General features: G+C 45.6%; 2 protein-coding genes and 1 pseudogene across 4 annotated transcripts; all 3 read right to left on the reverse strand.

Annotated features, from left to right (window-relative positions):
• Positions 1-28,220: 28,220 nt before the first annotated feature.
• LOC127342417 (uncharacterized) lies at positions 28,221-31,844 on the reverse strand. The gene is made up of 4 exons (XM_051368372.2): positions 31,604-31,844; positions 30,079-30,523; positions 29,659-29,693; positions 28,221-29,532 (listed from the first exon to the last, which is right to left on the reverse strand). Exons 2-4 carry the CDS (start codon positions 30,401-30,403, stop codon positions 28,609-28,611), a joined length of 1,284 nt encoding a protein of 427 aa, XP_051224332.1. The 5' UTR covers positions 30,404-30,523; positions 31,604-31,844; the 3' UTR covers positions 28,221-28,608.
• A 1,824-nt stretch (positions 31,845-33,668) lies between these two features.
• On the reverse strand, positions 33,669-36,788 carry LOC127342418 (uncharacterized). Of its 3 annotated transcripts, none has more exons than XM_051368375.2 (3): positions 36,543-36,788; positions 36,250-36,296; positions 33,669-34,063 (listed from the first exon to the last, which is right to left on the reverse strand). In XM_051368375.2, the coding sequence occupies exons 1-3, from the start codon at positions 36,613-36,615 to the stop codon at positions 33,935-33,937; spliced, it is 249 nt and encodes an 82-aa protein (XP_051224335.1). In that variant the 5' UTR covers positions 36,616-36,788; the 3' UTR covers positions 33,669-33,934. The 3 variants fall into 3 exon arrangements, with proteins under 3 accessions (XP_051224335.1, XP_051224334.1, XP_051224333.1); XM_051368374.2 differs by having other exon boundaries at positions 33,669-34,066; positions 36,543-36,787; XM_051368373.2 differs by having other exon boundaries at positions 33,669-34,069; positions 36,543-36,781.
• A 7,493-nt stretch (positions 36,789-44,281) lies between these two features.
• Positions 44,282-47,025, reverse strand: LOC127339622 (F-box/LRR-repeat protein 14-like; annotated as a pseudogene).
• Positions 47,026-72,089: the final 25,064 nt, after the last annotated feature.

The following is a 72,089-nucleotide window of genomic DNA, read 5'->3' on the forward strand; positions in this document are numbered from 1 at the left end:
CACTATCGAGCATAAGTACTCCCTCTTGGAGTTACAAGCATCTACTTGGCCAGAGCATCTACTAGTAACGGAAAGCATGCAAGATCATAAACAACACGTAGATATAACTTTGATAATCAACATAACAAGTATTCTCTATTCATCGGATCCCAACAAACGCAACATATAGAATTACAGATAGATGATCTTGATCATGTTAGGTAGCTCACAAGATCCGACAATGATAGCACAATGGGGAGAAGACAACCATCTAGCTACTGCTATGGACCCATAGTCCAGGGGTAGACTACTCACACATCACACCGGAGGCGACCATGGCGGCGTAGAGTCCTCCGGGAGATGATTCCCCTCTCCGGCAGGGTGCCGGAGGCGATCTCCTGGATCCCCCGAGATGGGATCGGCGTTGGCGGCGTCTCTGGAAGGTTTTCCATATCGTGGCTCTCAGTACTGGGGGTTTCGTCATGGAGGCTTTAAGTAGGCGGAAGGGCAAGTCAGGAGGGGGCACAGGGGCCCCAGATGACAGGGCGGCGCGGCCAAGGGGGGGGCCGCGCCGCCCTAGGGTTTGGGCTCCCTGTGGCCCCACTTCGTTTCGTCTTCGGACTTCTGGAAGCTTCGTGGAAAAATAGGCCCCTGGGCGTTGATTTCGTCCAATTCCGAGAATATTTCCTTACTAGGATTTCTGAAACCAAAAACAGCAGAAACAAAGAATCGGCACTTCGGCATCTTGTTAATAGGTTAGTTCCAGAAAATGCACGAATATGACATAAAGTGTGCATAAAACATGTAGATAACATCAATAATGTGGCATGGAACATAAGAAATTATCGATAAGTCGGAGACGTATCAGCATCCCCAAGCTTAGTTCTGCTCGTCCCGAGCAGGTAAAACGATAACACAGATAATTTCTGGAGTGACATGCCATCATAATCTTGATCATACTATTTGTAAAGCATATGTAGTGAATGCAGCGATCAAAACAATGTATATGACATGAGTAAACAAGTGAATCATAAAGCAAAGACTTTTCATGAATAGCGCTTCAAGACAAGCATCAATAAGTCTTGCATAAGAGTTAACTCATAAAGCAATAATTCATAGTAAAGGCATTGAAGCAACATAAAAGAAGATTAAGTTTCAGCGGTTGCTTTCAACTTGTAACATGTATATCTCATGGATATTGTCAACATAGAGTAGTATAATAAGTGCAATAAGCAAGTATGTAGGAATCAATGCATAGTTCACACAAGTGTTTGCTTCTTGAGGTGGAGAGAAATAGGTGAACTGACTCAACATTGAAAGTAAAAGAATGGTCCTCCATAGAGGAAAAGCATCGATTGCTATATTTGTGCTAGAGCTTTGATTTTGAAAACATGAAACAATTTTGTCAACGGTAGTAATAAAGCATATGCATCATGTAAATTATATCTTATAAGTTGCAAGCCTCATGCATAGTGTACTAATAGTGCCCGCACCTTGTCCTAATTAGCTTGGACTACCGGATCATCACAATGCACTGTTTTAACCAAGTGTCACAAAGGGGTACCTCTATGCCGCCTGTACAAAGGTCTAAGGAGAAAGCTCGCATTGGATTTCTCGCTATTGATTATTCTTCAACTTAGACATCCATACCGGGACAACATAGACAACAGATAATGGACTCCTCTTTTATGCATAAGCATGTAACAACAATTAATAATTTTCTCATTTGAGATTGAGGATATATGTCCAAAACTGAAACTTCCACCATGGATCATGGCTTTAGTTAGCGGCCCAATGTTCTTCTCTAACATATGCATGCTTAACCATAAGGTGGTAGATCTCTCTTACTTCAGACAAGACGGACATGCATAGCAACTCACATGAAATTCAACAATGAATAGTTGATGGCGTCCCAAAGTGAACATGGTTATCGCACAACAAGCAACTTAATAAGAGATAAAGTGCATAATTACATATTCAATACCACAATAGTTTTTAAGCTATTTGTCCCATGAGCTATATATTGCAAAGGTGAATGATGGAATTTTAAAGGTAGCACTCAAGCAATTTACTTTGGAATGGCGAAAAATACCATGTAGTAGGTAGGTATGGTGGACACAAGTGGCATAGTGGTTGGCTCAAGTATTTTGGATACATGAGAAGTATTCCCTCTCGATACAAGGTTTAGGCTAGCAAGGCTTATTTGAAACAAACACAAGGATGAACCGGTGCAGCAAAACTCACATAAAAGACATATTGAAAACATTATAAGACTCTACACCGTCTTCCTTGTTGTTCAAACTCAATACTAGAAATTATCTAGACCTTAGAGAAACCAAATATGCAAACCAAATTTTAGCATGCTCTATGTATTTCTTCATTAATGGGTGCAAAGCATATGATGCAAGAGCTTAATCATGAGCACAACAATTGCCAAGTATCACATTACCCAAGACATTTATAGCAATTACTACATGTATCATTTTCCAATTCCAACCATATAACAATTTAACGAAGGAGAAACTTCGCCATGAATACTATGAGTAGAAACCAAGGACATACTTGTCCATATGCTACAGCGGAGCGTGTCTCTCGCCCATAAAGTGAATGCTAGGATCCATTTTATTCAAACAAAAAAAAACAAAAACAAACCGACGCTCCAAGAAAAAGCACATAAGATGTGATGGAATAAAAATATAGTTTCAGGGGAGGAACCTGATAATGTTGTCGATGAAGAAGGGGATGCCTTGGGCATCCCCAAGCTTAGACGCTTGAGTCTTCTTAATATATATGCAGGGGTGAACCACCGGGGCATCCCCAAGCTTAGAGCTTTCACTCTCCTTGATCATGTTGCATCATACTCCTCTCTTGATCCTTGAAAACTTCCTCCACACCAAACTCGAAACAACTCATTAGAGGGTTAGTGCATAATAAAAATTAACATATTCAGAGGTGACACAATCATTCTTAACACTTCTGGACATTGCATAATGCTACTGTACATTAGTGGATCAAAGAAATTCATCCAACATAGCAAAAGAGACAATGCGAAATAAAAGGCAGAATCTGTCAAAACAGAAAAGTTCGTATTGACGAATTTTAAAATGGCACCAGACTTGCTCAAATGAAAATGCTCAAATTGAATGAAAGTTGCGTACATATCTGAGGATCATGCACGTAAATTGGCTTAATTTTCTGAGCTACCTACAGGGAGGTGGACCCAGATTCGTGACAGCAAAGAAATCTGGAACTGTGCAGTAATCCAAATCTAGTACTTACTTTTCTATCAACGGCTTAACTTGGCACAACAAAACACAAAACTAAGATAAGGAGTGGTTGCTACAGTAGTAAAAAACTTCCAAGACACAAAATAAAAACAAAGTACTGTAGGTAAAAACATGGGTTGTCTCCCATAAGCGCTTTTCTTTAACGCCTTTCAGCTAGGCGCAGAAAGTGTGTATGAAGTATTATCAAGAGACGAAGTGTCAACATCATAATTTGTTCTCATAATAGAATCAAAAGGTAACTTCATTCTCTTTCTAGGGAAGTGTTCCATACCTTTCTTGAGAGGAAATTGATATTTTATATTCCCTTCCTTCATATCAATAATAGCACCAACAGTTCGAAGAAAAGGTCTTCCAAATATAATGGGACAAGATGCATTGCATTCAATATCCAAGACAACAAAATCAACGGGGACAAGGTTATTGTTAACGGTAATGCGAACATTATCAACTTTCCCCAAAGGTTTCTTTGTAGAATGATCAGCAAGATTAACATCCAAATAACAATTTTTCAGTGGTGGCAAGTCAAGCATATTATAAATTTTCTTAGGCATAACAGAAATACTTGCACCAAGATCACATAAAGCATTACAATCAAAATCTTTAACCTTCATCTTAATGATGGGCTCCCAACCATCCTCTAGCTTTTTAGGAATAGAGGCTTCGCGCTCTAGTTTCTCTTCTCTAGCTTTTATGAGAGCATTAGTAATATGATGTGTAAAGGCCAAATTTATAGCACTAGCATTAGGACTTTTAGCAAGTTTTTGCAAGAACTTTATAACTTCAGAGATGTGGCAATCATCAAAATTCAAACCATTATAATCTAAAGCAATGGGATCATCATCCCCAATGTTGGAAAAAATTTCAGCAGCTTTATCACAGTGCAGTTTCAGCAGCTTTAGCAGCTTTCAGTAGCCGCGCTTTGCATTAGAAGTGGAAACATTGCTAACACCAATTCTTTTATTAGTATTAGTAGGAGGTGCAGCAACATGTGTAGCATTAGCATTACTAGTGGTGGTAATAGTCCAAACTTTAGCTACATTCTTCTCTTTAGCTAGTTTTTCATTTTCTTCTCTATCCCACCTAGCACGCAGTTCAGCCATTAATCTTATATTCTCATTAATTCTAACTTGGATGGCATTTGCTGTAGTAGTAATTTTATTATGATGATTCTCATTAGGCATAACTTTCAATTTCAAAAGATCAACATCAGCAGCAAGACTATCGACTTTAGAAGCAAGTATATCAATTTTCCCAAGCTTTTCTTCAACAGATTTGTTAAAAGCAGTTTGCGTACTAATAAATTCTTTAAGCATGGCTTCAAGTCCAGGGTGTGAACTCCTATTATTGTTGTAAGAATTCCCATAAGAATTACCATAGCCGTTGCCATTATTATAAGGATATGGCCTATAGTTGTTACTAGAATTGTTCCGGTAAGCATTGTTGTTGAAATTATTATTTTTAATGAAGTTTACATCAACATGTTCTTCTTGTGCAACCAATGAAGCTAATGGAACATTATTAGGATCAATATTAGTCCTATCATTCACAAGCATAGACATAATAGCATCAATCTTATCACTCAAGGAAGAGGTTTCTTCGACAGAATTTACCTTCTTACCTTGTGGAGCTCTTTCCGTGTGCCATTCAGAGTAGTTGGTCATCATATTATCAAGAAGCTTTGTTGCTTCACCAAGAGTGATGGACATAAAGGTACCTCCAGCAGCTGAATCCAATAAATTCCGTGAAGAAAAATTTAGTCCTGCATAGAAGGTTTGGATGATCATCCAAGTAGTCAGTCCATGGGTTGGGCAATTTTTAACCAGAGATTTCATTCTTTCCCAAGCTTGAGCAACATGTTCAGTATCTAATTGTTTAAAATTCATTATGCTACTCCTCAAAGATATAATTTTAGCAGGGGGATAATATCTACCAATAAAAGCATCCTTGCATTTAGTCCATGAATCAATACTATTCTTAGGCAGAGATAGCAACCAATCTTTAGCTCTTCCTCTTAATGAGAAAGGGAACAATTTTAGTTTAATAATATCACCATCTACATCTTTATATTTTTGCATTTCACATAGTTCAACAAAATTATTAAGATGGGCAGCAGCATCATCGAACTAACACAGAAAATTGCTCTCGCATAACAAGATTCAAGAAAGCAGGTTTAATTTCAAAGAATTCTGCTGTAGTAGCAGGTGGAGCAATAGGTGTGCATAAGAAATCATTATTATTTGTGGTTGTGAAGTCACACAACTTAGTATTTTCAGGGTTGGCCATTTTAGCAACAGTAAATAAAGCAAACTAGATAAAGTAAATGCAAGTAAACTAATTTTTTTGTGTTTTTGATATAGCAAACATGATAGCAAATAAAGTAAAACTAGCAACTAATTTTTTTGTATTTTGATTTAGTGCAGCAAACAAAGTAGTAAATAAAACTAAGCAAGACAAAAACAAAGTAAAGAGATTGAGAAGTGGAGACTCCCCTTGCAACGTGTCTTGATCTCCCACAAACGCGCCGTAAATTTGCTTGATGCGTGTGGTTGGCACGTCCGTTGGGAACCCCAAGAGGAAGGTGTGATGCGCACAGCGGCAAGTTTCCCTCAGTAAGAAACCAAGGTTTAATCGGACCAGTAGGAGTCAAGAAGCACGTTGAAGGTTGATGGCGGCGAGATGTAGTGCGGCGCAACACCAGGGATTCCGGCGCCAACGTGGAACCTGCACAACACAACCAAAGTACTTTGCCCCAACGAAACAGTGAGGTTGTCAATCTCACCGGCTTGCTGTAACAAAGAGTTAACCGTATTGTGTGGAAGATGATTGTTTGCAGAAAACAGTAGAACAAGTATTGCAAGAGATTGTATTTCAAGAAAGAGAATTGGACCGGGGTCCACAGGTTCACTAGAGGTGTCTCTCCCATAAGACGAACAACATGTTGGGTGAACAAATTACAGTTGGGCAATTGACAAATAAAGAGAGCATGACCATGCACATACATATCATGATGAGTATAGTGAGATTTAATTGGGCATTACGACAAAGTACATAGACCGCCATCCAACTGCATCTATGCCTAAAAAGTCCACCTTCAAAGTTATCATCCGAACCCCCTCCAGTATTAAGTTGCAAAGCAACAGACAATTGCATTAAGTATGGTGCGTAATGTAATCAACAACTACATCCTTAGACATAGCATCAATGTTTTATCCCTAGTGGCAACGACAACACAACCTTAGAACTTTCTCACATCGTCCTGTGTCAATGCAGGCATGAACCCACTATCGAGCATAAGTACTCCCTCTTGGAGTTACAAGCATCTACTTGGCCAGAGCATCTACTAGTAACGGAAAGCATGCAAGATCATAAACAACACGTAGATATAACTTTGATAATCAACATAACAAGTATTCTCTATTCATCGGATCCCAACAAACGCAACATATAGAATTACAGATAGATGATCTTGATCATGTTAGGCAGCTCACAAGATCCGACAATGATAGCACAATGGGGAGAAGACAACCATCTAGCTACTGCTATGGACCCATAGTCCAGGGGTAGACTACTCACACATCACACCGGAGGCGACCATGGCGGCGTAGAGTCCTCCGGGAGATGATTCCCCTCTCCGGCAGGGTGCCGGAGGCGATCTCCTGGATCCCCCGAGATGGGATCGGCGTTGGCGGCGTCTCCGGGAAGGTTTTCCGTATCGTGGCTCTGCATGCGGGGGTTTCGTCACGGAGGCTTTAAGTAGGCGGAAGGGCAAGTCAGGAGGGGGCACAGGGGCCCCAGATGACAGGGCGGCGCGGCCAAGGGGGGGGGCCGCGCCGCCCTAGGGTTTGGGCTCCCTGTGGCCCCACTTCGTTTCGTCTTCGGACTTCTGGAAGCTTCGTGAAAAAATAGGCCCCTGGGCATTGATTTCGTCCAATTCCGAGAATATTTCCTTACTAGGATTTCTGAAACCAAAAACAGCAGAAAACAGCAACTGGCACTTCGGCATCTTGTTAATAGGTTAGTTCCAGAAAATGCACGAATATGACATAAAGTGTGCATAAAACATGTAGATAACATCAATAATGTGGCATGGAACATAAGAAATTATCGATACGTCGGAGACGTATCACTTCTCCATAGCATTAGCAGTGATTGCGTTCATACTAATAACATTGCTACTAGCATGCAAATGAGGTTCCATAGGTTCTTTAATTTTCGCATCACACAATTCATGTCTTAACTTAGGAAATAAATTAAAAAGCTCATAGTTGCTTTCCATTATGCCTTACTAGTGAAAAATAAAAACAAGAAACAAAAGATGCAATTGTAGGATCTAAAGGAAATAGCTTCGAGCACTTACAACGGCGCCGGAAAATAGCTTAGTAGCCGGGATCCGGAGTGTGAGTGCCTTTTACCTTTCCTCCCCGGCAACGGCGCCAGAAAATAGCTTGATGTCTACTCACGCTTCTTTTCCTGTAGACAGTGTTGGGCCTCCAAGAGCATAGGTTTGTAGAACAACAGCAAGTTTTCCCTTAAGTGGATCACCCAAGGTTTATCGAACTCAGGGAGGAAGAGGTCAAAGATATCCCTCTCAAGCAACCCTGCAACCACAAATACAAGAAGTCTCTTGTATCCCCAACACACCCAATACACTTGTCAGATGTATAGGTGCACTAGTTCGGCGAAGAGATAGTGAGATGCAAATGATATGGATGAATATGAGTGGCAATAGCAATCTGAATAAAATATGGCAGCGAGTAAACATGCAACGGAACAGTAAACAAACGGAGATTCGATGTTTGGAAACAAGGCCTAGGGATCCTACTTTCACTAGTGGACACTCTCAACATTGATCACATAATAAAACCACTCTACACTCTCTTGTTGGATGATAAACACCATGATACGTCTCCGACGTATCGATAATTTCTTATGTTCCATGCTTGTTTTATGACAATACCTACATGTTTTGTTCACACTTTATGATGATTTTATGCATTTTCCGGAACTAACCTATTGACGAGATGCCGAAGTGCCAGTTCCTGTTTTCTGCTGTTTTTGGTTTCAGAAATCCTAGTAAGGAAATATTCTCGGAATTGGACGAAATCAACGCCCAGGATCTTAAAATTCCACGAAGCTTCCAGAACACCCGAGAGCCACCAGAGGGGAGCCCTGGGGGCCCCACACGCCACCCTGGCACGGCCAGAGGGGGGCCGCGCCCCCCTGTTGTGTCACCACCTCGTCGCCCTTCCGACTCCGCCTCTTCGCCTATTTAAAGGTCCCTGACCTAAATCTTCGATACGGAAAAGCCACGGTACGAGAAACCTTCCAGAGCCGCCGCCATCGCAAAGCCAAGATCTGGGGGACAGGAGTCTCTGTTCCGGCACGCCGCCGGGACGGGGAAGTTCCCCCGGAAGGCTTCTCCATCGACACCGCTGCCATCTCCACCGCCATCTTCATCAACGCTGCTGTCTCCCATGAGGAGGGAGTAATTCTCCATCGAGGCTAAGGGTTGTACCGGTAGCTATGTGGTTAATCTCTCTCCTATGTACTTCAATACAATGATCTCATGAGCTGCCTTACATGATTGAGATTCATATGAGTTTTGTATCACTATTCATCTATGTGTTACTCTAGTGATGTTATTAAAGTAGTCTATTCCTCCTGCACGGTGTAATGGTGACAGTGTGCGCATCGTGTAGTACTTGGCGTAGGTTATGATTGTAATCTCTTGTAGATTATGAAGTTAATTATTGCTATGATAGTATTGATGTGATCTATTCCTCCTTCATAGTGTGATGTTGACAGTGTGCATGCTATGTTAGTACTTGGTTTAGTTGTGTTGATCTATCGTGCACTCTAAGGTTATTTAAACATGAATATCGAATATTGTGGAGCTTGTTAACTCCGGCATTGAGGGTTCGTGTAATCCTACACAATTAGTGGTGTTCATCATCCAACAAGAGAGTGTAGAGTATAGCATTTATCTATTCAGTTATGTGATCAATGTTGAGAGTGTCCACTAGTGAAAGTATAATCCCTAGGCCTTGTTTCCAAATACTGTTATCGCTGCTTGTTTATCGTTCTCTATCGCATTCAGATCGCCTGCAATATCACCACCATCAACCACACGCCAGTTGTAGCATCAAGCTATTTTCTGGTGCCGTTACTGCTGCTCATATATTCATACCACTTGTATTTCACTATCTCTTCGCCGAACTAGTGCACCTATACATCTGACAAGTGTATTAGGTGTGTTGGGGACACAAGAGACTTCTTGCTTTGTGGTTGCAGGGTTGCTTGAGAGGGATATCTTTGACCTCTTCCTCCCTGTGTTCGATAAACCTTGGGTGATCCACTTAAGGGAAACTTGCTGCTGTTCTACAAACATCTGCTCTTGGAGGCCCAACACTGTCTACAAGAATAGAAGCGCCCGTAGACATCAAGCACTTTTCTGGCGCCGTTGCCGGGGAGGAAAGGTAAAAGGTACTCACACTCCGGATCTCGGCCACTAAGCTATTTTCCGGCGCCGTTGTAAGTACTCGAAGCTATTTCCTTTAGATCCTGCAATTGCATCTTTTTGTTTCTTGTTTTACATTAGTTTGGCATAATGGAAAGCAACATGGAGCTTTTTATTCTTTTTCCTGAGTTAAGACACGGATGGTTTGATGCGAAAATTAAAAAAACCCATGGAACATATTAGTATGAACACTTTGAATACCATTGTTGCTAATGATATGGAAAATTCTAAGCTTGGGGAAGCTGATTTTGATGAGCCTGATCTTTTTAGTCCCCCAAGCATTGAGGAGGAAATCTACTTTGATGATACTTTGCCTCCTATTTATGATGATTATAATGATAGTGGTCTTTTGGTGCCGCCTGTTATGGAGGATAAATTTGATTATGATTACAATATGCCTCCTATATTTGATGATGAGAATAATAATGATAGCTACTTTGTTGAATTTGCTCCCACTACAACTACTAGAATTGATTATGCTTATGTGGAGAGTAATAATTTTATGCATGAGACTCATGATAAGAATGCTTTATGTGATAGTTATATTGTTGAGTTTGCTCATGATGCTACTGGACATTATTATGAGAGAGGAAAATATGGTTGTAGAAATTTTCATGTTACTAAAACACCTCTCTATGTGCTGAAATTTTTGAAGCTACACTTGTTCTATCTTCCTATGCTTGTTATTTTGCTCTTCATGAACTTGTTTATTTACAAGATTCCTTTTCATAGGAAGCATGTTAGGCTTAAATTTGTTTTGAATTTGCCTCTTGATGCTCTCTTTTGCTTTAAATACTATTTCTTGCGAGTGCATCATTAAATTTGCTGAGCCCATCTTAATGGCTATAAAGAAAGCACTTCTTGGGAAATAACCCATGTGTTTATTTTACTACAGCAATTTTGTTTTATATTTGTGTCTTGGACTTTGTTACTACTGTAGCAACCTCTCCTTATCTTAGTTTTGTTACATTTGTTGTGCCAAGTAAAGTCTTTGATAGTAGGGTTGATACTAGATTTGGATTACTGCGCAGAAACACATTTCTGTCTGTCACGAATTTGGGCAGGGTTCTCTGTAGGTAACTCAGAAAAATCTGCCAATTTACGTGAGTGATCCTCAGATATGTACGCAACTTTCATTCAATTTCAGCATTTTCATTTGAGCAAGTCTGGTGCCTCTTAGAAATTCGTCTTTACGGACTGTTCTATTTTGACAGATTCTGCCTTTTATTTCGCATTGCCTCTTTTGCTATGTGGGATGGATTTCTTTGTTCCACTAACTTCCAGTAGCTTTAGGCAATGTCCAGAAGTGTTAAGAATGATTGTGTCACCTCTGAACATGTGAATTTTTACTATGTACTAACCCTCTAATGAGTTTGTTTTGAGTTTGGTGTGAAGGAAGTTTTCAAGGGTCAAGAGAGGAAGATGATACAATATGATCAAGAAGAGTGAAAAGTCTAAGCTTGGGGATGCCCCGGTGGTTCATCCCTGCATATTTCAAGAAGACTCAAGCATCTAAGCTTGGGGATGCCCAAGGCATCCCCTTCTTCATCGACAAATTATCAGGTTCCTCCCTTGAAACTATATTTTTATTCGGCCACATCTTATGTACTTTACTTGGAGCGTCGGTATGTTTTTGTTTTTGCTTTTGTTTGAATAAATGCTTGTGTGGGAGAGAGACACGCTCCGCTGGTTCGTATGAACACATGTGTTCTTAGCTTTTAATTTTCATGGCGAAGGTTGAAACTGCTTCGTTAATTGTTATATGGTTGGAAACGGGAAATGCTACATGTAGTAATTGGTATGATGTCTTGAATAACTTGATACTTGGCAATTGTTGTGCTCATGATTAAGCTCTTGCATCATATACTTTGCACCTATTAGTGAAGAAATACATAGAGCTTGCTAAAATTTGGTTTGCATGATTGGTCTCTCTAAGGTCTAACTATTTTCTAGTAAGGGTTTGAACAACAAGGAAGATGGTGTAGAGTCTTATAATGCTTGCAATATGTTTTTATGTGAGTTTTGTTGTACTAGTTCATACTTGTGTTTGTTTCAAACAACCTTGCTAGCGTAAAATCTTGTATCGAGAGGGAATACTTCTCACGCATCCAAAATCCTTGAGCCAAATATTATGCCACTTGTGTCCACCATACCTACCCACTACATGGTATTTCTCCGCCATTCCAAAGTAAATTGCTTGAGTGCTACCTTTAAAATTTCCATTCTTCATCTTTACAATATATAGCTCATGGGACAAATAGCCTAAAAACTATTGTGGTATTGAATATGTACTTATGCACTTTATCTCTTATTAAGTTGCTTGTTGAGCGATAACCATGTTCCTGGGGACGCCATCAACTACTCTTTGTTGAATATCATGTGAGTTTCTATGCATGTCCGTCTTGTCTGAAGTAAGGGCGATTTACCATGAGTTGAATGGTTAGAGAATGCATACTGTTAGAGAAGAACATTGGGCCGCTTACTAAAGCCATGATTCATGGTGGAAGTTTCAGTTTTGGACAAATATCCTCAATCTCATATGAGAACATTAATTGTTGCTAAATGCTTATGCATTAAAGAGGAGTCCATTATCTGTTGTCTATGTTGTCCCGGTATGGATGTCTAAGTTGAGAATAATCAAAAGCGAGAAATCCAATGCGAGCTTTCTCCTTAGACCTTTGTACAGGCGGCATAGAGGTACCCCTTTGTGACACTTGGTTAAAACATATGTATTGCGATGATAATCCAGGTAATCCGAGCTAATTAGGACAAGGTGCAGGCACTATTAGTATACTATGCATGAGGCTTGCAACTTGTAGGATATAATTTACATGATGCATATGCTTTATTACTACCGTTGACAAAATTGTTTCTTGTTTTCAAAATAAAAGCTCTAGCACAAATATAGCAATCAATGCTTCCCTCTGCGAAGGGCCATTCTTCTACATTTATGTTGAGTCAGTTCACTTACTTCCTTCCATCTTAGAAGCAAACACTTGTGTCAACTGTGCATTGATTCTTACATACTTGCTTATTGCACTTGTTATATTACTTTGCATTGACAACTATCCATGAGATATACATGTTACAAGTTGAAAGCAACCGCTGAAACTTAATCTTCCTTTGTGTTGCTTCAATGCCTTTATTTAGAATCTATTGCTTTATGAGTTAACTCTTATGCAAGACTTATTGATGCTTGTCTTGAAAGTACTATTCATGAAAAGTCTTTGCTATATGATTCAGTTGTTTAATCATTGTCTTTACCATTGCTGTGAATCACTTCATTCATCTCATATGCTTTACATTAGTAAGATCAAGATTATGATGGTAGCATGTCACTTCAGAAATTATCTTTGTTATCGTTTACCTACTCGAGGACGAGTAGAAACTAAGCTTGGGGATGCTGATACGTCTCCGACGTATCGATAATTTCTTATGTTCCATGCTTGTTTTATGACAATACCTACATGTTTTGTTCACACTTTATGATGATTTTATGCATTTTCCGAAACTAACCTATTGGCGAGATGCCAAAGTGCCAGTTCCTGTTTTCTGCTGTTTTTGGTTTCAGAAATCCTAGTAAGGAAATATTCTCGGAATTGGACGAAATCAACGCCCAGGATCTTAAAATTCCACGAAGCTTCCAGAACACCCGAGAGCCACCAGAGGGGAGCCATGGGGGCCCCACACGCCACCCTGGTGCGGCCAGAGGGGGGGCGCGCCCCCCTGTTGTGTCACCGCCTCGTCGCCCTTTCGACTCCGCCTCTTCGCCTATTTAAAGGTCCCTGACCTAAATCTTCGATACGGAAAAGCCACGGTACGAGAAACCTTCCAGAGCCGCCGCCATCGCGAAGCCAAGATCTGGGGGACAGGAGTCTCTGTTCCGGCACGCCGCCGGGACGGGGAAGTGCCCCCGGAAGGCTTCTCCATCGACACCGTTGCCATCTCCACCGCAATCTTCATCAACGCTGTTGTCTCCCATGAGGAGGGAGTAGTTCTCCATCGAAGCTAAGGGTTGTACCGGTAGCTATGTGGTTAATCTCTCTCCTATGTACTTCAATACAATGATCTCATGAGCTGCCTTACATGATTGAGATTCATATGAGTTTTGTATCACTATTCATCTATGTGTTACTCTAGTGATGTTATTAAAGTAGTCTATTCCTCCTGCAGGCTGTAATGGTGACAGTGTGTGCATCGTGTAGTACTTGGCGTAGGTTATGATTGTAATCTCTTGTAGATTATGAAGTTAATTATTGCTATGATAGTATTGATGTGATCTATTCCTCCTTCATAGTGTGATGTTGACAGTGTGCATGCTATGTTAGTACTTGGTTTAGTTGTGTTGATCTATCGTGCACTCTAAGGTTATTTAAACATGAATATCGAATATTGTGGAGCTTGTTAACTCCGGCATTGAGGGTTCGTGTAATCCTACACAATTAGTGGTGTTCATCATCCAACAAGAGAGTGTAGAGTATAGCATTTATCTATTCAGTTATGTGATCAATGTTGAGAGTGTCCACTAGTGAAAGTATAATCCCTAGGCCTTGTTTCCAAATACTGCTATCGCTGCTTGTTTACTGTTCTACTGCATCTGTACTGCCTACAATATCACCACCATCAACCACACGCCAGTTGTAGCATCAAGCTATTTTCTGGTGCCGTTACTGCTGCTCATATATTCATACCACCTGTATTTCACTATCTCTTCGCCGAACTAGTGCACCTATACATCTGACAAGTGTATTAGGTGTGTTGGGGACACAAGAGACTTCTTGCTTTGTGGTTGCAGGGTTGCTTGAGAGGGATATCTTTGACCTCTTCCTCCCTGAGTTCGATAAACCTTGGGTGATCCACTTAAGGGAAACTTGCTGCTGTTCTACAAACCTCTGCTCTTGGAGGCCCAACACTGTCTACAAGAATAGAAGCACCCGTAGACATCACACCACTAATTGTGTAGGGCTACAAGAGCACCTCAATGCCGGAGTTAACAAGCTCCACTGTCAACATTACATCATGGAGGAGGAATAGACTACTTTAATAACATCACTAGAGTAGCACATAGATGATATTCAACTAGATCACAAAGAGAGAGAGATGAACCACATAGCTACAGTAGAGCCCTCAGCCCCGGGGGTGAACTACTCCCTCCTCATCATGGAGACAGCGATGGCGGTGGAGACGGCGGTGGTGATGACTCCGGGGGCAATTCCCCGTCCCGGCAGGGTGCCGGAACAGAGACTTCTGTCCCCCGAATTGGACTTTCGCGATGGCGGCGGCTCTGGAAGGTTTTCTCGGGTTTCGTCAATCGGTGTCGATGTTTTAGGTCAGGAGGCAACTTATAGGCGAAGAGGCGGAGTCGGAGGGCTGACGGGGCCTCCTCACACTAGGGGGCGCGCCCCCTGGGCTGCACCGCCCACACGTGTGGGGCCCCCAGGGCTCCCCTCTGGTCCCCCAAGGTTCCGGGAAAAATAAGATGTTGGGCATTGATTTCGTCCGATTCCGAGAATATTTCCTTTATAGGATTTCTGAAACCAAAAACAGCAGAAAACAGCAACTGGCACTTCGACATCTCGTTAATAGGTTAGTTCTAGAAAACGCATAAAATCATCATAAAGTGTGAACAAAACATGTAGGTATTGTCATAAAACAAGCATGGAACATCAGAAATTATAGATACGTTGGAGACGTATCAATGCACAAGTGTGCACTCGCCCTGACTTAGCTTTGATCACCGGAGTACTCGGTAGATATCAAGAAAATCCAGGTTTTGAACACTGGAAAATGGTAAAGAAGGCATTGCGTTATGTGAAAGGCACAAAGAGTTACATGCTAACATACAGAAGATCTGATTCCTTAGAAATAAGAGGATATTCAGATGCAGATTTTGCGGGGGATAAAGATGATAGAAAATCCACATCTGGATATGTATTCACCCTCGCAGGGGGAGCTATTTTGTGGAGAAGCTCCAAACAAACGATAGTTGCATCATCCACGATGTATGCAAAATTTATAGCATGTTATGAAGCCACGGGGCAGGCATTATGGTTAAAGAAATTTGTACCCGACTTGAAAGTGGTAGATTGTATTGACAAACCACTAAAGATGTACTGCGATAATGAGCATGCAGTATTTTATGCTCACAACAACAAGTCGAGTAATGCTACGAAACCGATTGAGGTTAAGTATTATGTTGTGAAACACAAGGTCCAGGATCAAACAATAAGTCTCGAGCATATAAGGACAAAAGATATGTTTGCGGATCCGCTAACGAAAGGCTTACCACCCAGCGTGTTCAAGGAACACGTAGCCGGCATGGGTTTAAGGAAAAGTCTTACCTATCCTGGATCATAAGAGGCCCAAAAGTAAAAGAATTTGTTTCAAAACAGAGAAGTGCATTGTGGTTGTCTGATTCTATCGGCAATAGAGCTGTGACGATGAAACATGCCCTATGTACCAATCCAAAATGAAATGAATAAAATGAAAGTATAAAGTTAAAAGAAAAGTTGAGATCAAGGGGGGAGAATGTTAGGATGATCTCCTCGCGTCCGAGCCCAACGGCTCGAACTCGGACCCTTGACCTCGTCTGCGCCATGATCGGGGGCGCCCAACCGCATCTGGTTGGTGGGCCCCTATCGCCTGTGCTATATATAAAGTGGTGGGGGCGGTGGCACACGTAACGAGGTTGCCCTGAGCTGCCACTCGCCCCACCAGACAACCCACCGATCAGGGTAGTGCAGTGTCGACGGGAAGCACCACCACCACCTCGCCCAACGCACCGCCGTCCTCGCCATGTCCAGATCGGCGAGTTCCTCCTCCAAACGAGAAGGTAAAGCCACAGTACATGTACATCTCTCTCTCTCCCTCTCACAGTACCCGCACATGATTCATTCACAGATATGGTTCCTACCGATTAAGATCTAGCCTAGATGATCCTAGAGATTTAACATTCTCGAGATAGGTGGCCCTCGGGAAAGAGCTTGCGCAACCTGTTGCAGTTAGACGGCCCTTAAAGCTTAATTATCCCATCCCCACCATCATCGGGGAAGACAAACACTCCAAGGGGACAGGGCAGTAGCGCCTGGATATGCATCACCGGATCATATTTTTGTTTAGTAACTAAAGGAACTATGAGAATGGAAAAGGAAATGGAATCGTGGAAGGGAAAGGCGCTAAGGGCATGTGAAATGATAGAGAAGACGGCACATATTCTCTTACCCAGCCCAACTTGGGCGGTCACCGGCAACGAGGGCTGGTGGGTCGTCTACTTCCAGACGCAGCATGACGTGTAGATGAACAGCACCGCCAGCCTCATCGGCCGGTGGAACAGCTGGAACAAGGAGGGATGCCTCTTCTTCTGGGGCGTCCAGGGGCGCACCCTGGAGCACGTCGTCGACGCCATCTAGAGCAGCGCGCTGAGGTTGGAGATGTCGTCGTCGCCGCCACCATCTTGTTGGCGTCCGAAACCCACCGGCGAGCAACGGCTGGCAACACGAAGAGCCGGGAACAACCTAGGGTTGCGGCTGGCCCTGGTCCCTCCGAGCGACGGCCCGCAAAGCTCCTGGTACGCACGTCCCGATGCTGGTGCAAGGGCGTGCCACCTGATCTATACCTGATCAGGAAGGTGATGGATTTGCTTCGCTTAGTTTCCTGCATAGCATACACGTAAACATTAAATACGAGCCTCGATCGGCTCTCAGGTTGTCCCGTGAATCGGCTCAAGGAGCCGATCCACCCATGACTCGTATGGGGTTTACGATTGCATGGTGGTCCTGCTTGATCAAAACAAAGCTAAAACGACCTACAACGATCTAGGGTTTTCACCGCATAATCGGAACGTCCTACTCGTGATTGAGCCTGGCAGCCACGCACGGTGATCATAAACCGACCCTAGACAAGGCCTAAAAACCAACATTAAGTTGATCCCCGGAACATCTTGTCTAGGGTTAGCAAACTACACCCTACGTGCTACTGGATCATTCAACCCGTTTGTAAGGCCTAACTATGCAGATATTAAACTAATCCTTGATGAATCAAGGAGCGATCATAACGGATCGGATCTACTAAACAATGATCAAGCAAGGTGCCGCCCTTACACCTAAGAAAGGTGTAAGGACGGCTAGACGTCTAAGGGTTGCATGGACGAAAACATGTAGCACGGTAAAGCAATGCTAACCCTAACACATCTATGATAACTACGTTGCTCGCCATCAAAAAGGCTTCAGCACGAGCAACGCATGAACAACGAATAAACGTATACTGCCTAGATCGCAAGATGCGATCTAGGCAGCATGATGCTTACCCGGAAGAAACCCTCGAAACAAGGGGTTGGCGATGCGCCTAGATTGGTTTGTGATGAACGTGATTGTTGTTTTTCTTGATAACCCTAGATACATATTTATAGTCCGTAGACTTTCTAACGTGGGAATAATCCCAACCGTGCACGAGCCAAACTCTAACTAACCGACACGTATCCTACTAGATTTACAGATACAAGGGCAAACTAGCCCAAACTTCGTGTACAAGGCCGGTTCACGTATTTCTTCATGTATATTTCTTCAAGCCCAATCTTGATCCGCGGCCCACCTCTGATCCGGTCAAATTCTGGTGATACCACATGCCCCCCTGGTTTTGGAATTGATAATTGCAAAATCACTCTGCTTTTTCTTCGTCGGGTCATGTCGTGGCAGAGCAAAACCGTCGCAGCATCCTTCATCATGATGCCCTGCCTTCTCAACTTCTCCGCGTGATTTGACCGTTGTTTTCTTTTTTCTTTGGGCACCACCTCCTCGGAAACTGCTGTGGCATTGAATCTCCACTACATCCCCTTTATTTAACCGCGCCGAACAGTTCGCCTCTTCATCCCCTTGCTCTGTTCTGGCCATCGGCACCCAAAAATTCCCAATCCAGAGCAATGTCTTCCTCCTCTTCCTCCTCCGCCTCATCGGATCTCTCCTCCCAGTCCTTCTCCTCTTCGTCCTCCTCCAGCTCGTCGGTATTCTTCGATTCTTCCTCATCTCGTGAGCCGACGCCGGAGTGGGACCCGGTGGCTGCTCAGATGGCGGCGCACAACAAGCGCGCCCCAGAAGAGTGGGACCAGGAGGACCACGCCTCCTCCGTTTGGTCCGAGGACGACAAGTCCTTGACCAGCGGAGACGAAGAGCTCCAGTTCCTCGCCGATGGGGAACTGGAATCGGAGAGCGAGGATGACTCGTTCTCCTGGGACGGGTACACCTTCTCCGAGGAAGAGGAGGAGGAAGACGACGACACCGACTCCCTCGAGGATTACCCGCCGGCGAAGCGGTTCCGCGCCGGGTCAGATGATGATGACGACGACGACGACGACGTCGACGATGAAGATGACGAGGCCCCCCCTGGGGGCCGCTGGAGCAGTGACGAGGAGCCCGCCGGCAGCAGCGCCGACGAGAGCTCCGACGCCGACGAGGGCAGCAACGGCCCGTAGACTAGGATCCACTAGTATAGGCCTAGTAGTAGTAGATTGGCCAATAGGCCCTTCTTTTGATCTTCCTTCCTTGAGCAATCGGCTCTTCTTTGTAAGAAATCCTTTATTAATGAAGAAATATTCCCCAATTAATTTTGCTTCTTTGTCGATTTTGCCGATTGTCAAACGAAGTCGATGCACAAAGAACCGATGGCAAGGCATCGGCTTATGCCATAAACATGCTTTAAGGCCATAACAGTTGCTTATTCATACGGTCAACAGATCCCATTCGTGTCCACGCCATCTCCCGGTCTCAAACGCACAGATTCAGCAAAATCCACGGGAAAATTACCTCCGATGCCATGAACTCTGGCATGAAACCGATCTGTTAATCCGCTCCATTGAGTTTTGTTCCTCTAGAGTCGACGGCTACACATCGGCTTTTCCGTTATTCTAAAGTCGATGTCCATGCATCGGCTGTACTGATATCCATATTTCTCAAGTCGATGTCTGCGCATCGGCTATGATTTGTATAAAAAAAATTTTACTGGCCGATTTCATGAATCGGCCCCCATATTTTTACTGTTCATCCCACATGCTTGGGAAATATTTCTTGAGATGTTGACCATTGACAGCTACGGGGAACTTAGCACCGTCCAGCTGCTCTAGCATGTATGCATTACCCTTCAATGCCTGGACGACTTTATATGGACCGTGCCAATTAGGAGACCATTTACCATACGCTTTATCCTTGGTTCCTAATGGCAACACAGCTTCCCATACTAGATCACCAACTTGAAACTCCTTTGGTCTCACCTTCTTATTGTATGCACGAGCTACTCTAGCTTTATTCTCTTTAATCTTCTCCAACGACCAAAGTCTAAGTTCCGTTGCATCCTCAATAGTGTCACTCATCAAAGCTGCATATTCTTCAGCTGTTAGATCATTCTGAAACGTGACACGTCTTGATCCAGCCGTAATTTCCCAAGGCAATACGGCTTCCTGCCCATAGACAAGCTGGTAAGGCGAAGTTTTTATGGCTCCATGGCATGACATGCGGTAGGCCCACAAAGCTTCTGACAGTGTTTCATGCCAAACCCTAGGGTTCTCGTCAATCTTTCTCTTGATCAGCTTGATCAGGCTCTGATTAGACGCTTCAGCTTGCCCGTTGGCTTGAGCATAGTATGGAGATGATCGGATCAGCTTAATCCCCATGTCATCGCAGAATTTTCTGAATTCTTTAGAAATAAAGACCGAACCTCCATCGTTCGTGATTGTTTGGGGAATCCCGAACCTATGAATGACGTGTTCTTTGACAAATTTAATAACATCTTCTGATTTTACCTTCTTCATAGGAACGGCCTCCACCCACTTGGTGAAGTAATCTGTAATGGCCAGAATCCACTCGTGGCCTTTGCTTGACGCAGGATGGATTTTGCCGATCATATCCATGCCCCAACCTCGGAATGGCCAAGGCTTGATGATAGGATTCATTGCTGATGCGGGTACCATCTGGATTTTCTCGAACATCTGACACGCTTGGCATCCCTTGTAGTACTTGAAGCAATCTTCAAGCATAGTGGGCCAATAAAACCCTGATCGCCTAATCAGCCACTTCATCTTATGAGCCGATTGGTGAGTTCCACAGGCGCCTTCATGCACCTCATGTAAGAGCCGATTAGACTCGCTTGGTCCTGTGCACTTGAGTAGTAACCCTTCCAACGTCCTGTAGAACATGTCATCTCCTATAAGGACATATTTCATAGCCTTGTATCTTATCCGTTTAGGTGCCCCCCGAGCCAAATCCTTCAAGTAATTGAAGATATCGGCTCTCCAGTCATCCTGTTCCAGGAACTGCACCTGAACTTCTGACCCATCTGGTATGTCCTTGTACTCTGATGCCATTTGCGCGAGATCATTGGCGTCGGTATTCTGAGATCTTGGGACCCAATTGAAATTGATGTACCGAAAATGTGTCATCAGCTCACGACATTCCATCCAATATGGGAAGAGCGATTCACTCTCGCACTTGTATTCGTCCGTAAGCTGGTAAATTACCAACTTCGAGTCTCCAAAAAGCTCCACCGCTTTCGCTTCGGCTTCAAAGAAGAACTCCGCCCTTGCGTACTGCCTCATATTCAGCGACATTGTTCGTGCAAGGAGTAGATAGTCTGATGGAGAAGGAGTATGTTGCCCCCCGAGGCGACACGAGCAGAATGCCGATGCCACAACCATCGTCACAAGCCGATCCATCGAAGAACATAGCCCATGCACGTATAGATAGTGCTGCTATATTAGTATTGATCCGTTCAGCTATGAGATCGGCCAACGCTTGTCCCTTGACTGCTTTTGCAGGCTGATACCGGAGATCAAACTCCGATAACGCAAACATCCACTTACCAAGTCGGCCTTTCAAAACAGGAGCCGACAGCATGTGCTTGACAACGTCTGACTTGCATATGACGATTATTTCTGCCGTCAAAAGGATGTGATGGAGCTTGGTGCAGGTGAAGAACAGGCAGAGGCATAACTTCTCGACCTCAGGGTACCTTGTCTCTGCATCCAACATCCTTCTGCTGAGGTAGAATACAACCTTCGATATACTCGCAGTCGTCCAAAGTGATGCCTGAGAGTGGCTCTTGGCCTTCCGTCTCCCAAACGTTCATGCCAGCCGTTGAAACCTCGGCTGTATCGTCTGCATGGACGACTTCTACTTCATCTCCATCCCACTGGATTAGGCATTGGTGCATCGTAGATGGAATGCAACAGTTGGCGTGGATCCAATCTCTCCCTAGCAGGACAGCGTAAGTGCTCTTGCTATCGACGATGAAGAATGTCGTAGGGATGGTTTTCCTCCCTACGGTCAGATCCACGTTCAGAACACCATGTGCATCGGATGCTTGGCCGTTGAAATCGCTCAGTGTAACGTTGGTCTTGATCAGATCCGAGCTAGAGCGTCCCGACCGACGTAGCATGGAGTATGGCATGATGTTGACTGCCGCTCCGGTGTCCACCAGCATCCTATTGATAGGCTGCCCATTGATATAACCTCGTAAGTACAGGGCCTTCAGGTGTCTGTAACTTCTTTCACGTGGCTTCTCAAAAATAACCGGCCGTGGGCCGCAGTCAAGTTGTGCCACAGGCGCTTCGTCTAATCCTGGAGCACAAAACTCCGCTGGAAGGATGAACACCATGTTTGTACTAGCCGATGTCTCATCATCGGCTTTCCTTTGCTTGGGGCGCCACTCCATCTTTTGTGGTCGACCCTCTTCGTCCAGGGTTCGTTGAATTTTCGCGGCCAGGTCAGGCCGCGCCTTCCTTAGCGTGTGCAGGTATAACCTTTCGGCTTCCTCCAAGCCACGCAATCGCTGAACCCTACGCTTTTGGGAACGGCTGAGTCCATCAGGGCACCACCTTGGCCGGTGGTACTTGTCCTCTTCTTCTTCGCAGTCATCTTTTAACTCCTCGAGGTCTTCTTCCCGAGAGGACTCAGTTTGCTTGTTCCTAGATGGGAGAGGCCCTAGACGTTTGAACACTGACACGTCTGTTGCACCCTTCTTCTCTCGTCTACATTCTCAGGCGCTGCCGATTGTAGGCAATCGGCTCATCCCTGAATCCCAGCAGTGTTTGAAGAAAGGACAGTCCCAGTGCCTGCCCACGTCGTATTGTTCTCTTGACCTTTCCTTGGCACGGTGCTCGTATCTCTCCTCATCGCGATCATGCCGACGATGTCTCCTGGCGTCTCTGCTAGCTAGACGATCCCTTTCATCGTCGATGTTGTACCGCCGGCGCTGGTCGTACTGACTTACATATTTATTGAGGAGATGATCAGAGAGAGGTCGTTGATATCGCACATTCTTCACTTCTCCCTCTGTGATGTAGCGTTTGCCATCGTGCCGGAGCCGATCGCGTGGAGCGGCTTCCTCCTTGTCCTTGCTACGAGAGCGGGTGCCCTCGCCTTTGTTCTTACCAGAGTGGTGCCCAGGCTTAACCATGTTAATGCTTAACGAGAAACCTGGTTGGCACACCTCGGGGTAAGCGTATCCCACCGTGTTAACGGCGGGGAAGGGGTGTGTGTCGACTTTCATGGCGTACTGGTTGAAAATTAGACGTCCTTGTTCTATCGCCATTTGGATCTGCTGACGCCACACCCTGCAGTCGTTGGTGGTATGGGAGAACGTGTTATGCCATTTGCAGTATGGCTTTCCGTTCAACTCCTGTACCGTGGGGATTTTGAGGCCTTCGGGTAACTTCAGCTGCTTCTCCTTAAGTAAGAGGTCGAAAATTTGCTCAGCTTTAGTTACGTCAAAGTCAAAACCTCTGGGCGGACCTTGTGGCTTAACCCACTTGCAGGACACGGGGGTTGCCCCCGAGTCCATTCAGCCATCGTTACCTCTTGATCTCCCGTGCACCCTTCATCTTCGTCTGTCTCAAACAGTACTACTGCACGCTTGAATTTGTCCTGGTACAGCTCTGGGTGGCGCTGTTCATATAATGACAGTTTCTGAACCATATGCGCCAGTGATGGGTAGTCTGCTTGGGAAGCCATATCCTTGATCGGTGATGCGAGACCCACCACCGCCAACTCGACTGCTTCTTTTTCAGTCAAACGAGCCGAATGGCATCGGTTCCTAACGGCCCTGAAGCGCTGGATGTATTCTGACACTGTTTCCCCGCGCTTCTGACGTACTTGTGCTAGATCGGCAATGCCAGCCTCGGAAGCTTCTGAGTGATACTGCATGTGGAATTGTTCCTCCAACTGCTTCCAAGTCCGGATCGAATCTGGTGGCAGTGATGTGTACCACCCAAAAGCCGATCCTGTGAGGGACTGTGCGAAGAACCTCACGCGTAGTGCATCTGCAGCTGAGATAGTGCCCAGCTGCGCCAAATATCGGCTTACATGCTCGATAGAGCTGGAGCCATCTGACCCACTAAACTTGGAGAATTCAGGGAGCCGATATTTGGGTGGTAGTGGGATCAAATCGTAGTCGTTGGGGTACGGCTTGGAATAGCCGATTGCCCTTCTTTTCGGCACCATGCCGAATTGGTCTCTCAAGATCGTGCTGATCTGATCCGCGGTGCTAGCTGCAGGAGTGGAGCTCTGAAGATTCGTTGGCGTGGCATACTTAGCTAGCCACGCTTGCTTCTCAAGATCTGAGCTAGCTACAGGAGTTGAGCTCTGGAGGTTCGTCGGAGTGGCATACTTAGCTAGCCACGTCTGCTTCTCAAGATCTGATCCAGAAGCTCCTCCTGCTGTTCCAGAAGTCCCCGCCGTTGCAGCCCGGTTCATGAGTGCCCGAGCATCGCTGTCTGGCACGTATGTGCACGTGTATCCGTGAGGGATCTCCTTAGGCGCCTCATACAAGAACTGGTAATCGCTAGGATCGCCACCGATCTTGTAGACGACAAATGCCGGTGTACTCGGCACCTCTGGTGCTGCCAGTGCGAACGGCAGCGGTGGTCGGCTCTGGAGTGGCAGCTCTCCTTGGTGAGTCCCTAGAGCAGGCCCTGACGGAGAGTACTGATGCCTCAAGATTTCATGGAGCACCCGAAGGGCGACACGCTCCAAAGTGTTCACCAGGCTCTCAGAATGGCGGTGTAGCGAATGAGCTACCATGAAATTGATCTCCTGACGCAAGGACCTGGTGCGTTCTTCGGAAGGGGTGGACAGGTCCACTCCATCGAGCGCGCCTTCAGGTGTGAACCCTCTCCACCTGATGCCATGCGAGCGAGTCCTGTGGAAAGAGCCGATGAGGTCGGCCTCGAGGATAGCTTTGACGTCGTCATACTTCTTCTTGAGCTCCTCGGGCAGATCCTCGTACGTGACTGGAGTACCTTCCGCCATCTCAGATGTAAATGGCGATGCAGTTGATGTCGAAGACCGTCCCACCGGGCGTGCCAGAATGTGTTGGCGTCCGAAACCCACCGGCGAGCAACGGCTAGCAACACGAAGAGCCGGGAACAACCTAGGGCTGCGGCTGGCCCTGGTCCCTCCGAGCGACGGCCCGCAAAGCTCCTGGTACGCACGTCCCGATGCTGGTGCAAGGGCGTGCCACCTGATCTATGCCTGATCAGGAAGGTGATGGATTTGCTTCGCTTAGTTTCCTGCATGGCATACACGTAAACATTAAATACGAGCCTCGATCGGCTCTCAGGTTGTCCCGTGAATTGGCTCAAGGAGCCGATCCACCGATGACTCGTATGGGGTTTACGATTGCATGGTGGTCCTGCTTGATCAAAACAAAGCTAAAACGACCTACAACGATCTAGGGTTTTCACCGCATAATCGGAACGTCCTACTCGTGATTGAGCCTGGCAGCCACGCACGGTGATCATAAACCGACCCTAGACAAGGCCTAAAAACCAACATTAAGTTGATCCCCGGAACATCTTGTCTAGGGTTAGCAAACTACACCCTACGTGCTACTGGATCATTCAACCCGTTTGTAAGGCCTAACTATGCAGATATTAAACTAATCCTTGATGAATCAAGGAGCGATCATAACGGATCGGATCTACTAAACAATGATCAAGCAAGGTGCCGCCCTTACACCTAAGAAAGGTGTAAGGACGGCTAGACGTCTAAGGGTTGCATGGACGAAAACATGTAGCACGGTAAAGCAATGCTAACCCTAACACATCTATGATAACTACGTTGCTCGCCATCAAAAAGGCTTCAGCACGAGCAACGCATGAACAACGAATAAACGTATACTGCCTAGATCGCAAGATGCGATCTAGGCAGCATGATGCTTACCCGGAAGAAACCCTCGAAACAAGGGGTTGGCGATGCGCCTAGATTGGTTTGTGATGAACGTGATTGTTGTTTTTCTTGATAACCCTAGATACATATTTATAGTCCGTAGACTTTCTAACGTGGGAATAATCCCAACCGTGCACGAGCCAAACTCTAACTAACCGACACGTATCCTACTAGATTTACAGATACAAGGGCAAACTAGCCCAAACTTCGTGTACAAGGCCGGTTCACGTATTTTTTCATGTATATTTCTTCAAGCCCAATCTTGATCGTGGCCCACCTCTGATCCGGTCAAATTATGGTGATAACACATCTCCAATGCCCGCAGCTCGCTGGCAGCCGAGGAGGACGTATTCGTCCTCCTTCAACTCTTCCTCGTTAGGGCCGGTGCCTTCCTCGTCGCACCGCACCGTGCCCTACACCGTGCCCAAGCGCGAGGTGAAGGAGGAGCCGAAGTTCGCGACGTCGTCCGTCAATCGGAGGCGCGACATCAACAACGTTAGTCGGCAGCATCAAAGGCGCGCCGGCAGCATCAAAGGCACGCCGGCGGCGCCCTCTTCATCCCGAAGCCGGAGGTAATGAAGGAGTAGGACGACGAGGCAGTCGGGAAGGCGGCGCTGCTAGCGGAGTACGAGCGGCAGCAGCATCTCATTGGGAGCAGCGACGGCCCCGAGAACTGCCCAGGGCTGCACGCGATGTTCGCGGCGTCGCTGAACGACAAGGACGCCTGGAGGGGCGACCTCGACAGGCGATTGCCATGTCCATCCGCGACACCGGGAAGCCACTCGTCGACCTCACCGACGACGGCGAGGCTGGACCAAGCGGCGCGATGAAGGACGGCCCGTCGACGAGTCTGACGAGCGCGGCAAGCAGGACGTCGTCGTTTAGTTTAAATTTCATCGAATTTCGTTCGAATTTATGTAATATATAGGAAGTTTAAATAAATTTGCTTAAGTTTTAAATATCTAAAATTTTACTTAGGGGAACGACGTTCTCAAACGCGATACGAAAGAAACACGTCCCCCAAACGATAAATCCAGCATCATTTGGGGACGCGCCTGGAGATACTCTTAGAAGCGCATGGTCCTTGAGCGTAGAGAAAGCAGAAAAGTTGAACCGATGACCACCAACTCAAAACCTTATAAATAGGAAAGATAAAGATTTTGCTTTAATAAAAAGGTCATGTTGAATCTTATATCTTATTGATGAAGCTGAATACTTGAAATTCAAGGAGAGTACGTTTTATTAGCTGTGGAGTAGTAAACTAGGGTCATTTGAGGGAAAAGAGAGAATATGACTATCTATATATGTTTAACACAAGCGGTGTCCTTTATACCAATGTCTGTACTAAGGCTAGTGTCAATGCATCACCCGTTATAGCCTCGCTATGTTAGTTTTTATCATCACTATCACCTCACTTTCACCTCACTCTCACCCCACGGTGCCAGTGCACGGGCTATAGTGCCAGCTCTCACTTCTCTCTCCTCCCTACCGCCCCCACTAGCACCGCTATCGCCTCCCTCTCGCCCCGCTCTCGCCTCCATAGGCGGGCGGTACCGCCCCTACCGCCGGGCGGTGGAACCACCGCCCGTCGCTACCGTCCGCGCTATAGCCTGCGTTGGCACCAGCGTAAGTTAGGAGCAATAGCGAAGCTGCCTATAGGAGTCAAACGACAAGATTTGGTAGACCTTTGGCATACTCCCAAAAAAGGAATCAAAGGACGAGAAGTTGATATATGTAACCCAAATTGTTTGGTTGCACCATAAGAAACTCAACGATTAAGTTTTTTAAAAAGGAAAAAAATACAAAAACCATGAGGTTGAAGACAATGGACGTTTTATTTAGAAAAATGCAAAGTAGGCATATGAAGAATCCTATTTCTCAGTCTTATCAGACAAGGTACACATAATTTTTTTTATTAAGGAATAAAACTTTTCTAAAGATATCGAATGATATATAGCTTGTTTGAAAAACCATTAGGTTCCCCAAAAAAATGTAGTATTACAGCTATCTCTCCTATCCGTGATTTGTCAGTTCAAAACAAACTAGCCAATGTGCACAACACTGTAATGAAAAGGTCCAATGAAGTGAGTGAACCAGCTGTCTCACGAATAGGAGAGATAGCTCATCACCAGATGAGCTACTCCGTATAATATTTGAACTACTGCCTCTTTAGTCTAAAATTCTTTGCTATTGTTTCAACAGATGTCTGTTCTGCAAAGTGCAAAGAAATGATGCTACAATTTTCATATTATATGTATTTGAACTGGCAACGAATATTACAAAAGAGAATGGAAAGGTAACAATATATCATAGCAGATTTAAACCTTTAAATCTGGCCTGGGAGACTATTCCCATTTCTATTCTATTACATTGCCTGGTAGCGAAGTAAGACCGCAATAACCCATGCCCATAAGTATAAGACAGCTCCTAGTCTCGCTAAATTTGTTTAGCACGAAGTGTGCTTTGATGAAAAGTACTGAAACTTACAATATGGATCTTTGACTCCTATCCTTGCTCGCTCAGGAGGCTCACTTTGCACGCAAAGAGCCATCAGCATTGAATTTATGGAGTAAAAATACATACGAAGATACTAACTGCATTGATGATGTGCAGCTGGCTATTCTCTCCAGTGTCGTGCCCAGAAGCCTTTTTTTCCTGTTGGCTCGCTCCCCAGCATCGATCTTGGTGGTCGAGAACCAATTGAAAAGTGCCTCCTCAAAAATGGTCGACGGAATGAATCCTTCATGCTAGAACTTGTACCTAACCTGGGTTCTCTCATACTTTTCTTCTGGTGCTTAGAGCTCCTATCTATATCAGTATCTGACATCAAGTTTTTAGATTTCCTGCTCTTAACCTTTGAGTCCAACTTACCAAAAAGTTTTGCTGTACCCTTCTCACCATGGGTGCATACAGGACATGGAGGGTCAAATTTCTCACTCTCCACAGTAATACTATCCAAACAGTTTGCATGGTATGCATGACCGCAGAATAAAACAGCAACGACTCCCAGCTCATGAGCACTCCATGTAGACCGCTCCTTTAATAGCTTTAAGCACAGCTTGCAAATCCCTTGGTCAGGAGAGGGGGCAGTAGCATGTGAATCATTTGATCTAGCTGTTTTACTGGTGATGGAGCCAAAAAGCTCACTGTCAACTGACCACCGGTCTCTTTGAGATGAGGCCACCAAGTCAGAAAATGTGCGAGTTGACCACCCATCAGATGACCCACCATGTTGTGAACCTCCTGCAAATGTATCATTGCTGCAGGCAGAGAGGATGGAACTTGATGGCCTTTCTTCCACATAGCTACTCTCATTGAAAGACTTGAGAGATGGGATCTTGGTGTCCGAGATCTGCCTACATAGCTGATGTCCAGGTGATCGACGAGCTTTCCTCATTGAAAAGGAGTCCACATGAAGAGAATGACACCTAGAGGACGAAGGATCTGCTCTGGATACTATGGGTGGCGTTGAAGGAAGGGACTTTGATGTCTTTATGTCTGAAGCAACAGTTACCATGTCTAACGACTTGCAGGAATTTGCCTACACAAATAAGTTTTGGTCAATGAAAGAACCATAAGTAATGACTGTTTATTCTTACATAACATTTGGAAAACAAGAGAACAAGGTTCGGAAATGAATATAGCTGTAATACTAAATTGTGCATACCTCAAGGGGTGAACTGTTTGCTGTAGATTGAACACCTGGAAACATGAAATGGATATCAATGAAAACTTGCTCATTTCTTTAGTAAAGCGTGAATTCTGATATCCAAGAGAACTGATTTCCTTTGACTTCCTAATATACTACGCATGACAAATATCCAGTGAAAAAAAATGCAAGCACGACAGCCCTCGAGTGCATAGAAGCAAAAAATGCTAGTACTAGGGTAAAAATGTCTTTCAATGTGACATTATTCATGCAATATTTCCAGCCCACAAGTAGATTCATTTTCTTGTCCTACAATATACGTATTTTATAAAATAATGTGACCACCATAACTACCCAGGCAGTAATAATAAATCCAAAAGGAAACCACATAAAGAAGCAGATGACAAAATGGAACCATAGAACAGAAATTTTGATTACCTCGAGGAACAGATTTCAAGCGTTTGAATGCTTCCATCTTCTTGTCAGAGTTTTGCCATTTGACCCCACGAACGTCAGAAAGGCTATCCTCATTGTGATGGCCTTCAGTTGGTGCAACAGAACCACTCTTTAGTTCTGGCCGAATGCTTCCACTACTGTGATTGGAAAACAGTGTAGCGTTTTCCATTATATCTTCTATGTGTGTGCGGTTGTCCCACCGGAAGCTCCATGATGGTGAGTGTCTTGTCCTGTATACCGAAACTTCAACTGAAGCTACAGACGGCTCAGGCCTCTCCTTGGCAGCTATGCAACAATTAGCCCCCATAATAATTGCGGAGAAGAAATCAATGTCCCTGAATGCTTTCACTTGTACACAACCAATCTTCAGAATTCATCCATGTGATGAAAAATTATAAGTTATAGATAGCATGTTCACTCTCCCGAGCTGAAATTGCAAGACAATGAGAGACTTCAAACAACTGAAGAAAGATTTAACTTCAAAGAAAAATAGATGATGCTATTATGTTAGGTGGGGACATCCTAAGTTGCATTGAAGGCATTGAGAGACTCTTGATGGGTACAACCCCCCCCCCCCCCCCCCAAAAAAAGTAGCAACCTCAGCCAGAAGCCAAGATGATAAGAAGCATCATAAGCGGGTTGATTTAAGAAAATATAGGACCCTTGTTCAAGTATTAATTAAATTTGAGAGAGCCAAACACTTTGACTTGGGACAATTGTGTATTTGCCCTCAATCCAGAAAGAAATGCTGGATGGTTCCGAATTTAATTGTCCTGTTGAATTTGTGGAGTGTACGATATCGTATACGTTACAAATTCATACTATTAAAAGTAAGGCATTGTGCATGCAAAAACCTAGTGTGTTTTCTGAATATGTGAGTGCCTGTAGCTCATGCAAGTTTGGGTGATTTATGTTACTCCCTCCGATCCATAGTAAGTGTCTAACTTAGTACTAAATCTCCAACACATATTATGGATCGGAGGGAGTATTATATTCACAACCTTGTGAGCATCGGTAGTCTACCGCAATCTATTAACTTTACCAAGGAACTAGCCAAAAGCTATATAACAATAACCCATACAACAATGACAGAAAAGGATCCTGTGAAACTGATGGTTACTGTAAACTAGATAGATTTTGCAGTAAATAGATCAGGAATGAACATAGCAGCTGAGACTAAGCATGCGAAATAGAAGTGTGTGACTGTAATTCATTGAGAAGTCCGAAAAAATAACACTCAATTCGGTGGTTTGCCGTCAAATTTGATTAGTTCTTACGGTGTAAACTATGGAAATCATACACACTGCCAGTAATTTCTAGATTTGGTCAAGACTAAGCCTAGGCGCACAAATTAAAATTTTCCAAGTTTGCATCATAGCGTATATCACATAAATAAATAAATAATCCTAAGCTCGTCGATCCCCTTAACTCCCCCTAGAAAAATGGCACCGAATTCACCAATTTCCACCCAGCAGCCACAATCGAATCTGGAATTTCCAGAAATTACCTGGAACCTAGGCGAGAATTCAGCTCCGATCCTGAGGCTGGAGCGGGCACAAAATCGCGGCCGCAGCTCCACCGACGCGGACCCCGGCGGAGGCCCAGGGCAGATCTCGCGACGCCGTCGCCGTCGCCGTCGCCGTTGGCGGGGGGCTAGGGTTAGGGGCGGGAGACGCGGAGGGGTATGTGAGGTGAGGAGTGGGTAGGAAGACTGGTGGGAAATGCTTTGTTTCCTCTTCCGCGAGTCTGCCGGGTCGGGTGGAAAAGAATATCAAAGAAAACTCTCGGGCCACCCGAGTTCCTACACCTACACACGGCCAGGGCCCGCGCTTAGCGGATCCGGGCCCACGCGCATTGACTGCGGCAGCTCTCGTGTCGGGCGCGCAGTGGTACGCGTGGCGCGTTTCGGTTCTGGGGAAATTTCAACGAAGCGAAGCGGAACGAGTGGGACGTTCGTTCACTCGCTGACTCGAAGCGCCACGTTTGTTGCTCGCGCATGTCGGCCGTAGTGTGCGGTCAGCCGTTTACGGGGCCGCGTCGTCGCCCGTTTCAGGCCGCAGCTGTTGAAAGGGCCGTCACCATCTCAAAAAGAAAAAGGGCCGTCAGCCTTGAAAGATTTGTGGGAATGGCGCATCATTTTGGACCGAATCTACTGAGGGTGCGCCTATAGGCCGCCTTAAGCGGAGCGGACGATCGTCCCCGCTCAGGCCGGCGCAATCAATACCAGCTATGGGCTCGGCCCGTTTAAGATTTTTCTTTTTTCTTTTTTTTTTCGTTCAGTTTGGATTTTAAAATCTGAACAAAATTCGAAACAGAACAAAATTCAAAATCGACAAATTAAAAACCGAACAATTTTAAAAACAAAGAATTTCATGTCGAACAAAATTCATATTTGAGCAAATTTCAAATTTGAACAAATTTAGAATTCTAACAAATTTATAATAAGAACATTTTAAATCAGAATAAAAAAATCTGAAAAAAATCGTCATCATGAAAACCAGCAAAAACCAAAAGAAACCATGCAAAACCGAAAAACCTGAAAACCCCAAAAAAAACCAGAAAACAAAAGGAAAAACAGTACATGCCAGACGCTAATGGGCCGGCCCATCCTATCCGTCGCTTAAGCAGGAGCAAATCGCTCCTGCAATGAGCGGCGAATAGGGATGGCGATCTACTGACACGGGACAATGGATCGGCTGGGTAGTGCATATGGATGGCCCAGGTATGCCTATCTAAACAAGAATTTCGAATGCCATCACCGTTTTTTTGTATTGTTTTGAGGGAAAAAATTGAGTGGAGTTTTGAGGAACTTGTTAAACCCATGGACCGGAGGGAATAGTTTGGATTCGATAGTACACTTACGCTCCGTTTGGGAGCTCAGTTTTTTTTTTTTTTTGAAGTATTCTGGGAATACTTCGGTTTCCAATGAAGTATTGCATCTGCTTTTCATCAGGTATGCTTATCTTAACAAGAATTCCGAATGCCATGACGTTTTTTTTGTTTTGTTTCGAGCAACTTGTTAAACCCATGGTGCGGTAGTATTAACTTGCAAAGTTGCAAAAAGAAAAGTTTGGATTCCATACTACACTTAAGCTGGTAGGAATTTTTTTCCAGGAAATAGAAGATCAGTGTAGGGTATGAATTCTACATATCAGATTTGGTATCATGCCAATATGCCACAAAAATCATATGCATAGAGATGCACAAGCCACAAGGTGATTAAGCTCAGCTTCGTTCCACGAGCTATATTATTTCTATGCAAAAATAATCCATGAAAGAAGCTGAAATGGTTTGACCTCAGTTCTCTATTGTTGAATCTCTTAAGAAGGACAGTCATGTACATATATATCTTATATGCTTTCGCAATCACTGTCAGTAGTCTTGTCACATATTGATAGCCAATAGATGGTTGTCAAATGAAACTAAAACATGCTAATAATCATACCAAGCAAGAATATCATAATTCAGTTTCGCAATAAAAAAAAGGAATATCATAATTCATCTTCATGCCAAAACTCGGTAGACATAGACATTACAGTGCACATATGCACGAATGGTTAACATATAGTATGTACCAGACAAGAATGCACACGACGTGTATATATCCACAAAATACAAGTGTACATTCATACAAATATATATGTTCCACGCGCGTGTCGCTCATTGATATACATGAGACGAGATTTATTGAGGACAAAATAATATGTAGGGCATATCATACTTTCCCATATATGTGTGGGATCATTAACCCGGCCATCGGTCAAGATCTTGATAGTTGAAGCACGTAGCAGCAGTATACATCCAGCCGTCGGTCTCAGATATGTAGATGGCCGGTTAATCAGTTAGGTATGTCCTTGAAGTGAGGCTTCGCCATGGTCGGAGTTGGGTCGTAAGACCCATAGTCGTTCGTCTTCACCTGCCTGAGGATTCTCCCGCCGTGCACCACCACCAACACATCGTCGTCCTCCTGCTGCTGCATGAATGATTCTGGTGTGTCATGTCATGTCATATGCATGGATGCATTGCACAAGACTCAACAAAGTAGTAGTGCAAAAAAGAAATTATTACTGACTAAGTTACACATACAAAACTAATTAACAAGAGAAAATGTATATTCAGTTAGCAACTTTACATGTAATAGATCATAGTACAGTATAATGTTACAAATGGTCGACCGTATGTAGTGCTGCGCTAATTCAAGCCGACATACTATCTCTCTTTCGAATTAATGAAGTTCTTGAGTTGTCATAAGCAAGCTATTTTAAGTATGACCAAGTTTATAGAATGTATATAAACATCTGTCATTAGATTCATCCTAATATATATTTTTCTACTATGTATATTTGATGATAGATATTAGCACAATTTTATGGAGAAACCTACAATTTCAGTTACTTTGTACCCAAGTGCCTATATATTAATGAAGGTGTATGTGGATCTAGCTAAAACCTCTATATATTTGACTCGAAGGATTTGAGAAAGTGACATATCCAAATGACAATGAATGGTTTGGTTCTGATGGTTATGGTTACTACAAAATCTCAAAGGGTTTGTTCTAACTTCTAAGTAATCAACCCGTAAAAAAGGTGGTTTGACTTATATGTAGGAATTAAGAGTGAATTTCGTTTATACATTCGTTTTCACATTTTTTACATGAATTAACTCATTTAGGATATTGTTATTTGGATTATCCCATTTAGTGAAAGTGTATCTCTTTGTTTGGGCTGGTTCGGGTCATAGGAAGTGAAGCTCAGGAACCAAATATACCAGGAGGGGAACTATGATGTGGCATGCCACGTCTACCTGACGATCATGACCTACAGGCAGACCGTCGTGAAAATCTTAGAGCAGGTCTAACAGACCCCGTAAAAGGGGCAAACCCGTATAATAACCGCCGATTTGAGGGTCTCGGCTCTACCCGGCCGTCTAGCACGCCCCGTAAAAACGGCCCCCGCATCGTTTTTTGCTGTTTTCGAGTACGGGGCGGGTCGTCGCCCCCTACTTGTGCGGGGTGGGAGCGGGGATAGTGGGCGAAACCAGTATCCCAATTCCGAAAGCGCGCGCGGACATTTCAGTTCCCCCCACCCATTTTCCCCCGCGCGCCGCCGCCGCCACCCGCGCGCCGCCGCCGGAATCCGTCAGATCCGCGCCCCTCCGCCGTCCGCCGAGCCGCGTCGAGCTGCGTCGACGCCCGCCGCACCTCCGCCGCACCCCCGCCGAAGTTCCGCGTCCCTCCGCGCGCGCCGCCCGCCCTCCCGCCGTGGTCTTCTCCGCCGTTTGTCGCCGGTGAGTATTCCGCCGCGTTCTTCTTCGTTGCCGCCGGTAAATTGGTCGGATTTGGGGCTGATGTATGGTACACCGTGGTAGATGGCTTCGGAGGATGTGCACATGGCGGATTTGGACGCGACGTCGACCGATTGGTCGTCGCCGGATTCCGACGATTCGGATATCGACGAGTGGCTCAACGACGACGAGACGGAGATGATGCTGCTCCTGTTTGGCTTGAAGCAAACGGAGGACCGCATGAAGCTGCTGGATCAGCGGAAAGGATCCGTGATGGGGCGTATGTGCATTCCGCGGAACCGCGCGCTCGGCCACGAACAGCTGATGCAAGAATATTCTGTTTTACGGGGTGGGGATACGGGGTCTGCTCGCTCGTCCGAGTTTTCGGCCGGCGAAAAGTGAATACAGGACCCTCTACTCGCGTTTTAAGGGGCGAAAAAATACGGGGCCTGTTAGACATGCTCTTAGAAGGGGTAAAATTTGAAAAACACTAAGTGAGGGTAATTCATGTTAAAAGTGTGAAAGTAGTGGGTATTCACTCGGGAGTTAATTCATGGATTATAGAAAAACCCATGTATGGAGAAACTGCATCGATCGGTCTAATGCCTACCTAGACAATTTGGTTGCATATGTCCTATTAATATCTGTGCTCTTCCGAGCAAAAGGGGATGGGATAAAAAAATAAAGAATTGATTTATCACAGAATCCTTCTTCTTAAATAAAATTCAATCAAGCTTTCTCACAATGTTCTGTTTCTTTATGCCAGAAATTAAGAACATCATTTCTAGCTAGCTACAAGGGAATATAACTGCAGAAATATAAAAAATCAAAGAATATATATTCAATGATCTAGCTAGGTGATTTATATACCATCGTCGATCCTGCATGATCTTCATTAAGAAGCTTCCTTGGCGCTCCTGCATCAAACAAACTCCAAAGAATCACAACAGGAATGAAGTGATGCAACCAATATTTCTCTGATGCACAAGAACTAACATAGGACTAGAAGAAAAAAAAACACATTCATGACCTAACTAAAAAGAAATGCAATAACCGTGTGGAGCTCTAGCTAACCAGCCATGGAGGACAGAGGGACTAGAAAACAAAAGCACATTCACGACCTAACTAAAAAAAGGCAATAACCATGTGGAGCTCTAGCTAACCAGCCATGGAGGACAGAAGGAGTGCCGCAAAGACAGCGGCGAAGAGATAGTAGCTTGGTTTGTTGGCCTCCATGGCGCCGGCTCGGCAAGGAGAGCATGCAGCTACCTTTTCCTCAGCTTGAATAGAGGAGAGCCAGAAGGCAATGGCAGGAGAGAGAAGGAGGAGAGGCTTTCCTTGGTTTGGACACAAAGGAACCAACACCCTGCAGATGTTAGTTGTCTGCAAGAACAGAATGGATTTAGTATTGTTAACTATAATACTATTTGTCTGGGGCATGCATGATGGGGATGTGAATCTCAGTGGAGTCTGCTGCTTATAAAAATCAAAAGTGGAGATTAAAGGCATAGGTCAGAGCTTTCCCTATGGAATTTTTCAGGGCCTTGTAGTCATCATCACATTAGACTTGCTGGTGCAGCCTGGCTAGCCCCAGAAGCTAAAGCAACAGACCATGCAAATTTATAATCTATATACCATATTCATTCTTGGAGTGTAATAACGGCATACCGTATTATTTTCTTCTTTCGAACAATGTCATGAAAACGATCGAGATCCAACTGAGAGACTGGTTGTTGTTCAACTCTGTGACGGTAGGTGCCACAAGTTAATAAGAGGTTAGAATATCCTTATTAGGTATGAAGGAATTTTGTGTGTATAATGCTTATATATAGTAGCTCCTCAAGAGTGGTGGACATTGGTCAGAGACCTGCCGTAGTGGTGTTTGATGGCCATACAAGCGACAGCCATGCACGCAACATGCCGAGCACCAACGGTCATAGTTTACTTAAGGTTCAAACTATGATGAGCTGCAGATGGTAAAAAGCCTGACTAGCTAATACTTTTCCGGCATGCAGGCATATAGAATTATGGTAACTCCAGCTTTTTTCACTATTCATACTCTTACATTTGTAGCTAGATATGAAGTATGCAGAGGCTGGGGCGTGATGCCTCCGTTTCGAAAAAAAGCTAGATACGAAGTAATCCCCATGATCTCCAATGTCCAACGTTTGAAACACCAATCACTTTGTATGAGTATGCTAGTTAATGTGATATATGAGAAAAAAACATGGTGAAATATCTACTGCTACTAATTTCATCTGGGCCAAATGACTTGTAAACGTTAATATATAACCAAAGTAAGAGAAAATTGATTACACCTTTTAATTTTTAGGGCACCATATATTTTCAAATGTGGTATTTTCGAACGGGATAGGAGGTACTGCTAGTGCTGATGCACTTTTAATAGTTACATTACTGGGGAGTGCACGCAATTATATGTGGAGTGGAGGGCATGTAGGGGCACTGTGAGAAGAATAAAATCATTCAGCTAGTACTGCTTAACAGTCAACCTTATGGGCCATGGTGTAAAGTAATCCAAATTCAGAGACTTTGCATAGACAGTGGGATTAAAGGAGATGCGCGCCTAGCTAGTGGGGAACTGCTTTATTGTTTTCGAAATATTATGTTCCACTAAATCGGGTTAGGGGGCAGTAGATGAAGACAACTGGAGCTAACTAGTGGAGGATAAAGAGGCCGTGCATGCAACTTTCCTCTTTAAAGTCAGTAAAATATAGAACTAGTCTAGCCTTGTTTAAAGTGTATGTATATCTGTGGTGATAAAGCAAACTAATTAGTACCAACTTTTACAAAGTTCTTGTTGAATAAGTTTACTGCGGCGACTAGCTAGGAGAAACAAGTTATGCGCATGCATGCTCAGGTGTAGGTTGTAGGTGCACACAGAATGTGTAGTTGATTCTGAGACATGATCATATGAAGAAAATGTCTGGCTTGGAGAATATGTGTATATAGGGGAAGTTAGTCTAGCTAGCTGGTGGCCATAAAGTTGAATTTGTTGAGTTGATGGGCGGAATGATTCAGATAGACGGAAATCCGGTCTCTGTGGATGGATGACCTGTCTGTTCATTTTTTCGAAAATGGACTCTTTATTACTTGCGCAATAGACCCGGCCTCTGCATAACTAAGATGCACACAGCCGCACACGAATCCGTTACAAAACCACACAAAAGGGTTCAAAGATAAAAAAAAAACGTAGTCCAAAAAAGGGTAACAACAACTAGGTACGAGGGTCTAGCCGAAGGTCATGCTGCCACCCATGTTGGGAGAAAATATCCCTCGCCGTATCCTCCAACCGTGAAGACGCCTCCGTAAATAGGTCTCGGTGCTCCACACGCTGCAACGGTATCCATGAAAGAAGCAAAGCTATGCACCGGTAGATGACCTGCAAAAATGAAGAAGAAATATTATTGAAAATCTTGTCATTTCTACATAGCCACAACGACCAAATAATTGCAATCGCTCCCATCCTAATAAGACGTTTAAATCTAACATCCACACCATTGAGCCAGCTGGGTGGGTATAAGGTAGACCCAATTTGGACGGCTGACCATATAGACCTAGCAAACTGACATTGAAAAAATAAGTGTTTAATAGTCTCGTCCTGATGATAGAAGACACACTTTTTACTTCCATGCCAGTTGTGTTTGGCAAGATTATCTTTCGTAAGAATAACCCCTCGACGAAGATACCAGGCAAAGATTTTTGTTCTGAGTGGTATCTTCATCTTCCAAATCTTCGAGTTATTATCGACCGGGATATTAGGCTGAATAAGAGCATTGTACATGGAAGCCACTGAGAATGAACCATTCCCGGTCAGATTCCAGCGAAATACATCCGGTCCCTGCGTCAATTGAACTAACTCAAGATGATGTAACAAATCCTGCCAAGATGCTTGTCTAGGACCGATGAGACTTCTTCTGAACTCCACATTTGGTGGGAAATTTTCCAACACCTTGGCGATAGTATCGCCTTTGTGGCGCACAATATTGTACAAAGCCGGATATTGTTCTCGGAGTGTGGTATTACCCAACCATTTATCCTCCCAGAAACGAATTTCCGATCCATCCTTTATAGAGAAAGAACCATATGGAAAGAAAAACTTCTTTGTTTCCATAAGACCAGCCAAAAAATGCGAATCTCCTGGTCTCCAAATAACTTGAGATAAAGCCTTTGAGCCAATATACTTCCTCTTAAGCAGTGTTTGCCATATGCCCTCTTCGGTAAGTAGCTTATACAACAATTTACCGAGAAGTGCCCTATTCTTGACCTGGAGATCTTGAATACCAAGTCCTCCATGATCTTTGGGCCGACACAACACACTCCATTTAGCCAGCCGATATTTACGCTTCTCGCAATCCCCTTGCCAGAAGAATCTTGATCGGAAATAATCCAACCGTTTTAAGACTCCTCTGGAAAGTTGGAAGAAAGATATCATATAGAGTACCATATTACTCAGTACCGCATTTATGAGAACTAATCTTCCACCCAAGGATAGCAATTTACCTTTCCAACTACTTAATCTAATCTGAAGCCTTTCCTCAACCAATTTCCACTCAGCATTGGTAAGCCTCCGATAATGAATCGGAATTCCCAAGTACCTAATTGGAAATTGGCCTTGGCCACAGCCAAACAGTTCAGCATATTCTGCAACATGATCTTGGGCTTCGCCAAAACAGAACAATTCACTTTTATGGAAATTTATTTTCAGACCCGACAAGAGCTCAAACGCAGAAAGAATTAACTTTAGGTTCCGAGCCTTGTCCATGTCGTGATCCATAAAAAGTATTGTATCTTCAGCGTATTGAAGAATGGATAGGCCTCCATCAACTAGATGAGGAATAACCCCTTCAATTTGGCCCTCAGTCTTTGCACGTTCAACCAAGACAGCGAGCATATCAGCCACTATATTAAATAGCACTGACGATAATGGATCTCCCTGTCTAAGTCCTTTCTTAGTCTGAAAATATTTGCCCACATCATCATTGACTTTAATGGCAACACTTCCACCCGAGATAAAACTATTGATTAACTCACGTCACTCATCAGAGAAGCCTTTCATTCTGAGAGTTTGTTGCAAAAAAGGACCACTTAACCTTATCATAGGCCTTCTCAAAGTCAATCTTTAAGATGGCGCCATTCAACTTATTTCTATGCAATTCATGAACAGTTTCATGGAGGACAACAACCCCATCCAGAATATTCCGTCCTTGCATAAAAGCAGTTTGAGAAGGTCTAATGACATGATCAGCCACCGAATTTAATCGGATCGTGGCAAACTTAGTGAATATTTTAAAGCTCACGTTAAGAAGACAAATAGGACGATATTGTTGAATCCTTTCTGCTTCATTAACCTTGGGCAATAAAATAATCTCACCAAAGTTGATCCTAAAAAGCTCCAGTTGCCCATCATGTAGATCCGCAAAAAGAGCAAGAAGGTCATCCTTGATGACATCCCAGAAAGATTGATAAAATTCAGCTGGGAAACCATCAGGGCCAGGGGCTTTATTATGCTCCATTTGGAAAACAGCTTTTCTTACTTCCTCCTCAGAGTAAGGCGAAGTGAGAAAATTATTCTCCGCGTGCGACACTTGGGGGATATCCTCCATTCTTGTCTCATCAAGCGAAAAATTGCTTTCCTCTGGGGCACCAAAAAGCCCTTTATAATAATTTGTGATAAATGACTTTAGCTGCGCATGACCCTCAATCGTGCCCTCGTCCTGAACAAGAGTACGAATAAGTTTCTTCCTGTGCCTGCCATTGGCAACACAATGGAAGTACCTTGTATTCGAATCTCCTTCAAGAATGAATTGGGCCTTATATCGTTGGTACCATTTCAGCTCCTCCTCCCGCAGTAATTTTGCAATTTCCGCATTTGATTGTCTTTTTTGCTCAATCTCTTGTGCGGAAAGCGGTCTAACTTCTGCTTTGGCTTCGAGGTCATCTATAATAGATGAAAGTCGCTGCTTTTATTTTTTAAGAATACCAGTTGTATGTCGTGCCCATCCACCGAGGTGTTTGCATACCACACGCATTTTGTTATTCCACCTCTGTATCGGAGACACACCCACAACCGGTCTTTCCCATACCTTTTTAACCATGGTTTGAAAACCTTCTCGATTCAACCAACCGAGTTCAAATTTTAAACGGCGTTTAGTCGGGGGCCTAGGTAAACCAGTGGATAAGAACCCAACAATACGTTCTAGCGCGCGTACCGTCACCATTGGGAATTTCAATTCCCAGTCAGTATCCATTAGTACGCGATCTAGCTTTTCATATGTTGGCTCCGGAAGACTGTTAGCCCAAGTAAATTGTCTGCCAGTCATTGATACCTCTCTCAAGTCCAAGCTGTCAATGACCGCGTTGAACAGGAAAGGCCAATGATTGTCAAAACTGCCCCTACTCTTCTCGCATGGAAATCTCAGCAAATTAAAATCCCCCCAATGAGAATTGGGTGAGGGTTTTCCTTTGCTAGGTTCACCAACTCTCGAAGAAAGGCGGCCTTATGAGCTTCCTGAGCAGCCCCATACACGGCTACAAGACTCCAGTTGAAATTATCAGCTCTATTACGGATGTGGAATTTTATATGATATTCCCCAACCGAATGTGCTAACACTTCCATAGAGTCTGTTTTGACACCGAGTAAGATACCACCGGAACGCCCACGGGGTGGACAGGATAACCACGTAAAGTCTATACCACCGGATATACGGTACATAAGACTTTGCGAGAAATCTCGTCGCCCCGTCTCGGAAATAGCCAAAAAATCCAAACTATGATCCCTAATGCAATCAACAAAATGTAAGTGTTTAGCCAAGTCACAAAGACCTCTGCTATTCGCAAACATGCCATTCATTGGGAAACAATTGGATATTTGGGAATTTTTGACCGTTTCTGCGGTTTTTTATGAGAGGGGGATTTGGATTTCCGACGAGATGCCTTTAATTCATATAAAGAGTACATGTCATCCTCATCCAATCCCACCGTTGACACCTCACCAACTAGATGAGAAAGAAGCTGACCATATGATGTGGCAATCGCTTCATCCTCATCCAAGTAAGTGGAGTCCAACCTAGTCGAAGCTTTTGGAATAACCGTAAAACGATCAAATTCCATATGCTTCAAGACTCTAGTTGAAACAGAAATCTCCTTATCTGACCCACCAAGACTAACTCCTAAACCATTAAGCTTAGAAGAGATAACTGGTGATGAAAAGGATAAAAAAGATTTGGATTTATGAGAAGAGATCATACCATCGAAGTCGAGGTTTTTCGTCGCCTTTCGGCGCATCGCCTTCTGCATGGTATCCTCATCCGTCACCGTCCCACCATCCGCATCTACCCCAAACCTCCCACTCCGCCTAACCGGATTGGCGTACCTGTCATGGTAGTCACTCGACGGTACATGAGTGGGCGGCTGAACATGCGCCCTCCTATGCCGCTGCGACAGCGATACAGGGGGTGTCGTCGGGGTCGTAGGCGTAGAGGGCGGAGAAGGTGGTAGAACCGGCAACAGTGAGCAGGAGGTATCCGTCGATGTGGAGGGTGCCACCGTCGGAGAAGAAGGAAGGGGGACCGGGGCTAACCATGCCACTGAAGCATCCGGCCCCAATCCCACCCTTCCCAAAGACGACGTCGAAGCCTCGGTGGTGTGGGGCAAAGGCGATGTAGCAGCCCCACACACCACCGCTAAGTCGTCGCGTCCACCCACTGTCTCCTCCGACACCAACGTGGACGCAGTTGCGGCCGTGGGAGGGGGCAACGGCGATGTAGCAGCCCCCTCTACCACCACCACACCACCTGCAAGGGGAGGCGATGGCGCAGCAGCCGCCCCCTCCAATTGAGTCGAAGAAGAGAAAGAGGGGGACGGCGACGTCGTAGCAGCCCCACTCTCCTCCGGCTGCACCTGCAAGGACTCTGCAGGCCGGGGTGGGGAATAGCACTCCCCCAGCGCCCCCTGCACATCCACCTGTGTAGACGAAAGGACAGCGTCCAAAGCCAATGGAGACGACGCCGGTGTCCCCACAAGCTGCGGCGAAACTCTGTGAATCCTGTCAACAATCTCCCCGCCTCTCGGATTCCTCGGACTAGCATTATATGGTGTAATGACTGGGCATAAAACATGTGCAGCCTGTGCCGACTTTCCTGGAACAGATGAGGAAGAGGGTGCAGAAGTGTCCACCTCCATACTAGAAATACCGGTCGCGGGCGCTTCAGATGGGCCAGCGGGGTCAGCATCCTTATCATTTCCCAAGTCATCCTCATCCATATCATCACCCTTCCGCCTCCAGAAAAACTGAGAGAAAGACGGATCCGCAACAAACTCTGCCGGCTCATGACGGAACACCCATGCAAATTTTGTTTTCCGAAAGCCCTGTCTGCTCAGAGTGGTGTACCAGCAAGATGGCCCCAAAATCCTCCCTATCTTCAGGTGTCAAGATAATGTTTTAGTGCAAATTAGACGCAAATATTTAATGTCTTGGGAAGAGAAATAAGAAAAGGAAAGCACATGTTTATTTATTTTTAGAGAGAAACACAAAATTTCTATTAACCTGTCCCTGAAAAAAAATGATGTAGACGAATTGCTGAATACCACTTTAGTTACAAAGTTTGGGACTCTGTCGTGCCACAGCATACAAGCACCGGGTTCCACAACTCACCCGCAAGATTATATTAGGTGCGACGGGGGTACATTCATGGAGGCAAAAATCAATAACTCGAAGAAATTTTCTCAGTAAAAATTTGTCCTACTCCTGTAGTACTTATGGTCTTAGGCTTCGCTGAACTAGATACCACTTCAATCTCAATTCTCCCCATGCCCACATCAGCCATGAAGGAAAGGGCCTGGAGACAAACTCCGGCCTCCACTGGAAGGCATCTTCAAGGAGTGAATTTGCAGTCTGTTCCCCCCACAGCAGAAGTCCCCAGGAAATCAACAGCGGAATATACTTGCATATACGTTAAGCATGTAGCTCCTGCCTTTTGCAGTGAAGGTTAAATAGATCGAAGAAATTCACATTAGCTAAGAAAAGTTCAGATTTGTGACACCGAAAAGACAGCGGTTGAACAACACAGATGAATTTGGGTTCGACAGTGCACTCTTGTCGATGCTGCGCAGTTAGCAACGACTTACCAATTGAGAAAAGGGGTTTAAAGTGCTAATTTGAGAGGTCACTTCATCAACAGTCTTAATGGAGCATTCTTTCTAGATCGATGGGGGATGCAGCCTGGGTCGAGTAGAGAACTACTCCACCAGCCCCCTGCGCAGCTTCAAGAGACCTGGCGACAACCTTCAACGATCAGAGACTATAACTTATGTGCATACACCAGCTCGGCCACTCCAACATTAGTTACACGATGGCAACACCGGAGCGTGAGGTTACTCATGAGCAGGGTATACGTAATGAAGCGCATCCCAACATCGGTTATCTCCTTGCAATCCACAAGCTCAAGTGTCTCCAGGAATGGTGCAGATGAGAGTGGCTTCATCCCCTCATCATTGAACTCCCGTCCAACTCCCGTCCCTGTGCGGCGCCGCCCGCACCGGGGCGCCCCCAGCCGCCCTCTCCCCTCTCCCCCCCCCGCCTCCCTCTCCCCTCCGCCGCCGCCGAGGACGACGCCCGGGCAAAGCACGGCGGCACGGCGGCGGCAGCTTCTCCTCAAGCGACGGCATGTCCATGGCGGCGGCGGCTTGATCTGGATCCCGCCGGCGGTGGGGGCAGACGAACGCGGCGGGTTCTCCTCCGTCTGATTGCGGTCGTTCGGTGGGTCGGCAGGAGGCGGTCGGCCTCGTGCTCTTCTCGGCCGGCGGTGGCGATTTGTGGAGGAGGATTTGGCTTTGGCTCTGCACCACGGGGATGCCTTGGGTGACAATCCGGGGCTTGGCGGTGGTGGCCTCTTCCTTCGCCGGACGTGGTCGGCCGGATTGGGGCTGGTTGTGGCGATCTCCTGATCTCACATCTAGTCCTAGCATCGGGTTGGGATGCACGGCTGCCGGTGAAAACCGTGCTCCGATCCTGGTCGTGGCGGGCGATGGTGACGTCACGCGTCGTATCCTTCTTGAAGGCATCGCCGTCGCAGTCTGTGTCTTCTCCTTATGCTGCCCCGGGGGAAACCCTAGATCCGGGTCTCCCGGATCGGATGATGACGGCGCTTCCTGCGTCATTCTACCCCTTGAGGTATCATTTTTGGAGCAGCTGCTGGATGGAGGTGGATCTTGGTGGAGTGGTGTTCATCTACCACGTTGACATCGATGATTCTCGGCGTGGAGCTGCAGGGTATCGAAGACGGGCGCGGACTGCTGGACGCGTGAAGGATGGTGGAGTTGTCTGGCATCATGGTGACATCGACGACAGGTCTGGCAAGATCAATGCGGTGATCCCTCTTGAAGATGAGTGCGAGGAAGACGACGATAGCGATTTCTGTGGCGTGTGTACTGGCGTGCGCTCAGGGTCCGCTTGACTGTTGTGCTTCTCACCCGTCAATGGGCGGTTTGAAAAGGCATTCAGTTTTAGATGATGTGCGTTGATGTATTGTCAGGGTAATGGCCCTATTCATGGTCAACCCCTTCATCGCTCTTGTAGCCATAGCGAGTTGTTGCTGAAAAGGTGGCTTCGAGTTGATCTTTGTATCTTTCTTGTAAGGCTTTGCGAATAATTTAATACAGCTGTATGCATCCTTTGGATGCAGAGGCTGGGGCGATGCTCCCATTTCGAAAAAAAAAATCGAAGAAGTTGGCACCATTTAGCATGAGAACACGAATTGGAGAAGACTGAATGAGCACCACAAGACCCTTCTGTGTGAATCCTATTTCTTTTGGCCAATCCTTAGAACAGTATGCCAATGTGAGTTCAACAGTCTGAAGCATAGGACAGTTGAGCCAGATCATTAAGGCTGACATCAGTAAATGGGGTCGTGTAACCATGTTTAGAGAAGGTTGTCTCATGTCATTGTCATTCAGAGCATGGACATACTCTAGACAAATCTTCTCCAATGGTTTGCACTTGCTCAGGATGAAAGGGAGTCCTGATTCTGGCCATGTTTCAACTTTGACCAACCTCAAAACCTTCAAGCTCTCACAGCAGAAATCATATAAACTCGTTTTGTGAGCGTTCTATGATGGATCATAACCCTCAGTCATGGCCCTAGCAGAAGGCCAAAATCCTCCCTTTATCTCAAACTCAAACTTCTGGAGCTCCATCCATTCTGAACCAAACTTTAGGAAGTCACGCTGTCTGATTCCCGTGCGTTTCTTAACTACAAGTTCTTCCAGTGATCCGTTCCACCCAAAATACTCCAGCCATTCGGTGTTTTCCATATTCACGCATTTAATTAGGTGGAGACAAGACAGGCTCTTACAAGCAACAGCCACTGAGAGAAGCCCACATGAAGTTATTGCTGTCGAGCGGTTCAGCCTGAGGATCAATTTCTTGCAATGAGCTAGACAGCCAAGACCAGAATCATCGATGTATGAGCAGGAGCTCAAGGTGAGATCAGTCAGCGATGGACAGTAAGATGAAAGCACTAAGTGGGCCAGCCCCCGTGTCGAACCCCACGGCGACACCGGGGCTAACCCTAGCCGCCGCCTCCAGCTAATTCCTCGGCGCCCTCTCCTGCCGCCGGCAAGGGCCATGGTGGCGGTGGGGCCAGCGCCAAAGGTGCTGGGGGGTTTGCATCACGGCGGCACTTTGCTGGTGGCGGCTCGGGACGGCGCCGGTGTTCTGCTGCGTGCAACGGTTGGGGTGGCGCCCCTGGCCTTGCGGCGGCGGCAGCCTTCTCTTCTGCGGCGTCCGTGTGGAGGATTTCGTCTGTTCGTGCCGGATGGGCTGGTTCTCGAGGTCGTGCAGCGGTGGATCCCCCTTAGGCGCCCGCGCATGGAGTGGAGGTTGCAGTCGGAGATCAAGGCTCCCGCCTTGATCCGCCATCCGTGCGGCAGTCCGTCGCTCGAAGGGGCGTGGGGAGGCGGCGCCGTGCACGCTGCCGTCCTTGGGCCGGCGTGTGCGCGTGGTTCTTGTTAGGTTACCTCCTCTTCCGCCGGAGGGGGTCAACCGACGCGCAGCGGCGTGGGGGCTTGCTCTTCTGCTTCAAAATAATGGTGGCGGTCAGTCCTTGGATCCCTCTCAAACCATGATGATGAACTACCTGACGCCTGTCTTCATTGATCTTGGACGATCTGTCGAGTCCCGGAAGCTTACATCGGCGAATTCCAAATGGACGAGATGCCCGGAGTTTACCGGGGTTGATGGGTTTCGGTCGCGCGCAACCATGTTTTTTCTGATCATTTGGTTTCAGCGGAAGCGTTGCGAAGCTCTGCGGCCTGTTGCCGTCGTGGGACATGTCTTAGTTCCACGATGAAATCAGACGCATGGAAGCCAGGAACTGAGGACTAGCAATGGAGGTTTGTCTACCTGGTGGTGACGAGATTCTGGCTTGGTGTTTTGTGACTTGGAACAGTGGCATTGGAAGTGGGGGCGACATCACGAGAAGAATTCAGTGTCTAAACTTGCAGGCTGAAAACCCAAGGTCTGACTTAATTGGTTGTGCCTGACATTGACTTTCTCCGGGGTGAAAATCTATGATCGTTGGTCAGGGCGATGGCGGCGCTTGTGTGCTGTTCCCTTCTTGGAGGCGTCGCTTTTGGAGATGATGGATTTCTGATGTTGTCTTCGTAGTGTTTGGTCTGCTGTTACAAGGAATAGGTCACTGTAGTGGGCTTTTTTCTTTTATGTAATTATTCTTTCTTTTTTTGGCCGCGTGCATCCGTATTGCCAATAGAGCAGTGCGTGTTCAGAGGCTAGGTGTAATTGGTATCTTCACGATATTAATATATTCCCTTTATCGAAAAAAGTGGGCCAGCCCACCAGGCCAAGGCTCTCATTCTGCGCCAGCATTTTCCCATATAGAGCGCGAGACAGCAATAAACTATGATATTCTGAAAAAACAATAAACTATGCTGATTGAAAAAAAAGTTTGACTGCCTATGAAAAATGCCAATTATTTGAAAAAAATATATGGGTCCAATATTTCCCTTACAGAAGAAAATCATATTTATTGGTAAAAGAACAATTGGTTGAACAAATCATACTAGCTCCATTCCAAGATTTAAGGCCTATATTTATTTCAGAAAGTCAAACTATATCAATTTTGACCAAGTTTTTATCAAAAATCATTAACATGAAAAGTACAAAATCAGTATCATTAGATAGATAATGAAATATATTTTCATATGGTATCTACAAAATATTATATGTGTTCATAGATTCTTCTAAAAGTTTGATCAAACTTTACTTCCTTTGACTTTTTTTTTTAAATAAGCTTTAAACCTTGGGATGGAGGACCCGTTTTGCCGGACTCGGATCCAGTGCCCTGAGGTTTACAGGGCACGACGTGCCCCGAGCCTCCCATCCACCATCCATTTGTATCCAATGGCAGCCAAGGCCCGGCAACCTAGGACCTACAAGTCAAACTGATGTAGCCCCGCCTACCGACGACACTACACCAAGACCAACAAGTCCCCCAAGTGGACCAATGACGCGGGCTCGAGTCAAAGCGCTACATGATAAGGTGAACTCGCTCCTCGCTACCCTCGATCTCGGTACCCCCTTGGATGGTTTGCTACCTCATGCCGACATGCTTTGTGTCATTAGATATGAGGAACATCAATACCCCGGAGACGAAGACACACCAAGATCAAGTGGAGGAGAGGAGCAGCGTGGCGCGAAGATGGATATGGAGCTGGTCCCGAAGTCGCCCGAGGAACGCGAAGAAGAGAAGATGAAGGGCCGGTCCAGAACCCGGCCGACCGGGCTGCAGACCGGCCTACCCGGCCCAGGGTCCGGCCAACCGGGCGCCAACCGAGCGCCAACCGGGCGCCATCCGGTCGACCGGCCCCCTGACCGGACCACCCGGTTTGGACCGGGCTCCAGACCGGTGCCATCCGGGCACAGTCCTGGGGCTGCGGAACCCCGTCTGGTTGCCGCTCGGTCCCAGGCCCGGTCAGGACCGGCTGCCCCGGCGCCAGGCCCGGTCCGACCGGCCACCTGACCGGATCGCGCGACCTGGCTCAACCTGACCGGTTCGGTTCGACCCAACCGCCTACCTATTCGGCCCATGTGCCTTGTACCCCCTATTTAAGCACCCAGGACGCCCCATTACATCTTTAGACTAAATTTGGCTTAAACCTAAACTTGAGCTGAGTCTCCCTAGGGTTAGCATCCATCTTGGACAAGCATCCCTTTGTAATCAAGGCACTCTAGTTGTTGATTTGGATATTGTTGAATGAGATTCTAGTGCAAGTCACTCTCTCTCTCCCTCACCAATCTCCTTCTCTCCAACTCCAATCTCTCACCGGGAATTCTGCCACGTGCCTCTTCCTTGGTGATTCTATTGGTGTGGTCCATCGAGCCACGGGGGTAAGCATCGGGTGTATCGGGTTGGTGTGCGTGCGTGAGTACCGGTGTTCTTCGTGTTCCTCGTGTTCCTCTCGCTCTCCCACCTCTTCCCCTCGATTTTGGGTCAAATCGCGTGATCGGGCCAACCCTTAGATCTCAGATCGTATCATATGGTATCAGCAGCTTTTGGTTACCGCGATTTTGACCCTCCACCCACCCGATTTCGTTTCTAGAAAATTTTCCAAAAAATAGCCCCAAATTGCCTTTGGACCGATCTGTGATTTTGTTGAGTTTTGAGTGGTTTTGGTCCGTGGATCTGGTGTTGCTGTGCTTGATCTACTATTTCCCCCACCTTGCAGCCTCCAATTCCTCCATTTCCCGTCGATTTTACCTTTTGGGTTTGGTTTGGGGACGAACAGGAGAGAGAAAATCGCAAAATCCGGTTGAGAACCCGGTTGACCGGCCCCCAGACCGGGCAGCCGGCGCAGCACCCGGTCGACCGGGCCACAGACCGGCCAGGCCGGCGCCAAACCCGGTCCGACCGGCCCCCAGACCGGCCACCCTTTTTCTTCGCCCGTGTTCGATTTTTGACTTCCACCACCACCACCACCACCACCATCGCAGGTTTAACTTGCAGTTTTCCCTTGTAGCCCTCTTCCTTTTGCGATCTATCCTATCGAGCATTGCTTGTTTAGTGTTGCGAGACATTGCACGTGGCCCCGATCATGAGGTGTGTGTGTCGTGTGGAGTAAAGCATACAAGCAAACACTCGTGTGGCAAGATAGCAAAAGCAAGGCTAACACTAACATAGTGCATCAAAAAGCCCCAAAAACACAAAAAGAGTGCAAGTCGCACCATACATCCATACATACAAAAGTGTGCAAGTGCCACCAAAGATACAAAAGAGTGCAAGTGCCACCGTGTACAAAAGAGTCGCAAGCTTTTAAGCAAAAGAGAGAAGAGAAGAGAGGCCGCGTGTGAATCTTGTTGTCTCTCCTTTGCAACCAAAGCTTTGCCTCTCCTTGTGTTAGTGTGACACCGAGCAACCTTTACATACACCTTTCCGCTCACTTTTGGTTGCACTAACCCCGCTTATCCCGTGTGTGTGTTCCACAACATTTCCGTGTTTATAGTGATCTTCACATTGACATTTGGATTTTTGGACCTCACCCACTTTTAACAACATACTCGATCTTGGATTTCGTCTTTTGGCTTTCCACAATACTCACCTAACACCATATTTGCTAGCTTTTGCGTGTGGTTTGGCGTGTGTCCCTGATACACTTGATCTTGCTTTTGGCTTGGTTGATTGCCTCAATACTATCTTACCTTGGTAAGAGTGCGAGGTAGTCTCCTTCTACTAACATACACAACATAGTTCATGTCTTTCCATCATGGATAGGAACGGAGATGAACCAAGGGATGGAGAAGTCCTCCGCAACACCGAGAGGTTGGCGACCCAACACAACCTATGGACGCAACGCCAAGAATTCAAGGAGCAACTCACCTTGTTCGAGACTCGCATCGATGAGCAATACGAGGAGGTGGCAAACAACTTCAACATCATCAACCAAGACATGGCCCTCCTTCGAGATGCTACGGACAACTTGCATGGCCAAGTGGCAGCCAATGATGCGAATATGGAGCGCCGCATGGATAGCATCGAGCGCGCCATCAACAACTTGGGTCGTCGACACCGACATCGCTCTACTTCCTCATCATCAAGCTCATCGCAAGTCGACTACTCCCATGACCGCCATTCTTCTTCGAGCTCCGACTCAAGGCATAGCGACCATCATCAACCTCGTCACCCCCATGCTCGTCATGAAGACTCTCGCTCCAACTCTAGGCGAGGAGAATTTCATCGCCATGCTCTTCCTCATGAGCGTCCTCCACAGGAACAAGTGCTTCAACAAGATCGTCATCAAGTGGATCGCCATGCCCGCCATGGGCATGACGACCGTCCTCAAGACCAAGGCCATCAAGAGCAACCTAGGCGTGATCTCCGGACTCATCCCCGCCATGATCAACATGGAAGAGGCAACCCGCCAAATGAGCAAGATGAGATGGCGAACCATGTGCATCGTCCACAACCTCGTCAAGACCTTCAACAATTCCGTCATCGCGAGCCAAGTGAAGCTAGTGTGCATCAACCTCGCCAACCCAATGCTATGGTTGGTCGTGGAAGACCCCCTCTACCCCCTCAAGCCGCAAGAGATGAAGGCATCCGTCCTCACCGAAGAAACATGGAAGATGAAGAGAACATGTTTGGACGGCTCAAGTTCACCATGCCAAAGTTCAAGGGTGAAGAAGATGCCGAGGCCTACCTCTCATGGGCACTCAAGGTTGACAAGATATTCCGCATCCACAACTACCCCGGTGCCAAGAAAGTGGCCATGGCGTCCCTTGAGTTTGAGGATTATGCCAACACTTGGTGGGAACAAGTTCTCACTCTTCGGGAAGAGAAGGGTCAACCCCCAATTGATACTTGGGAAGAGATGAAGAAAGAGATGCAAGATCGCTTTGTGCCTACACATTACATGACCGACCTCTTCAACAAGCTCCAAAAGTTGAAGCAAAGAACCAAGACCGTTGAGGAATTCTTCAAGGAGATGGAGTTGACTATGATGCGAGCCAACATCCAAGAGTCCGAGAACCAAACCATCGCTCGTTTCTTCAATGGCCTCAATTACCCTATCAAGAGAATTGTGGAGTTCCAACCTTACTCCAACATGGTTGAGTTGGTCCACCAAGCTACCAAGGCCGAGTGCCAAGTGAATGAGGATATCAAGTACTGCAAGGCCAAGTCATACTTCACCACCAAGCTCGCTACAACACCTCCTACAACAATTGTCAAGCCTACCGTGTCCTCTACACCATCCAAGCAACCGACTATCCAAAGTCGCATGAAGCAAACGGTGTCCTCCACCGCCTCCTCCAAGGCCTCTACGGGACCCTCCAATGTCACTTGCTTCAAGTGTGGCACCCAAGGCCACAAATCCTTTGAGTGCAAGAATACCAAGGTCATGATCACCATGGAGAATGGAGACATCGAGACACTTAGTGAAGGGGAATACGAAGCGCTTGTGCAAGCCGCCGTCGCCAATGACGAAGACTATGATGAAGAAAGTGGCGAAGACCCTCTCTTGTGTGTGCATGACCCAAATCCCTCACTTGTGGTCACCAAGGTGCTAACAACTCAACCTCAAGCGGTGGAAGACCAAAGATGCAACATCTTCCAAACCCGTGCCGGTATTGGTGGCAAGTCGATCAAGGTCATCATTGATGGAGGAAGTTGCCACAACCTCGCAAGCACCGAGTTGTGTGAGAAGCTCGACCTCACTCTTCGCAAGCACCCTCACCCTTACCATATCCAATGGTTGAGCGACAAGGGCAACGTCAAGATACAACATACCGTCACCGTCCACTTCAAGATTGGGCCGTATGAAGACACTATTGAGTGCGATGTGGTGCCCATGATGGTGTGTCACATGTTGCTTGGCCGCCCTTGGCAATATGATAAGAAGGCTATACATGATGGACTCTCCAACACATACACCTTCAAGGTCAAGGATAAGAAGTTTGAGCTTCGCCCAATGACTCCTAGCCAAGTTATCGCGGACAATGCGAAGGCTCTAGCGAGGGCACAAGCTAAACACATCCACCATAGTGAGTGGAGTGGTGAGGGAGTGACCCACCAAAAAGAGAGTGAGCGCCACAAGCTATATATGAGTGAGAGAAAGAGTGTTCTCCTAGCCACCAAAAGCGAGTGGAGAGAAGTGCAACACAACCCATCCACCATATTGCACTACGTGCTCATTTGCAAGGGCCCGTCGGCGGAGACTAACGACTTAACCAACATTCCTTCGTCTTTGTTGTCTCTTTTGAAGGAGTTCCAAGACGTCTTCCCCGACGAGCTTCCTCATGGACTTCCACCGCTTTGGGGCATAGAGCATCGCATCGACCTCATACCCGGTGCTCCGCTTCCTAACCGTGCCGCCTACCGCACCAACCCCGAAGACACAAAGGAGATCCAACGTCAAATACAATATCTCCTCGCTAAAGGGTATGTTCGTGAAAGCCTTAGTCCTTGTGCGGTTCCCGTGATTCTTGTGCCTAAACCGGATGAGACGCAACGGATGTGTATGGATTGTCGTCCCATCAATGCCATTACCGTCCGTTATCGCCATCCCATTCCGCGTTTAGATGACATGCTAGACGAGTTGAGTGGTGCCACGATTTTCTCCAAAGTTGATTTACGTAGTGGCTACCACCAAATTCGTATGGCAATTGGTGATGAATGGAAGACGGCATTCAAGACCAAGCTTGGTCTCTATGAATGGCTTGTCATGCCATTTGGACTTTCAAATGCTCCATCCACTTTTATGCGTCTCATGAATCACATCTTGCGTCCTCTCATTGGCAAGAGTGTGGTTGTCTATTTCGATGACATTCTTATTTATAGAAAAAATCTCGAGGAACATGTGCAACATGTGAGAGAGGTCTTATGCATCTTGCGTCTTGAGAAGCTTTATGCCAACCTCCCCAAATGCACCTTTGCTCAAAACAAATTGATTTTCCTTGGCTTTGTGGTTTCCGTTAATGGGATTGAAGTTGATTCTTCCAAGGTGGAGGCCATCCACAATTGGCCTACTCCTACAAATGTTGGTCAAGTCCGAAGTTTTCATGGACTTGCTGGTTTCTACCGTCGCTTTGTGAAAGATTTTAGCACCATTGCTTGCCCTTTGAATGAACTTACCAAGAAGAATGTTCCGTTTGTTTGGGGCAAGGCCCAACAAAATGCTTTTGATGAGTTGAAGAAACGCCTTACCGAAGCTCCCCTTCTTGTCCTTTCAAATTTTGCAAAAAACTTTTGAGATTGAGTGTGATGCAAGTGGGCTTGGTATTGGTGGCGTTCTTATGCAAGATGGAAAACCCGTGGCATATTTGTTATCACCAGAATTTAGCCAGAGCAGGAGATGGGCCGTGATTGAGATGGGCCTAGAGGATATATACTTAAAGAGTTAAAGTTTAGCTCGTACACGGTTGGGTTTATGCCTAAGTTAGAAAGTCTACGGACTATAAAGATGTATCTAGGGTTATTGGAAAAGGAGGACAATCACGTTCACGACAAACCAATCTAGGCGCATCACCACCCCTTGTTTCGAGGGTTTCTTCCGGGTAAGCGTCATGTTGCCTAGATCGCATCTTGCAATCTAGGCAGTATCCGTTTATTCGTTGCTTAGTGTTGTTCGTACTGAAGCCTTGTTGATGGCGAACAACACTGTTATCATAGGTGTTTTGGGGCTGACGTGGATACTTTTCTGGTATACTTGCTTAGTTATGCTGCCCCTCAACATCTAGCTGCCTTTGCGCCTATCTTGGGTGTAAGGGCAGCACCTTGCTTAATTTCTGTTTAGTAGAACCGATCTGTTATGGTTGCTCCTTGTTCTACAAGGATTAGTTTGATATCTGCATGATTAGGCCTTGCAAACGGGTTGAATGATCCAGTAGTGCGTAAGGCATAGTTTGCTGATCTTAGAGGGATTGTTCCGGGAATCGACGTTATGTTGGTTTTTAGGCCTCTTTAGGACTAGTCTTCTATCATCTTACGTGTCTGCCAGGCTCATCTACGTGTAGGATGTTCCGGTTATGCGGTGAAAACCCTAAACTGTCGTAGATCGATTTATCTTGGTATTGATTAAGCAGGATTCCCATGTTAACGTAAAATCCAATGTGTACCATGGGTCGATCGGCTCTTTGAGCCGATTCACAGAGTAACCTAAGAGCCGATCGGGGGTCGTATTTAATGTTTGCGTGTTCGCCATGCAGGAAACTAATCGAAGCAATCCAACACCTTCCTGACCAGGTACAAGGTCAGGTGGCACGCCCTCGCACCAGCTTGGACGTGTGCCGGAGCATTGCGGGCCGTCGCCCGAGGGACCAGGGCCCACCGCAGTCCTGGGAGCCTCCCATCTCTACCGTGTTGCCCGTCGCTGCTCGCCGGTGGGTTTTGGTAGGCAACACATTCTGGCACGCCCGGTGGGACAATAAACAACAACGGCATCTACGTCCGCCGCTGAGATGGCAGACGAACCAGTCAAGTACGAAGAGTTGCCTGAGGAGCACAAGAGGAAATATGATGATATTAAAGCCGTCTTCGAATCCGATCTCATCGGCTCTTTCACGAAGACCCGTTCACATGGCATCAGGTGGAAAGGGTTCTCACCCGAGGGTGTTCTCGATGAGGTAGATCTGTCTACCCCTTCAGAGGAACGCACCAGAGCTCTGCGCCAGGAAGTTAATTACATGGTGGCTCATTCTCTACACCGTCATTCTGAGAGCCTGGTGAACGCTTTTGAGCGCATTGCGGTCCGCGTGGTTCAGGAAATCATGAAGCATCAATACTCTCCGTCAGGGCCTGTCCTAGGGACTTACCAGGGAGAGCTACCGTTACAGACCAGACCGCCGCTGCCATTCGCGCTCGCAGCTCCAGAGCCACAAGGTTCACCGGCGTACGTCGTCTACAAGGTTGGAGGCGATCCTGGCGATTGCCAGTTCCTGTGTGAGCCGCCTAAAGAGGTCCCACATGGATACGTGTGCACATACATGCCGGACTGCAATAACTTGGCGCGCACGAAACAGATCACGGCAGGAGCGATTTCTGGAACAGACGCCGATAAGCAGGCATGGTTAGCTAAATATGCCACCGGAACGAGTCATGAAAGCTCGGTCTCTGCAGCTCATACCATGGAACAAATCAGTACAATCTTGAGAGACCAGTTCGGCATCCTGCCAAAGAGGAAAACAATCGGCTATTCCAAGCCGTACCCTGACGAGTATGATGTGATCCCACTGCCGCCTAAGTATCGGCTCCCTGAATTCTCAAAATTCAATGGATCAGAGGGGTCTAGCTCAATTGAACACGTGAGCCGATACTTGGCACAGTTGGGCATGATTTCAGCATCAGACCCGCTACGCGTGAGGTTTTTCGCACAATCTCTCACGGGATCGGCTTTTGGGTGGTATACCTCGTTGCCACCAAATTCAGTCCGGACGTGGAAGCAGCTGGAGGAACAGTTCCATACTCAATATCACTCAGACGCTACCGAAGCTGGCATTGCCGATCTGGCACAGGTGCGGCAGAAGCGGGGAGAAACGGTGTCAGAATACATTCAGCGTTTCAGGACTGTCAGGAACCGATGTTATTCGGCTCGTTTATCTGAGAAAGAAGCAGTCGATCTGGCAGCATTGAACCTCGCAATGCCGATCAAGGATCTGGCTTTCCAAGTAGACTACAGTTCACTGGCGCACATGGTCCAGAAGTTAACTTTGTATGAACAGCGCCACCCAGAATTGTACCAAGACAAGTTCAAGCGTCCGGTCAGCCTGGTCGAGACAGAAGAAGTCGAGGATTCTACAGAAAACCAGGAAGTAGCCGTGGCTAAATGGGCCCCGGGGGCAGCCCCCGTGTCCTGCAAATGGGTGAAACCACAAGGGCCTGCAAAAGGGTTTGACTTTGATGTGAGCAAAGCTGAGCAGATATTCGATTTGTTGCTTAAGGAAAAACAGCTGAAGCTACCCGAAGGCCATAAGATCCCTACGATGCAAGAACTGAATGGGAGACCGTACTGCAAGTGGCATCACTTGTTCACCCATATCACCAATGACTGCAAAGTATTGCGTCAGCAGATCCAATCGGCAATAGAACAAGGTCGTTTGATCTTTGGCAGTTTGCCATGAAAGTGGACACAAACCCGTTCCCTGGCGTCAACATGGTGGAACTCAGTCACTCCGCAGGGCGTCGGCTAGATTTCTCATTCGACGTTAACATGGCAGGGCCTGTATACCACCATGGCAAGGATAAAGAAGAAAGCAGTCATTCCCGTAGCAAGGAAAAGGAGGAGGCCGGCCCACGCGACCGGTCCCGATATGAAGACAGACGTTACCTCACCGAGGAACAGGTGAGAAGCGTGCGGTACCAACGTCCTCTCTCCGCGCATCTCCTTAACAAATATGAACGTCAGTACGACCGACGTCGGCGGTACGACAGAGACAACGAAAGATATCGTCGGTCTGACATAGACAATGGAAGATATCGTCGGTACGACAGAGACGACGAAGGATATGAGCACCGCGCGGAAGGGAAGTCACGGGAGCAGGAAGATGTGGGTCGACACTGGGACTGTCCTTTCTTTAAGCACTGTTGGGATTCAGGAATGAGCCGATTGCCTACAGTCGACAATTGCCCAGAGTGTGGACAGCAGAAGAAGGACGCAGGAGAGGTGTCAGTTTTCAAGCGTCTAGGGCCTCTCCCACCTCAGAGCAGGCGAGCTGAGTCCTCTCAGGAGGACGATTTTGAGGAGTCATAAGATGAAGAAGAGGATAGATACCACCGGCCAAGGTGGTGCCCTGATGGACTCAGTCACTCCCAAAAGCGTAGGGTTCAGCGACTACGTAGCTTGGAGCAAGCCGAGGCGCAATACCTGCACACTTTGAGGAAAGCGCGGCCCGATCTGGCCGTGAAAATTCAGCAAACGTTGGACGCGGAAAATCGTCCACAGAAAAAAGAATGGCGCCCCAAGCAAGTAAAAGCCGACGCGGAGGCATCGGCTGGCACAAACATGGTGTTCATACTCCCTGCGGAGTTTTGTGCTCCAAAAACTGAAGAAGTGCCGATAGCGCAGTTTGATTGCGGCCCACGACCAGTTATCTTTGAAAAGCCACGAGAGAAAAGCTACAAACATCTGAAGGCCCTGTACCTCAAAGGTTATATCAATGGGTAGCCTGTCGGCAAGATGCTGGTTGACACGGGAGCGGCAGTCAATATAATGCCATACTCCATGCTACGACGTTTGGGACGCTCCAACTCAGATCTGATTAAAACCAACGTCACACTAAGCGACTTCAACGGCCAAGCATCAGAGACGCAAGGCGTTTTGAACGTGGACCTAACCGTAGGCCGAAAAACCATCCCTACATCATTCTTCATCGTCGACAGCAAAAGCACTTATGATGTCCTGCTAGGGAGGGATTGGATTCACGCCAACTGCTGCATTCCATCAACAATGCACCAATGCCTGATACAGTGGGATGGAGATGAAGTGGAGGTCGTCCATGCAGATGATTCAGTTGAGATCTCAATAGCTGGCATGAACATTCGGGATGCAGACGGCCAAGAGCCGCTCTCTGGAATCAGTTTAGACAGCTGTGAGCGCATCGAGGTTACAGGCTGGTCTTATCCACCGGCCTGACGGAGTAGCAGGAGCAAAATCGATGGACGTACGTGGCAAGGCCGATCCCTGCGATCGGCCCCAAAAAATAAAAGGCGATGATTTTACCTCGAGCATGTCACGTGAGACTCCCTCCCATAGTGGAGAACAAATAAGTTGTAAACCTTCATTGAGTAATGCAACCAAAATGGGGGCCGATTCCAGCAATCGGCCCAAATTATCCTTCACATACGTTTTACCTGTGTTCAGCATCGATCTGGCAGGCGACGGAAAACTAGGATATGGGTTTACATCGGCTGATGAGCTAGAATAGATTGACATTGGTCCTGGGGATAAGCCATGACCAACATTTATCAGCAAGAAGTTGGATCCGCATCTGAGGGGCCTGATGATAGCTTTATTGAAAGAATACCCAGACTGCTTTGCCTGGGATTATACAGAGATGCCCGGGCTAGACAGGAGCATCATTGAGCATCGGCTCCCTCTCAAGAAAGGATTTCGGCCGTTCCAGCAGCGAGTGCGACAGATGAAGGCCGAAATACTAGAAGAAGTCAAGAAAGAGATCGAGAAAATGTTGACCGCCGGGTTCATCAGGCCATGCCGGTACGCTGAGTGGATTTCTAATATCGTACCGGTAGAGAAGAAGGACGGCCGATGGCGCGTCGCCATAGATTTCCGGGATCTAAATAGAGCTACTCCAAAGGATGAGTATCCAATGCCAGTAGCAGAGACGTTGATCAATGCAGCTGCTGGTCATAAGGTTTTAAGCTTCATGGATGGCAATGCCGGTTACAACCAAATTTTTATGGCTCCAGAAGATATACACAAGACCGCGTTCAGAGTACCAGGTGCTGTGGGCTTGTTTGAATATGTAGTCATGACATTTGGACTGAAGAATGCCGGCGCAACATACCAAAGAGCCATGAATTACATATTTCATGATCTGATCGGCAAGTTGGTGGAGATCTACATTGACGACGTGGTAGTCAAGTCTGTCTCAGTGGAAGGACACTTGGAGGATTTACGACGCATCCTGGACCGAACTAGGAAATTCGGACTAAGAATGAATCCAAAGAAGTGTGCCTTTGGTGTGACGGCCGGTCAATTCTTGGGCTTCTTGGTTCATGAGCGCGGAATTGAGATCGGCCTAAAAAGTCAGGAGGCAGTGCGAACAATGAAGCCACCTACCACGAAGAAGGAACTGCAGTGTCTCATTGGCAAAATCAATTTCGTAAGAAGATTCATCTCCAACCTATCAGGACGGATCGAGCCATTCATGGGATTAGTAAAAATCAAAGCCGATGAGGAATTTCACTGGGGGGCAGAGCAACAGCAAGCGTTCGACGAGATTAAAGAGTATCTATCGAAGCCACCTGTGTTGGTTCCGCCCCAGCAGGGCAGACCATTCTATATTTATCTGTCCGTAGCTGACACTTCCATCGCCTCAGTAGTGGTGCAAGTCTATGATGGTCTGGAAAAAGTCGCGTTCTACCTCAGCAGAAGGATGTTGGATGCAGAAACTAGGTACCCTGAGATCGAGAAGTTGTGCCTCTGCCTGTTCTTTACCTGCACCAAGCTTCGTCACATTTTGCTGAACGCGGAAATTATCATCATATGCAAATCAGACGTTGTCAAACACATGCTGTCGGCTCCTGTGTTGAAAGGCCGACTCGGTAAGTGGATGTTTGCATTATTGGAATTTGATCTCCGGTATCAACCTTCGAAAGCAGTCAAGGGACAAGCGTTAGCCGATCTTATTGTTGAGCGAATCAACACCGATATAGCAGCATTGTCTGTACGTGCATGGGCCATGTTTTTCAATGGATCGGCTTGTGAGGATGGTTGCGGCATCGGCATTCTGCTCGTGTCGCCCCGGGGGGCAACATATTCCTTCTCCATCAGGTTGGCTACCCCTTGCACAAACAATGTCGCTGAGTATGAAGCAATACGCAAGGGGATGGAGTTGCTTGTGGAAGCCGGGGCAGAAGCGGTGGAACTGTTTGGAGACTCAAAATTGGTGATTTCCCAACTCACGGAGGAATATAGATGTGAGAGCGAGTCGCTCTTCCCATTATGGATGCAATGCCGTGAGCTGATGACACAATTTAGGTACATAAACTTCAACTGGATCCCGAGGTCGCAGAATACCGAGGCAAACGATCTTGCACAGATGGCGTCAGGCTACAAGGACGCAGCAGTTGGAGCCGATGTTCAGATACAGTTCCTGGCACCGGATGACTAGAGAGCCGATATCTTCAATTACTTGAAAGATTCGGCTCGGGGGGCACCTAAACGGATAAGATATAGGGCCATGAAGTACGTCCTTATTGGGGATGACATGTTTTACAGGACTTTGGAAGGGTTACTTCTCAAATGTCTAGGACCAGCTGAGTCAAATCAGCTCTTACACGAGGTACACGAAGGCGCCTGTGGAACTCACCAATCAGCTCATAAGATGAAATGGTTGATCAGGCGATCGGGGTTTTATTGGCCCACCATGCTTGAGGATTGTTTTACGTACTATAAAGGATGTCAAGCATGTCAGAAATTTGGGAAAATTCAGATGGCACCTGCATCAGCAATGAACCCCATCATCAAGCCTTGGCCGTTTCGAGGATGGGGTATGGATATGATCGGCAAAATCAATCCTCCATCGAGCAAAGGCCATGAGTGGATTTTGGCCATCACAGACTATTTTACTAAATGGGTGGAGGCCGTCCCTATGAAGTCAGTGAAATCGTCCGATGTTATCAATTTTGTGAAAGAACATGTCATTCACAGATTCGGGATTCCCCAGACTATCACGACCGATGGAGGTTCGGTCTTCATTTCTTGTGAGTTTAGAGAGTTTTGCGAGGTCATGGGAATTAAGTTGATCCGATCGTCTCCATACTATGCTCAAGCAAATGGGCAAGCTAAAGCATCCAACCAGAGCCTTATCAAATTGATTAAGAGGAAGGTCGACGAGCACCCTAAACGTTGGCACGAAGTATTATCAGAAGCTTTGTGGGCTTATCGCATGTCATGTCATGGAGCAATAAAAACCTCGCCATACCATCTGGTCTATGGACAAGAAGCCGTGTTGCCCTGGGAAATTGATAGCGTGTATACACACGTCCGTTGGGAAGCCCAAGAGGAAGGTGTGATGCGTATAGAAGCAAGTTTTCCCTCAGTAAGAAACCAAGGTTTATCGAACCAGTAGGAGCCAAGAAGCACGTTGAAGGTTGATGGCGGCGAGATGTAGTGCGGCGTAACACCAGGGATTCCGGCGCCAACGTGGAACCTGCACAACACAACCAAAGTACTTTGCACCAACGAAACAGTGAGGTTGTCAATCTCACCGGCTTGTTGTAACAAAGGATTAGATGTATAGTGTGGATGATGATTGTTTGCAGAAAACAGTAGAACAAGTATTGCAGTAGATTGTATTCGATTAAAAGAATGGACCGGGGTCCACAGTTCACTAGAGGTGTCTCTCCCATAAGATAAATAGCATGTTGGGTGAACAAATTACAGTTGGGCAATTGACAAATAGAGAGGGCATGACAATGCACATACATGATATGATGAGTATTGTGAGATTCAATTGGGCATTACGACAAAGTACATAGACCGCTATCCAGCATGCATCTATGCCTAAAAAGTCCACTTTCAGGTTATCATCCGAACCCCTTCCAGTATTAAGTTGCAAACAACAGACAATTGCATTAAGTATGGTGCGTAATGTAATCAATAACTACATCCTCGGACATAGCATCAATGTTTTATCCCTAGTAGCAACATCACATCCACAACCTTAGAACTTTCTGTCACTGTCCCAGATTTAATAGAGGCATGAACCCACTATCGAGCATAAATACTCCCTCTTGGAGTTAAGAGTAAAAACTTGGCCAGAGCCTCTACTAATAACAGAGAGCATGCAAGATCATAAACAACACATAGGTAATAGATTGATAATCAACATAACATAGTATTCTCTATCCATCGGATCCCAACAAACACAACATATAGCATTACAGATAGATGATCTTGATCATGTTAGGCAGCTCACAAGATCCGACAATGAAGCACATAAGGAGAAGAAAACCATCTAGCTACTGCTATGGACCCATAGTCCAGGGGTGAACTACTCACTCATCAATCCGGAGGCGACCATGGCGGTGTAGAGTCCTCCGGGAGATGATTCCCCTCTCCGGCAGGGTGCCGGAGGCGATCTCCTGAATCCCCCGAGATGGGATTGGCGGCGGCGGCGTCTCTGGAAGGTTTTTCGTATCGTGGCTCTCGGTACTGGGGGTTTCGCGACGAAGGCTTTAAGTAGGCGGAAGGGCAGGTCAGGGGCCACACGAGGGCCCCACACGACAGGCCGGCGCGGCCAAGGCCCAGGCCGCGCCGCCCTGGTGTCTGGGCGCCTCGTGGCCCCACTTCGTGACTCCTTCGGTCTTCTGGAAGCTTCGTGTGAAAATAGGCCCCTGGGCGTTGATTTCGTCCAATTCCGAGAATATTTCCTTACTAGGATTTCTGAAACCAAAAACAGCAAGAAAACAAAGAATCGGCTCTTCGGCATCTCGTTAATAGGTTAGTGCCGGAAAATGCATAATAATGACATATAATGTGTATAAAACATGTGAGTATCATCATAAAAGTAGCATGGAACATAAGAAATTATAGATACGTTTGAGACGTATCAAGCATCCCCAAGCATAGTTTCTACTCGTCCCGAGTAGGTAAACGATAACAAAGATAATTTCTTAGTGACAATGCTACCAACATAATCTTGATCAATACTATTGTAAGCACATGTAATGAATGCAGCGATTTGAAACAATGGTAAATGACATGAGTGAACAATTGAATCATAAAGCAAAGACTTTTCATGAATAGTACCTCAAGACAAGCATCAATAAGTCTTGCATAAGAGTTAACTCATAAAGCAATAATTCAAAGTAAAGGTATTGAAGCAACACAAAGGAAGATGAAGTTTCAGCGGTTGCTTTCAACTTGTAACATGTATATCTCATGGATATTGTCAATGTAAAGTAATATAACAAGTGCAATATGCAAGTATGTAGGAATCAATGCACAGTTCACACAAGTGTTTGCTTCTTGAGGTGGAGAGAGATAGGTGAACTGACTCAACATAAAAGTAAAAGAAAGGTCCTTCAAAGAGGAAAGCATCGATTGCTATATTTGTGCTAGAGCTTTAGTTTTGAAAACAAGAAACAATTTTGTCAACGGTAGTAATAAAGCATATGAGTTATGTAAATTATATCCTACAAGTTGCAAGCCTCATGCATAGTATACTAATAGTGCCCGCACCTTGTCCTAATTAGCTTGGATTACCGGGATTATCATCGCAATACACATGTTTTAACCAAGTGTCACAAAGGGGTACCTCTATGCCACCTGTACAAAGGTCTAAGGAGAAAGTTCGCATTGGATTTCTCGCTTTTGATTATTCTCAACTTAGACATCCATACCGGGACAACATAGACAACAGATAATGGACTCCTCTTTAATGCATAAGCATGTAGCAACAATTAATGTTCTCATATGAGATTGAGGATATATGTCCAAAACTGAAACTTCCACCATGATTCATGGCTTTAGTTAGCGGCCCAATGTTCTTCTCTAACATTATGCATGCTCTAACCATTAAATGAGTGGTAAATCTCCCTTACTTCAGACAAGACAGACATGCATAGCAACTCACATGATATTCAACAAAGAGTAGTTGATGGCGTCCCCAGGAACATGGTTATCGCTCAACAAGCAACTTAATAAGAGATAAAGTGCATAAGTACATATTCAATACCACGATAGTTTTTAAGCTATTTGTCCCATGAGCTATATATTGCAAAGATAAAGAATGGAAATTTTAAAGGTAGCACGCAAGCAATTTACTTTGGAATGGCGGAGAAATACCATGTAGTAGGTAGGTATGGTGGACACAAATGGCATAGTGGTTGGCTCAAGGATTTTGGATGCATGAGAAGTATTCCCTCTCGATACAAGGCTTAGGCTAGCAAGGTTGTTTGAAACAAACACAAGGATGAAGCGGTGCAGCAAAACTCACATAAAAGACATATTGTAAACATTATAAGACTCTATACCGTCTTCCTTGTTGTTCAAACTCAATACTAGAAATTATCTAGACCTTAGAGAAACCAAACATGCAAATCAGATTTTAGCATGCTCTATGTATTTCTTCATTAATAGGTGCAAAGTATATGATGCAAGAGCTTAAACATGAGCACAACAATTGCCAAGTATCACATTATTCAAGATATTATACCAATTACCACATATATCATTTTCCAATTCCAACCATATAACAATTTAACGAAGAAGAAACTTTCGCCATGAATACTATGAGTAAAGCCTAAGGACATATTTGTCCATATGCAACAGCGGAGCGTGTCTCTCTCCCACACAGTGAATGCTAGGATCCATCTTATTCAAACAAAACAAAAACAAAAACAAACCGACGCTCCAAGCAAAGTACATAAGATGTGATGGAATAAAAATATAGTTTCACTAGAGGAACCTGATAATGTTGTCGATGAAGAAGGGATGCCTTGGGCATCCGGACGCTTGAGTCTTCTTGATATATGCAGGGGTGAACCACCGGGGCATCCCCAAGCTTAGAGCTTTCACTCTCCTTGATCATAGTGTATATCATCCTCCTCTCTTGATCCTTGAAAACTTCCTCCACACCAAACTCAAAACAAACTCATTAGAGGGTTAGTGCATAATCAAAATTCACATATTCAGAGGTGACACAATCATTCTTTATACTTCTGGACATTGCACAAAGCTACTGAAAGTCAATGGAATCGAAAAATCCATCAAGCATGACAAAACAGGCAATGCAAAATAAAAGGCAGAATCTGTCAAAACAGAACAGTTCGTAAAGACGTATTTTTAACAGGCACCAGACTTACTCAGATGAGAAAACTTAAAACTAATGAAAGTTGCGTACATATCTGAGGATCACTCACGTAAATTGGCATAAGTTTCTGAGTTACCTACAGAGAATTAGACCCAGATTCGTGACAGCAAAGAAATCTGTTTCTGCGCAGTAATCCAAATCTAGTATCATCCTTCTATTAGAGACTTTACTTGGCACAACTATGCAATAAAACTAAGATAAGGAGAGGTTGCTACAGTAGTAAACAACTTACAAGACTCAAATATAAAATAAAAGTACTGTAGTAAAAACATGGGTTGTCTCCCATAAGCGCTTTTCTTTAACGCCTTTCAGCTAGGCGCAGAAAGTGTGTATCAAGTATTATCAAGAGATGGAGTGTCAATATCATAATTTGTTCTAATGATAGAATCAAAAGGTAACTTCATTCTCTTTCTAGGGAAGTGTTCCATACCTTTCTTGAGAGGAAATTGATATTTAATATTACCTTCCTTCATATCAATGATAGCACCAACAGTTCGAAGAAAAGGTCTTCCCAATATAATGGGACAAGATGCATTGCATTCAATATCCAAGACAACAAAATCAACGGGGACAAGGTTATTGTTAACGGTAATGCGAACATTATCAACTCTCCCCAAAGGTTTCTTTATAGCATTATCAGCAAAATTAACATCCAAATAACAATTTTTCAATGGTGGCAAGTCAAGCATATTATAGATTTTCTTAGGCATAACGGAAATACTTGCACCAAGATCACATAAAGCATTACAATCAAAGTCATTGACCTTCATCTTAATGATGGGCTCCCAACCATCCTCTAGCTTCCTAGGAATAGAAGTTTCGCGTTCTAGTTTCTCTTCTCTAGCTTTTATGAGAGCATTTGTAATATGTTTCGTGAAAGCCAAATTTATAGCACTAGCATTAGGACTTTTAGCAAGTTTTTGTAAGAACTTTATAACTTCAGAGATGTGGCAATCATCAAAATCTAAACCATTATGATATAAAGCAATGAGATCATTGTCCCCAATGTTGGAAAAAATTTCAGCAGTTTTATCACAGGCAGTTTCAGCAGTTTCAGGTAGTTTTTCGCGCTTTGCATTAGAAGTGGAAACATTGCCTACACTAATTCTTTTACCATTATTAGTAGGAGGTGCAGCAACATGTGTAGCATTAGCATTGCTAGTGGTAGTAATAGTCCAAACTTTAGCTATATTATATTCTTTAGCTAGTTTTTCATTTTCTTCTCTTTCCCACCTAGCACGCAATTCAGCCATTAATCTTATATTCTCATTAATTCTAACTTGGATGGCATTTGCTGTAGTAATAATTTTATTTTCATTATCCCTATTAGGCATAACTTTCGATTTCAAAAGATCAACATCAGCAGCAAGACTATCGACTTTAGAAGCAAGTATATCAATTTTCCCAAGCTTTTCTTCAACAGATTTGTTAAAAGCAGTTTGTGTACTAATAAATTCTTTAAGCATAGCTTCAAGTCCAGGGGGTGTGTTCCTATTATTGTTGTAGGAATTCCCATAAGAATTACCATAGCCGTTGCCATTATTATAAGGATATGGCCTATAGTTGTTACTAGAATTGTTCCGATAAGCATTGTTGTTGAAATTATTATTTTTAATGAAGTTTACATCAACATGTTCTTCTTGTGCAACCAATGAAGCTAACGGGACATTATTAGGATCAATATTTGTCCTATCATTCACAAGCATAGACATAATAGCATCAATCTTATCACTCAAGGAAGAGGTTTCTTCGACAGAATTTACCTTCTTACCTTGTGGAGCTCTTTCCGTGTGCCATTCAGAGTAATTAATCATCATATTATCAAGAAGCTTTGTTGCTTCACCAAGAGTGATGGACATAAAGGTACCTCCAGCAGCTGAATCCAATAGGTTCCGCGAACAAAAATTCAGTCCTGCATAAAAGGTTTGGATGATCATCCAAGTAGTCAGTCCATGGGTTGGGCAATTTTTAACCAAAGATTTCATTCTTTCCCATGCTTGTGCAACATGCTCAGTATCCAATTGTTTAAAATTCATTATGCTACTCCTCAAAGATATAATTTTAGCAGGGGGATAATATCTACCAATAAAAGCATCCTTGCATTTAGTCCATGAATCAATACTATTCTTAGGCAGAGATAGCAACCAATCTTTAGCTCTTCCTCTTAATGAGAAAGGGAACAATTTTAATTTTATTATGTCACCATCTACATCCTTATACTTTTGCATTTCACAAAGTTCAACAAAATTATTGAGATGGGCAGCAGCATCATCAGAACTAACACCAGAAAATTGCTCTCGCATAACAAGATTTAGTAAAGCAGGTTTAATTTCAAAGAATTCCGCTGTAGTAGCAGGTGGAGCAATAGGTGTGCATAAGAAATCATTATTATTTGTGGTTGTGAAGTCACACAACTTAGTATTTTCAGGAGTATTCATTTTAGCAATAGTAAATAAAGTAAACTAGATAAAGTAAATGCAAGTAACTATTTTTTTGTGTGTTTTTGATATAGCAAACAAGATAGTAAATAAAATAAACTAGCAACTAATTTTTTTGTGTTTTGATTTAGTGCAGCAAACAAAGTAGTAAATAAAATAAAGCAAGACAAAAACAAAGTAAAGAGATTGCGATGTGAAGACTCCCCTTGCAGCATGTCTTGATCTCCCTGGCAACGGCGCCAGAAAAAGAGCTTGATAGCGTGTATACACACGTCCGTTGGGAAGCCCAAGAGGAACGTGTGATGCGTATAGAAGCAAGTTTTCCCTCAGTAAGAAACCAAGATTTATCGAACCAGTAGGAGCCAAGAAGCACGTTGAAGGTTGATGGCGGCGAGATGTAGTGCGGCGCAACACCAGGGATTCCGGCGCCAATGTGGAACCTGCACAACACAACCAAAGTACTTTGCCCCAACGAAACAGTGAGGTTGTCAATCTCACCGGCTTGCTGTAACAAAGGATTAGATGTATAGTGTTGATGATGATTGTTTGCAGAAAACAGTAGAACAAGTATTGCAGTAGATTGTATTCGATTAAAAGAATGGATCGGGGTCCACAGTTCACGAGAGGTGTCTCTCCCATAAGATAAATAGCATGTTGGGTGAACAAATTACAGTTGGGCAATTGACAAATAGAGAGGGCATGACAATGCACATACATGATATGATGAGTATTGTGAGATTCAATTGGGCATTACGACAAAGTACATAGACCGCTATCCAGCATGCATCTATGCCTAAAAAGTCCACTTTCAGGTTATCATCCGAACCCCTTCCAGTATTAAGTTGCAAACAACAGACAATTGCATTAAGTATGGTGCGTAATGTAATCAATAACTACATCCTCGGACATAGCATCAATGTTTTATCCCTAGTAGCAACAGCACATCCACAACCTTAGAACTTTCTGTCACTGTCCCAGATTTAATGGAGGCATGAACCCACTATCGAGCATAAATACTCCCTCTTGGAGTTAAGAGTAAAAACTTGGCCAGAGCCTCTACTAATAACGGAGAGCATGCAAGATCATAAACAACACATAGGTAATAGATTGATAATCAACATAACATAGTATTCTCTATCCATCGGATCCCAACAAACACAACATATAGCATTACAGATAGATGATCTTGATCATGTTAGGCAGCTCACAAGATCCGACAATGAAGCACATAAGGAGAATACAACCATCTAGCTACTGCTATGGACCCATAGTCCAGGGGTGAACTACTCACTCATCAATCCGGAGGCGACCATGGCGGTGTAGAGTCCTCCGGGAGATGATTCCCCTCTCCGGCAGGGTGCCGGAGGCGATCTCCTGAATCCCCCGAGATGGGATTGGCGGCGGCGGCGTCTCTGGAAGGTTTTCCGTATCGTGGCTCTCGGTACTGGGGGTTTCGCGACGAAGGCTTTAAGTAGGCGGAAGGGCAGGTCAGGGGGCCACACGAGGGCCCCACACGACAGGCTGGCGCGGCCAAGGCCCAGGCCGCGCCGCCCTGGTGTCTGGCGCCTCGTGGCCCCACTTCGTGACTCCTTCGGTCTTCTGGAAGCTTCGTGTGAAAATAGGCCCCTGGGCGTTGATTTCGTCCAATTCCGAGAATATTTCCTTACTAGGATTTCTGAAACCAAAAACAGCAGAAACAAGAATCGGCTCTTCGGCATCTCGTTAATAGGTTAGTGCCGGAAAATGCATAATAATGACATATAATGTGTATAAAACATGTGAGTATCATCATAAAAGTAGCATGGAACATAAGAAATTATAGATACGTTTGAGACGTATCAGAAATCACGGCTGGGTCGAGACGTGTTACGTTTCAGAATGACTTGACAACTGAAGAATATGCAGCTCTGATGAGTGATAGCATCGAGGATCTGACGGAACTTAGACTTTGGTCGCTTGAGAAGATTAAAGAGAACAAAGCCAAGGTAGCTCGCGCATATAATAAGAAGGTGAGACCAAAGGAGTTCCATGTTGGTGATTTGGTATGGGAAGCTGTGTTACCATTAGGGACTAAGCATAAAGTGTATGGCAAATGGTCTCCAAATTGGCACGGGCCGTACAGGGTCGACCAAGTTCTAAAAGGTAACGCATACATGCTCGAGGAGTTGAGCGGGACGAAGTTCCCAGTGGCTGTCAATGGTCAGCATCTCAAGAAATATTTCCCGAGTATGTGGGATGATGGACAGTAGAGTATGGAGGGCCGATGCATGGAATCGGCCGGTAAAAAATATATATATATATATATATATGCAAAGTACAGCCGATGCACTGACATCGACTTTAGGACTGAAAAGCCGATGCATAGCCATCGACTTTAGAGGAACAAACTGTCATGAACAGAGGCCTTGCTAGCATTTTTTGGTGAAAGACCGATGTGTTGCCATCGGCTCCGTGAGCATTGATCTATTGTGACAATTGGGAAGATCAAACCAAAAGCATTCTTCATTGATTAAAGGGGAATTTTTACAAGAACTGATTGCTCACAAAAGGAGGGTCTACTGCCTAGTCTACTACTACTAGTCCTAGTCTAGATGTCGGCGCCGTCGCCGCCATCGCTGCCCTCGTCGTCGCCGTCGTAGCTCTCGTCGGCGCTGCTGCCGGCGAAGTCCTCATCGCTGCTGCCGAAGCCCTCGGCCGGAGCTTCATCTTCATCGTCGTCGTCGTCGTCATCATCATCCTCCGACCCGGCGCGGAAGCGCTTCGCCGGCGAGTACTCGTCGGAGGAGGTGCCATCCTCCTCTTCTTCCTCCTCGTCGGAGGAGGTGAAGTCGTCCCAGGAGAAGGAGTCGTCCTCGCTTTCCGCCTCCAGCTCCCCGTCAACAAGGAATTGGAAGTCGTCTTCTCCGTCCGTCAAGGACTTGTCATCCTCAGACCAGACGGAGGAGTCATGGTCCTCCTGGTCCCACTTCGGTGGGGCGAGGATATCGTATGCCGCCAATGAGTCCCACTCTGGCGTCGGCTCACGGGAGGAAGAGGATAGGGAGGAGAGACCCGATGAGGCAGAGGAGGAGGAAGAAGACATGGTTGCAGAGGAGGGGTTTTTTTTCCGATGGCTAGTGCGGAGCAAGAGGATGAAGAGGCGAACTGCTCGGTGCGGTTAAATAAAGTGGATATAGTAGAGATAATTCAATGCAGCAGCGGTTTCCGAGGACGTGGTGACATAGGCATCCCAAATGGGCCTGCCGAAGATGGTACCCGGGGTTTACTGGAGGCCCAATACCCGAAGAATAAGAAGATTCGGGAGCCCAAGATTTACTAAGGAAAGATAGAGTTGTAATAGGAAGTGTTGTTTGTAATCTGGCGGGACGAGTTAGAAACCGTCCCGGACTCTGTAAACTTGTATAGCACGAATCCCTCGGCTTCACCTCATATATAAGGGGGAGTCGAGGGACAAAGAATCAATCGAATCATTGTCTGCAAACCCTAGTTTTCATAGTCGTCGAGTACTTTTCGGCTGAAACCTTCGAGATCTACTTGCCCTCTACTTCTAACTAAACCCTAGCCTATAATCCATAGGCATTGACAAGTTAATCCCTTGTCAATTGGCGCCGTCTGTGGGAATTAGAGGCGTAAGGAGCTGATCTCGATGGCACGCTCAAGATCTTCGACATCGTCAACCGCAAGCA

The sequence above is a fragment of the Lolium perenne genome, chromosome 3, assembly GCF_019359855.2.
Source record: "Lolium perenne isolate Kyuss_39 chromosome 3, Kyuss_2.0, whole genome shotgun sequence".
Classification (NCBI taxonomy): Eukaryota; Viridiplantae; Streptophyta; class Magnoliopsida; order Poales; family Poaceae; genus Lolium; species Lolium perenne.

Excerpts from the sequence above, each read along its gene's own strand:
- LOC127342417 (XM_051368372.2), bottom strand. The coding sequence starts at position 30,403 with ATGGGGGCTAATTGTTGCATAGCTGCCAAGGAGAGGCCTGAGCCGTCT. Across the intron at positions 29,694-30,078 it reads CTTGAAATCTGTTCCTCGAG|GTGTTCAATCTACAGCAAAC; the intron begins GTAATCAAAATT and ends TCATGTTTCCAG. Across the intron at positions 29,533-29,658 it reads CAAACAGTTCACCCCTTGAG|GCAAATTCCTGCAAGTCGTT; the intron begins GTATGCACAATT and ends TTATTTGTGTAG.
- LOC127342418 (XM_051368373.2), bottom strand. The coding sequence starts at position 36,615 with ATGGAGGCCAACAAACCAAGCTACTATCTCTTCGCCGCTGTCTTTGCG. Across the intron at positions 36,297-36,542 it reads CCTTCTGTCCTCCATGGCTG|GAGCGCCAAGGAAGCTTCTT; the intron begins GTTAGCTAGAGC and ends TGTTTGATGCAG. Across the intron at positions 34,070-36,249 it reads ATCATGCAGGATCGACGATG|CAGCAGGAGGACGACGATGT; the intron begins GTATATAAATCA and ends TCATTCATGCAG.